Here is a 70,804-nt window from a genome sequence, read left to right as displayed (position 1 = left end):
CTTCCTGCTACCTAATTCAAGGGTTGCCCCTCGAACCATCTGGTTGGTCAAAACATCAGCCCCTGCTGAACTTATACGGTACTCATAACCCAATTCTGTGCATAGTTGTCTATGTTTCTGTGCAAAGGCTTGACTCATAAAAGAATGTGATGATCCAGAATCAAATAGAACAACTGCAGGGTTTTCGTTGACAGGAAACTTACCAGCAGTGATGGGCTCTCCCTCTGGAATTTCATCCACTGTTGTACTATGCACTCTAGCATTATAAGTCTGCTGCTTCTTCTTAGGCGGGTACGGACAAAACCTCAAGAAATGACCGGGTTGATCACAGTTATAGCAGGGTCCTCTTACTGTCCCGGCAGATCCCACAGCTCCCTTGGAACTGTCTTGCACTGCAGTTGCGGCTGCTTTGTTGGGCTGTACTGCCATCTTGTATGGCTTTTGAGGTCCACGGAAATTCTGACTTCTTGGCTGAGGTGGCCTGAATCTAGCGCCAGGTGCCGATGGGCGATAAGGAGGACGACCTCCCATAGGTGCCCTAGCTTGAGACGGCCCACCTTCAAAGGCTCTCTTGCGTGTCTTGGCTGCGGTGCTGGCATTGTTATTCTTCTCCTGCTTCAGACAGTCGCTGATGAAGTCGTTGAATCTGACGCGGTTGTTGATACCAACATGCTTCATCATTTTTGGATTAAGACCCCTCTTAAAACTGGCTATCCTTTTAGCATCTGTGTCAACCATGTTGGGAGCATAGCGACACAAGTTGTTGAAGGCATGCAGGTATTGCGTCACGGTTTTGGTGCCCTGGTTCAATGCCAGAAACTCTCCCAACTTCATCTCGGTCAGTCCGGGTGGAATATAGACTCCACGGAAGGCCTCAGCAAACTCTCTCCGAGAAATTTGAGCATTTGGAGGGAAGGTGGTGCGATGGTGCTTCCACCACATTCCCGCCGGTCCTTGCAATTGAAGTGCAGCATATTCCGTTTTCAGCACCTCAGTCATTCTCAACACACGGAATTTATCTTCCATCGTGTTGATCCATTCCTCAGCATCGAGTGGCTCTGTTGCTTCCTTGAATACTGGTGGCCTAGTGTCCATGAAATCTTTGAAACTGCTATATTGGTTCACTCCCATGCCACCACCTTGAGTGTTACCACGTTGAACGTTGTTGGCGATGGTTCTGAGAAGATCCTCCATGTTCTTCTGAGATTGTTCCGTGTTGCGCTGACTCCCGAGCAGCTGTGCGAGGAACATTTCGGGGGTAAACAGGGGAGGAGGTGGCAAATGCGGTTCATGGAGAGGTTCATTGTTGTTGCTGTGGTTTCCACCACCACCACCACCACCGGTCCCCGCACCGTTGGCACCGGGCTCAGCGGCCTCATACGTGGTTCGGCGAGTGTTTGTCATCTGCATATTTCAGCAACAAGTACGATTGAGTGACGCTGTAATAATTGCGAGTGAAGGAAAAATTATGCCATACTGAATTTACTGGAGAGAATAAATTCATTCAATAAAAACAGAGGCACAACAATCGCATTCCAATTAAAACAACATCACTTAATCGAATTACTTCAACGGCAAACATTGCGTCCATACAATCACATTGCCAGCATACATACACTGGACTTTTTATGCGTTCAGATATCGCATTCTAAAATCAAGTTCCAACCATATGCCAAGTCTCATATATTCGAAGCAACATACGATAGATTACATGCCAACAAAAGAAAGGTCATCGCGACAAGACCTAGATACTAGCACAAAGCAACTAGCCTACTCCTCGGGGCCATCGTCGGGATCGGAGACGTCACCATCGCCCCCAGGTGAAACTGCAGGCTCGTCCTCATTGTCGTTGTCAACGTCCATACCAGCGACGTTCGGTGGAGCATATGGGCCAACCCCATTGTAGAGCGCGTGAAACTCCTCGTGCAAGTAGCCGTTGTATTCCTCTAGCTCATCGACCCTCTGCAGCAGAAGGTTTCTTGCGTTCCAGGCTTCATTCCTTTCTTGAACCAACTGTCCAATCATGCGGTCTGCATTGTTGTTGGCTTGAGTCAACGTATGCACTCGCTGCATAGCTCTATCACCTCTCTCAACCGCTTGGTCTCGCTGTAAGTTCATATCAGCCAACTGCTCCTGCAAGCTAGCTATAGCTCGTGCCTGTCTCTTCTTCTGCTTCTTCCCTTTGAGCTTATCCTCACTACGCAAGCCAGTCAAAGTCTAGTAGGTACTCTCGAGACCCTCATACGCTCTGATGGCGGCGAACATAGCACTCATTGCCTGGTTGTCGCTAGCCTGTCCCTCAGCTGGACCTCTAACCAATGCACTTCCCGGAGGCTAAACCCAAATGGCATCACGAGGATCATCCCTAGGAAAAGTACCAGCTAGAGCTGTAGCAAGCTCACTAGGAAATCTGCTCATAATGTCCCTGATGACACGGAAGGCTGCTCCCTCTGCACCCTCAGCTGGAGTGTGACCCTCAAACTCCAAATGCCAACCATCCCAATTTGGAGCATCACCGAGAGCAGGAACCGTGATCTCCACCACTGCAAGTCCATCATCTGCTAACTGGCTTTCATTCCAAGAGTACACCGGCTCTTGACCCTCTGAGTACCCCACATCATGGAGCACTCTCCAAAGCAAAGTTGGCATGCCAAACTCGCTCAAGAAGGTGTCCATGGTGCGGTGCTCCCTTAGGGCCAACGGACGTCGAGGTGCTCTTCCTCCGGTGGACTTACGGGCGGTCTGCTTCGTGCGGGCCATCTGTAGCAAAAGGTCTCTTATTACTTCGGGGAAACATATTTTAGGTGATACACTTTTATCAAAATGAGATAATCAATTTATAAGGGGAGGTATGCATGAGATGAATGAGATGCCCAAGTAACATGATGTATGTACGGTTCGTACGTTCTCACAAACTTAGGAAATAATAATTTCTAACGACGAATTCGGTGGCATAACAACGATCTCTCAAATACGTAGTTAATACGTTCTACACGATAGCGTTGTTATGTACCTGCAGAAGATCCATTTCAGCCCAATTCCCAATGAATGCATAAAAGTAGTAAAGTTTTATCTACACGCTCTACACGAATCCCCAGATACGTGTACAACGGTAGTAACTACCCGAACCATCGTCCTATTGACGGCATCGCCTCCACAGACGGAAGACCCATACATGAGATACCTTTGTAAAACATGCATAGAACATGTAATTACTCCAGCATCATATAATCATTCACCCTAGATCGGCGGTGTATCCGATCATGCTCTCACAACTCACACTTACCGAGGCGTAGAGGCAAATGATCCATTCATTACCACTCAAACAAGTGGCACTCATACAATAGCACACCGTATGAGCGACGAAAGAGAAATATGATGCAAGAACCCCAGTCAGTACTTAATTAAGCCACCTAAAGTCCTTAACTGGGCATAAAGGATATGATCACTGGCACACTTTATAGTTTTAAAATCACGTTTTCCAAATGCCTTTTTGTTTTAAATACACTTGTGAAGAGTAACACGCTAAACCATGCTCTGATACCAGCTGTGACAGAACCGACCAATTATACGAAATTAAGTAAGAAAATCATCCACCAGAGCAGACGATTGACAAACTTAAGCCCGTATAACCCGGTAGTCCGTGAAATCACGAAGGATTTCAAACCAACTCGTGTCCCAGCCATGATCATAGTAAGTTTAGCGGTCACCATCACATATTACATAAAAGTTCACGGTCCCAGATACATCAGAGTTTAAACATAGTTATTACAAACCAGTTCGAATAAAAGTAGCGGAAGTCATTTGTTCAAACCACACACACACTCACGCGGAGTTTAAATACAGTGTCAGCGGATGATCATCTCCAACAAAAGCATTAGATGAGACGTAAGGAATGACCATGCCCATGGTCCTAAGCATCACCCATCGCAGGATAAAGGCAGTTGATACAGTAGCCATAATACATCTGCCCATCTGCAACAAGTGGGAATAAAACCCTGAGTACGAGAAGGTACTCAGTCAGACTTACCCGATATAACCGAAAATAAATGACACCAAGGATTATGAAGGGCTTTATAGTAGGGTAGCTGACTCATTTGCAAAAAGAAACATTTTTAGCATTTCAAGAACCTTTCTAAAAGCATTATTGCCAAGTGAATTATTATTAACCTGTCAACTAGATTTGCACCTATGCTAGAGTAATCATGTGATTAAGCAGATAATGATAACCAATGATCATTAAACAATTTCCATACTGTCATATTCACTATAACTGTCCAAGTGTTCCATAACATTTACTACGATGAAGTAACTCAAGTCAAGTGCTCACTATCCAGGAGCGATGGCGATTCGAATCGATTCCTAACCAGCTGGTGATTTATTCCTTACACAAACCTCACTCACCCGCTAAAGTGAGATATTGATCACCGAGTCAACTTTCTAGGAATCTCGAGTTTGCCAGGAACCACATGTACCCGGGGGCCGACCGACTGCACTTTGGTCTTATCATCCCGCCCCCGTGTCCTACCACACCTGCTCCGGTACAGTGCATTGCGGGCAATCTACTCGGCCCGAAAAATCTCCCAGCTTCGTGGTCGGAAGGTACTTTATCCGGCCAGCTAAATGTAAGGCATGCGTTCAACATGACTCGAGGCCCAACAACGGTCGGTCCTTAATCGACACAGACGGAAACACTACAGTCCAAAACTCTGCAAGTCTCCGTCCGGTCTCAACTTCATTTAACACTTAGTTATACCATGACTTCATAGTCATCCAAGCAGATCCAGGTAACCACCTATAGCTCGCAGGTGACAGGAAATCACCTGACTTCTACCGGTCTAAGCCAGCTAAGCATTGACTCGACTGCGGATACCAGGGTAACAAGGATATAGTATAACAAAGGTAAGCAAGGTATAATGCAGCAACGGTTGCAAACAACTCCTGAATGTAATGCATTAATTTAAAGTAAAGTTTTTAATTAAATAATTGCAAACCGGGAGAAAATGCTCCGGGGCTTGCCTCTCTCGAAGGAGCTCGGACGGTGATCGGGGCACTCCGGAAGTTCCTCAACGTCCTCCTCGTCGACTTTTGGCACTTCCTGCTGCTGCACCTCGAGCTGCTCCTCGGGCTCCTCGGGTATGACGACTGGGTTCTCGGTTTGCGATCCTGTATGATGCAATGCGCGTAAGTGATTATGCAAACGGTGCATCGAAGGAGATGAATGTAATGGATATGTTGAAATGCAAGGTAGTCAACATCATCCAAGAACTATACTACAAGCACATGTCATCTACTGCATTCTCTTCTACTACTAATATGTTAAGTTAACATACCTTATGAAATGCTTCAAAGATACACCAAAGCTTTACTAATTTCCTAATCACACTTAAAGCAACACTTGCTTAAACTCTAATTAATAATAGGTTTGAATAGCAACATATATTTCTGATGTTCCTAAAAATCTGAGAAAATTACAGTAGCATACTACTACCCTAAACAGACTACCATAAAAATTTCATGGCATTTGGATAAGTAAACTATCCTACACAAAAATGACAAGCTATAGCATAAAAATGAGCATGAAATTACTTTGTACTATGAAAAGTGTCAAACAACAGAATTAGTATTTTTCCTAGGTTCTTAATAGCATATAATGACTGTATAAAAATTATCACATGCATGTTTTATACAAAGTTTGCTCTCTAACAAAAATAACAGAATTCAGCAATTAAAGGTATTTGAACTACACCTCAAAATTTTCCCACAACACATGCATGAAACATATTTTTCCTAAGAAGTACATGACACTAGAAGATTAACAAACTTGGAATCATATTTTTCTGAATCCTATAGATTTTTCTACATATTTTTCAAGTTATCAGCAATATTCATGATTAAATAAAGTTCCACAGAAAAGTATTTCAAAAATGGCATGCAATAATTTTCCCTAGTAGATTTGATGATAAGGAACCTAGCAAAATTTGTTTCAACAAATTTGGAGCCATATAACTCGAGATCTACATTTTCCAAGCTATTTCATTCATTTCTGAAATCATTTTAGAAATCGTTTTGAAAACCAGCCGAAGAAAACGCTGGGTGCACCCGGATCTAAACACGCATGCACACACAGAGACTGACAACGGGCCTGGGGGTCATCGGGACCCCACCCGTCAGCCCCTGAGGCAGAGGAGGCCGCGCTGTCTGGCGGGAACTCGCCGTCGGCGAGGTGACCGGCGACGAGGTCGCCACCAACGTGACCACCTTGCCAAGGCGGACACGGTAGTGCAAATGGTAGGGACGAAGGAGCTCGAGAGCGAGCTAGCCTGTGGCCATGGCGGCGCGGTGGTGCGGCTCACCGCCGGCCGGCCATCTCCGGACGAGAGGTGGCGTGAGAAGTGGCGCGGGAGCTTCATCGAGCTCGGGCGGTGCTCGTGCGCGTGAAACGAGAGTGAGAGGGAGTACGGAGGGGCGAGGTCCGCGGAGCGGAGTGCTCCGGCGAGCTCGGCCACGACTCCGGCGAGGGATTCCCGGGGAAGGGGAGCTTCCCATGTCTTACCGAGGCGAGCACGAGGCGTGCGAGGAGGAGGCGGTGCTCAGGGCGAGATGGAGTGAGCTCAGGTGAACTGGCGCGGCCAGAACGGCTACGCCGGCGATGGCGCGCGGCGGAGCGAGCGCTGCGGCTGCTGCTTGCGCTGGCGAAGGAGAGAGCGAACTGGCAGAGTGAGGAGGGGCGCAGCGGGGTCGGCAGGTGAAGGCGAGCGCGTGGCGTAGCCGGGCCCACCGGGGTGCCACCCGTACGCCGTCGCCGGCGTTCGGCGGCCACGCGGCGGCTGCGGCCTGACGCCGATCGGCGTGGCGCGCTGGCGAGCGAGCGAGGCGCGGGGCAGGCTGGGCTGGCTTGCGGGGCTGGGCCGGAAAGGAGGCGGCGGCCCGCTAAGGAAAATAAAGATTTTCAATTTATATTTTCAAGATATTTTTAAATGCCAACTTTCAAACATTATTTTGAGCAAGAAAATGACATCTTTTGAAAATGTACCAAAAATGAAAGTTGCTTAGAATTTAATTCCCTACAACTTTTCTTTTATGACCAAAGTCCAATTCTATCTAGATTTTAAATTATAGAATCAAAGTTAAATTTTAACTCAAAAACCCTAATTTTGGGAATTTACTTTGTTAGCAAAGTTTTGAATTAATTTGAATACAAACCTTGCTCCAAAAATTGTGCTAAACAATTCTAGATGATTTACAAGCATAACCAACAGTTTCTACTCAACTAGCAAGCAAGAATCAGAGCAAAACAACTCTAATAAGTGTATGCATCATTTACTTTTCACAAACATGTTTCGTATGTTTCGAAGTAATGTTTCAGTTGTTATATGCAAGATTACGCATGTGTAATTAGGATGCTTGATGATGCACGATATGCATGATTAGCAATGCCTAAGTGCAGGCATAACACCGGGGTGTTACAAAAACCGCCTTTGAAAATCGTTTATAATCGGCCAGGAAGGTAAAACGAACGGCTTTAAAAGTTCAGAAAGGTGGTTTATCTGGTTTTAGAGTCAAGAGAGGGGAAAAAAAACTTTCGCAAACATTGAGGACGTAACGTGGACTTTTTTCGCATGCAAATGTCACTCCAGCCAGCCTGCTGCTACTGCTACTTTGCTAGTATCAGAATTCAGAAACACAGAAGGGAAGCAATGTTGAGCAGGCCAAAATTGATATATGGGCCAAAAAAAGAAGCCCCCAGATGGCATCAAATTCAAGCAGATAAGCTCCACATTTCCCTTTCCGGCCCAGCTGAGGCAGTCTCACATTTTCCTTTCCATGTTCAAGGAAGCGCCCAAACAAAACTTGTTGGTTCTTTTGTTTTTTTATTAAGAAGTTGTTAACTGCATGATGCATGCATGCGCGCCCAGTGAATTGGGTCGCAGCTAAGAGCATATCCAAGAGTTCAAAAAAAAACTCTCCTAATTCTTTAATTTTTGGCAAGATTAAAAAAAATACATCTTTAACGGCTCTCAATTCCCTCCCAATCTTTTGGCATTTGAAAAAAATGACCTCCCACGCGCAGATAAATGTGCATAGTCCTTGTCGCACATATCCACCCCCCACATGTGTCCACCTCGCTCCTTCCTTGAACTCCTCACCGCTGGGCTTGCTGCGCGGGATCGGCAAGGGACACGCGCCGCCACTGGAGCAGAGGCCAGGGCACCTGCGGGTGGAGATGGAGGAGGTGGAGCTCAACCTCGGGCTATCGCTTGGCGGCCGGTTCGGGCTCGATAGGAAGGGGGACAAGCTTCCCCGGTCGTCGTCCGTGGCGGCCATGCTGACAATGCCGGTGGAGGTGTTGGCGCGGCCCAACCTCATGCGGATGAGCTCGCTGCCGGTCTAGGCGAAGGCTTCGGAAGTTGGAAGGAAGCAGGGGCTGGATGGACGGAGTTCCTGGAACATCGATGTTTCAACATCAACAGTAGAAGCACGCCGAGAAGGGGCCGTTCTAGGAACATATTTACACACATGGAACTGACCTCCACCCTCATGGCAAGAACACCATCCATCCAGTCCCTACTTGCTCCCAATTTTCGACGCCTCCGCATGGACTGACAGCGAGCTCATCCGCGAGAGGGAGGGCGGCGCCGGCACCTCCACCGGCGTTGTCAACATGGCCACCATGCAGACGACCGGGGGAGCTTGTCCCCTCCCTATCGAGCCAGAACCAGCCGCCAAGCGACAGCCCGAGGCTGAGCTCCACCCCTAGCTGCCCTGGCCTTTCCTCCGGTGGCGGCGTGTGCCCCTTGCCAATCCCATACAGCAAGCCCAAGGGCTAGGAGTTCGAGGAAGAGGCGGGCGCACGTGGGGCATGGATACACGTGTCTGCACGCGCATTTATATGTGCGTGGGGTCATTTTTTTTCCGAGTGCCAAAAATTAGAAGGTGGGATTAGGAGTTGTCGGATATGTATTTTTTTAATCTTGCTAAAAATTAAAGGATTGAGAATCTTTTGAAAACTCTTGGAGATACTTTAATAATACTGTTGCTTTTCGCTAATTGGACTGGATGTTAAACACAGCAAAAACATCTTTTCCTTACTTTCTGCAAACAGAAACATACGTGAGAGAGGAGGAGGCCATGCGTCAACAGTTTTGCCTGCAAATCACCTCAAAACTCAAAGTGACTTTCTCTCTTTATTTTTTTGCAACCGACCACCATCAGGTGCGTGTACCCGTATTTGTTGTATCCTACATAAAAGTGGTAGTCTACTGTTACAAGTGCAGACAAATCCTAAACAACTTTTTTTTTGTCACTATACTAGCTAGTGTGTGTAATCTTTATAAGCAATGTATAGTTGAATAGTGGTTTTGTGATGGATATATACAAATCTACATAGCTTTCGTACAAAAGGGGTGCTATATATAGCTGCACCACCACCACTCACAGAAAAGGTATTGCCAAAACAAGAAACTGAACACACAGCTGCACCGTCGTCCAAACCATTTTTGGTTCGCCACGCCAACAGCTACGTACGTGGTTTTGTTTGTTTGATTTGATGAGATGCTGATGAGTCATGCGTGAATCATACTAATTAAGGACAAAAAAAGTACTAACTCCCTAGGAGTTTATGTCATCATAATTATTCATGGCATACATGTATGAGCCATCCCACGAGTAAACCATGACACGTCAACTTATATCTCCTATATTGATTACTATAATATAGGATCATATCTACTTTCTCCTAGATTACTATATATGATCATATCTACATGCAAATTTCGGACTGTATATGCAAATCTCAAACGAGATTATGCATAGTAGGCTTCATATTAGGGATTTTCCTATTTTTCACAAAGGAATGGTGCCTTGCAAGGAATGTTAATAACATGCGAAGTTATCATGTGAATGTTAATAATATTTTATTTATAGCCAATGCACTTGGATGGAACATGTGAGCAATCTTGTAGCACTACGCATGCTTGGAGATATAGTTGGGTGTAGGAAACAGCCATAGGTCATGTTTAGTTCCACCAAATTCCCAACTTTGACACTATATAAAAAGAAGATTCTCCGTCACATTAAACTTGCGGTACATGTATGAAGTACTAAATGTTGACGAAATCAAAAACTAATTGCACAGTTTGGTTGTACTTTGCGAGACGAACGTTTTGAGCCTAATTAGTCAACGATTGGACAATCATTAACAAATAAAAACAAAACAACACTGTAGCTACAGTATAGCTGCAGTGATCTCGCGGCGCCGCTTCGGTGCAACTAAACACGGCCATAGCTGTCTTCCCCATCTCATCTCGTACACTGTAGATATCGCAATCCTGTCTTCACTCGTCTATCTTCCGCCATCTCCATGAGCTCCTTTTGATCTACCTAAGGCTATAGATTCTTGCAGTAAGCATGGGCGCCAACTTTACTATCGCTCGGTGTTTCTTCTTGGAATGGATCTCTGTTTCCAAAATTGTAGCATCAAAGGGGCTCCGGCTCCTGCATGCAAAAAAAATGAACTGCATAGAGGAGCCAGCGGGGCTAGGTTGCGGTGAGGGTGACTCCTCGAGCTCTGCTACAGTAGTTGTTCAGTAGAGAAGCTGGAGCACTGTATGGAGCTGCACCAAACGAGGCCTCATATGCTAAGGCGGATGGTGTATTTCTAACTTCCTCTTTTTCTTCTGTTAATTAATAGAGGAGCATTTCTTTGTAAATATAAAAAATAAATCACTGATAAATGAGGAAGGAAGAAATTGGTCATTGGTCATGGAGTTTGTTGGTGGTGTACATCATTATTATTATATATTCCGCTTTTTCATTTAGTTTTTGTTACTAAGAATTCCGGACTGGGGTGCGCCAGGCTGTTGGAAGATTCTCTTGCCTGCCTGCTACGTACGTCATTAATTAGCTTAACCCATCTCACGCGTTAATCCTACCTGTTAAATACACAGATCGCCATCCAATCATACACACACACACACACACACACACACACTAACAATGGCTATTGCTGCAACTCAAGGCCGCTTCGTCCAGCTCTGGCTTCGATTTCTCTGTGCATTTATACCAGATAATAATGAGTTGTTTTTATTTTTCTTCTCAGAAAAAACTAGTAGGAGCCAATAAAATAATTATTTTTAACTTCACCGTCTTCCTCCTATAACTATAGCGAGAAGAGCCATGGTAGATGGACTGCAGCTAGGAAGGAGAGAGGAGCATGCAAGCGTTTGGCGGCAAAGTGTGCCTCTCTCGCCTCTAACGCCACCCTTCAAGCGCACAAGGTGCTTGTGTCCAAGTGATAACCCACCGCCTCACAGCCATCGGATAACCAGACAGTGGCGGACTTTCAGCGGTCTTTCCAGGGCCCGCTTGACTCCGCAAAAAGGGCCGCACTTCGTGCGCTTATGAAGTTCGACGTAGCGGGATCCGAGTGTATGTTCGAGGAGGCTTGCTAGTCTTGTTGGCACCTGCCCAATTGGTTGCATAACTTTCATGTAATGTAATTTAAGCTAGGTTTATTTGGATCGTGTTGGCTTCCATCCTTCCATAATAATCTATGGATTACTTGGGGATGTTGTAACCAGTCAAACTATGTTTCTGCTTAACGAAATACGTGTAACAAGGACACGATCCGAAAAAAGGAGCATGCAAGCGCAGGCCTGTGCGACTGCTGGCTGCGGGCTGCGGAGTTCAAGGGTCAACCAGAAGAATATGCCTACATACGATGTAAGACTGAAGTCAAAGGTTTGCCAACTTTGGTCTTGGATGCCCTTCCTCTTTCGCCAGAATACGACGCCGACATGCTGAGTTCTTAACTATTAGCATGAATTGAAGGACGCTGATTGCCGTTGTACCTATTGATAAAGGATTGAAAAACTTTACACGGACTACGCAACGAGCTTCAAGGAATTGAAGAATCAACCAGTCAATACGCTGCATACTCGTACCAGGGAATATGTTGCAGACCAACCTTCGTTGCTAGGCTGGAATAGAAACTGACGTATGGAGGACTTGTGAGATCTTTCACTCTTCGACAGTTGAGGACATCAACGATGTGTTATAGATAGGGACGTCTCGTGATCTTGCTACTAGATTACGTATGGGAAAATCCAATTGAGTGCCTAACCTTGGGTGCTCCGATCTTGTTCGTGAGGAAGAAAGACTGCCTTCTTCGTTCAATGTCGGGGCAACCGCAAATGGAGATGTAGGAGGTGGAGCTCAGCCTCGGACTGTCTCTTGGGGGCTGTTTTGGGCTCGACTAGAAGGAGGACAAGCTCCCTCGTTCATCATCCGTGGCGGCCATGCTGACAACGTCGGTGGAGGTGCCGGCGCCTCCTGGCCTGCCCTCCTGCGGACACAACTGGTGCAAGCGGAGGCGTCAGAAGTTGGAAGGAAGCAGGGGCTAGATGGATGGGATTCTTGCCGTCGGCCGGTCCAGCGGCTATTGCCTATTTCCAAGAGTTCCCAAGAACCCTACCCATCCAGCCCTTGCTTCCTCCGAACTTCCGACACCTCCGCTTGGACCGGCAGCGAGCTCGTCTACGGGAGGGCTAGCGGCGCCGACACCTCCACCGGCGTTGTCAGCATGGCCGCCACGAACGACAACCGAGGAGCTTGTCCCCCTTCCTATCGAGCCTGAACCGACCACCAAGCTGCCCTAGCCTCTTCTTCGATGGTGGCGCGTGTCCCTTGCCAATCCCGCATAGCAAGCCTAGCGGAGAGGAGCTCGAGGAAGGAGCGAGGCGAGCGCGCATGGAACCGGTTTTGCAAAAGGAGGGGGTTAAGTAAACATTTTGTTACTTTAGGAGGTCATCCTGACCTAATCTATACATGGAGGTAGTAATTTGGACTCTTTTCTTTTTTTTTTAATCTTGACAAAAATTAAAGGATTGGAGGTCTATTGGGAACTCTTGGAGATGCTCTAATAATACTGTTGGGTTTTGCTAATAATTGGACCGGATGTTAAACACAGCAGAACCATCTTTTTCTTACTTAAAAGTGACTCTCTCTCTCTCTCTCTCTCTCTCTCTCTCTCTCTGCAACCGATCACCATTAGGTGTACCCGTATTTGTTGTATCCTATCCTACACAAAAGTGATAGTCTACTGTTACAAGTTCAGACAAATTCTGAACAACTTTTTTTTGGCACTACTAGCTAGTGTGTGTAATCTTTACAAGCAATATATAGTTGAACAGTGGTTTTGTGATGGAGATATATACATAGTATACAAAACTACATAGTTTTCGTACAGCTGTAGCACGCCACTCAGAGAAAAGGTAGAGCCAAAACAAGAAACTGAACACAGGCTCGATCTGCGCGGTCGTCCAAACCATTTTTTGTTCTCCACGCCAACAGCTGCGTACGTGGTTTTCTTTGTTTGATTTGATGAGATGCTGATGAGTCATGCGTGAATCATACTAATTAAGGACAACAAAAGGTACTAACTGCCTAGGAGTTTATGTCATCATTATTATTCATGGCATGCATGTATGAGCCATCCCACGAGTAAACCATGACACGTCAACGTATATCTCCTATATGACTATCTATGATCATATCTACTTGCAAATTGATGGATTGTATTTGCAAATCTCAAACGAGATTATGCATGGTAGGCTTCATATTAGGGATTTTTCCTACTTTTCACAAAGGAATGGTGCCTTGCAAGGAATGTTAATAATAACATGTGAAGTTATCATGTTTCACTTGGCAATATAGACATGTAATAAATAAAATAGTAAATGATTAGCAATTTATCCTTTTTATGTGAGCACAATAATATATTATTTGAGTAAAGACTTTCTACTAGCTGCCGTTGTCTATTAATTAATTATTTATTTATTTATAGCCAATGCACTTGGATGGAACATGTGAGCAATCTTGCAGCACTACGCATGCTTGGAGTTATAGTTGGGGTGTAGAAAACAACCATAGTTGTCTTCTCCATCTCATCTCCTACAACTATAGCTATCGCGATCCTTTCTTCACTAGCCTGTCTTCCTCCACCTCCAATGGCTCCTTTTGATCTACCTAAGGCTATAGATTCTTGCAGTAAGCATGGGCGCCAACTTTACTATCGCTTAGTGTTTCTCCTTGGAATGGATCCTTCTCTTTCCATAGAAATAATTGCCTTTTGGTTGTTGGTTGAAGGAAATGGCGAAGTTGATTTCCTTCGGCACATCAATTCCTTTCATGGCAATATGTTTCTAGACATCGTTGATATGGGAAAACAGTTTATTGATGCCGTGCATGGCAACCCTGGTGGTTTGAAATCTAGATCCGCATCAAAGTTTCATGAGGAAGTTATTTTTGGAATATGTTTCTTCCTCAATAATGTCTGCTACAAAGTCTTGAGCGATCTTAGACAAAAGGCCGAGCAACATATGGCAATTGATCATGTGAAAGAATCCCCCGGTTCAAGCTATCATGTTCATCATCAATACATGAAGAAGTACCAGCCCCACATGATCACTATAAGCACAAATATAGCATGTCTCACAACCTATTTCGTTGAAATTTCCTAAATTGACTACATTTAAAACATTGTGACACTTATATGGATGGCACTAATAAATTTTCCTTATTTACCTTGTGCAATGAGCTTTTATTTGATTTTATATTTGCTCTTTTCCATACAGAGGTCTCATCAACATCAAGAAGATGGTTTAGTTTCTAGAAGTATACATAGGGATATTAATTCCCTTTAAGATGTGATAAAAATAAGAGATGAAATTCTAGCAATTCATGACATGGAAGAATCTCCTAGTTCAAGGTATCATGTTCATCATCAATACATGAAGGATCAGCCCCACATAAGCACTGTAAGCAAAAATATAATATATCTCACAACTTATTTTGTGGAACTATCCTGCCTTTAAAAGCATTTGACACTTATATGAATGACACTACTAATTTTCCCCATTTAACTTCTACAATGAACTTTATTTCATTTACATTTGCTCTTTTCCATACAGAGCTCTCATCAATATCAAGGAGACAACCCAATTTCTAAAGGTGTACATAGGGATATTAAATCCTTTCAAGGTCTGGTTAAAACAAGGGATGAAATTCTAGCAATTCATGATATGGAAGAATATCCCAATTCAAGCTATCATGTTCATGATCAATACATGAAGGACCAGCCCCACATAAGCATTGTAAGCACAAATATAGCATATGACACCTATATGGATGGCACTCATTGACAATTTCTCCATCTACCTTCTGCAATGAAGTTTTATTTGATTCTACATTTACTCTTTTCCATACTGAGCCCCCATCAATTTGAAGGAGACAGTGCAACTTCTAGAAGTATGCATTGGGATATTGAATGCCACCAAGATATGGTAAAAACGAGGGATGGAATTCAATCAATGAATTCTTTTTCAGGAGATTAAGGAAATATGATTCACTGGCAACAAATAACACTGGACTAAACATATATTCAAGATCAAACCCTATGCCTATCACAAATCAAAGCCTTCAAGGTATGGCAAATAGGAGGTATGGAGCCCAACCAATGAATGATTTCTTAGCATATTTAGATATTATTAATCCACAGTAACAAAGAGCCATTGGAGTTATTCCTTCTGGATCAAATGTTGATGATTTGGAATTATTATTCGGGCAGTGTACGATATCTCCTCAATTCCCATCAGAGCAGGGTACATTCCCCCAGAGTTCTACAACAAACATGAACCCTCATTTTCATTCACATATACAACATGATTCCCCTGTTCCACGAGAAGATAGAACATTATTTGTCACTTTCTCCAACGGACATCCATTAACTAAACAGGAAGTATATAAATTTTTTATGAGGTAAGATTTTTGTCTTTATTCTTACCTATTTACTCCCATGTTTTTTAAATTACTTTTATTAAAGAATTTAGAAACAAAAGATCAAAATGAATTCTTTAATAATGAGATTACAAAGTATTTTTCTATTTGATTCATTTTATTTGTTTTCCATATATCTTCTCTAGATTAACTTAGATATATGCCACTATGCAATACCTACTAGGAAAAATGTTATTGCAAATTGCCTTCTTGCTAACAATAAAAAAGAAGCAAAAAAATTCTTAGAATGGTGAAATTCTTGCACCTACCTTCTAGTATAGTAGGTAAAATGCACCTCATATTCCTTATTGTTCATGACTTCTGGTTTGGAAAAGTGACTTGAGCATAATAAGTATTAAGTGTAATGAAAATATCTTATTCCCTCGTCAACAAACGTAAGGTAAAAACACATGATGTAGATGGTGGTGGTGCATGGTGTCTCACTGCATCTAGATTTAGTGACGTGTGAGTTATCACAAATCAATAGTAAATAAGCTATTTTATTAAAATTGATATAAAAAACTATATATAATGTACATGACAAGTGGTAAAAAGGTCACTGAATGTATTTTAAACAAATAGTACAATACGAACCAAAGTGCTTAAGGGAGATTAAGAGATTTTTTTATGTCAATAAGAGTGAAGGCCTAAAATCATTATCAAAAGCTCAAGGAGTAAGGCAAAGAGGATACTTGTCATATAAGATGGACAAGGAGACTAAAGAGGAGTTATAAGCAAAGAAGAAGAAGAAGGGGAAAGGGGAGCACAAGGTTGAGGAGACAAAAATAACCTAAAGAAGAAGAAAGGGCGTGGTTGATGCCATCTATAGATCCTAGTTCTTTTTCCTTGTTGCTTCCCTACACTCTCTGGTCCTCTAGTATCCTTTGCTATCGCCTATGCCCTCCCTCATCCTCATGCTACCATAGAGTTCATATTTATTCGTCCTTGAAATTGTAGTAGCACTTGTAGGTTCCTGGTTCATGAGAAAGGAAGAATTATGCACAAAGCTCACAAACAGGGGGCGATCTACAAAGGAATCCCCTTCCCTCCATGGCCACCCGACTGGAATTCTGTTGCGGAGAAGAGGTGGAGGAGAAGGAGAAAGAAGAAGATGGACCCTCCTCTCCCACACCCACCCCACCCGCTTGTTCTTATTCGCCACAATCAGTAATGATAAGGTGTGATGTGCTACTTGATGTGTACATAATAATAAAGAATGCAAAAATAGCATGACCTTTGTAGAAAGTGAAGCATAAACGACAAAATAACACGAGGATTGGCATCCGGTGGTACCAAAGATCATGTGAAGTTTTTACTTCCAAATATTGTTTTATAAGAAGGAAACAAATCAAATTCTAAACAACAACAATAATTAATTAATTAAGTGTGATAATAAAATGTGAACATAATGGTGGATATATTCAACGCAAATGGTATGTCCATGTGGACAATTATAATGAGAAAAAGGAATGCATAGAGAAGAGGATGAATTACTAGTCAACCCCTTGACTTGTTTCATAGTCATTCCCTCGCCCTGCCCACCCTCCCTTAAATAAACCACTAAGCCTTTGATGGGTTCACAAATATTTTGGTAGTCACCATTTTGCATGGTATACCATATGGTTTGGATTTAGATAAGCCTTTTCTCATTGTTTGGAAAGCTACTTCTTCCTTTTCTCATTGTTTGGAAAGCTACTTCTTACTTTATGAATTTACTAGTAGGGCACATTTATTTCGAATCCTATATTTGCTATCCATCCATATTCTTATTGTTTGGTCTTCTGTTTGTATTATTTTCGGTGATGTAGAAAGCCTAAGCATAGAGGATCCAGTTGACTAGGCCACCTCAATATGCACCGTCACATCTGGCTCGCTGGAGACTGTGCTATTCATACTTGGTGGGAAAGAGAGAGTCAAGTTTGTGGCAGGAGGAAAACATTTGTGGGCTCGAAGATATGTTCCAAGGAATCACGAGAAGGGCAAAAACGAAGCTTGGATGTGACTCAATAACATGAAAATCAAGTGGTTTCAGAGATCAGTCCATTAATTAAACTGAATAATTCGCAACTCCATGTTTTTGCTTGCATGTTAAGATCCTGCTGTAATAATGCGGCCGTCAACTCTTCGGCTCGAGACTACGTCTTTAATTTGGATTATTCCCGTGTATCCCAGCATGCAGATATGGAGATGTGCCCAAATGAGTAATGTGTGTTTAAATGACTTCTAGTACTGTTTTTCTTCTAGCACTGTGTTTAAATGATCTGATTTTATCACTGTGTTTTAGATTTTGATAGGAGTTTATTTGCGCTTTGTACCTCTTTCCGAACTGTTTTGCAGATTGGATCCATCTCTCTACGTACTTTTTTTTTTGCACAGATAGAAAAATTCTTTCTTTGAGGGGGAAGATTAGCGGCCTGTTCGGCTGGTACATAAACCGGTTGATTTCAATTGCAAGAGAGAATAAACTAACACTGCTGGTTAAAGCGAACAGGACCTGTTGCCATGTTAAGAATTTTCAAGTTCGGATGCCCCGATGATCTTCGCTAAAATCGTCAAATGTCTGCGTCGAATCCCAGTGGATCTCGTCGCTGCGCACCGTCGGTGTCGCCGACGGCAACCTTGCCCTCCCACCCCGCCATTGCCGCCAAGCAGTAGTCAACCTGACGCGGGAACCGTGTGGACTCCACTCGGGTGGGGGTGGCGGCCCGAAGCCCAAACCGCACGGGCTCGCGGCCGAGCCGACCGACCCGGACCCAGACCCACTCGCTCCTACGCCCCCGCCCCCGCCCCCGCCCCCGCTGCAATGGAGGAGCCGCCGGCCTCAGGCCTGGCGGCGCGCGGCGACCTGCGCTCGGCGCTGCCCTTCCTCCCCGTCGTCCTCCGCGGCGGCGCGCTCTTCTGGCCGCCCGCGGCGCAGGAGTCGCTCCGGGCCCTCGCGCTCGGCCCCGACGTCAGCCGCGTCGCCTCTGGGGACGTCCTCGCCGACGCGCTCACGGACCTCCGCCTCGCGCTCGCCCTGCCCGCGCTGCCCCCGCTTGCTGCCAACGGCCTGGCGCTCTTCTTCGACGACCTCCTCTCCCGGGCCCAGGCGCGGGGCTGGTTCTCCGAGGTCGTCCCCAACCTCGCACGCCTCCTCCTCCGCCTCCCCATTCTGCTCGAGGACCACTACGCCAAGGCCGGCCATGGCGCCTCCGGGCTCCGGGTCCTGGCGTCGCAGGACGTGGGCCTTGTGCTCCTAAGCCAGGAGTTCGTCGCCGCGCTGCTCACCTGCGCGCTCTTCTGCCTCTTCCCCACGGCCGGTAGGGACCAGGCGTGCCTTCCCACCATCAATTTCGATGGCCTGTTCACGTATGTCCTCTTTGCATTCTGTGTTGTTTCGCTTATGATTGGAAAAAAAAGGAAACAACTAGATTGGAGTACCTATGTTCATGTTCTGTTCACCGATCGCAGGGCGCTGATTCACCGATCGCAAAGCCAGGAGCAGAAAGTGAGGTGCCTTGTTCACTATTTCGAGAGGGTGACTGATTCTACACCTACTGGTTTCGTTTCGTTTGAGCGCAAAGTTCTTCCCCGCCGGGGCCTCTCTGATGGCATTCCCTACCCTGACATCCATGCGTGGTTGGCATCTGGTGCACCCCTCTGCCAATTCCGGGTAAGAGACCACTGTATACTGATTTACTGATACTGAATTATCTGTTTGTGTTGTAATGGTTATAAAATTGCCTTCAAGTTTGTTATAATTTTTTTCTGATTATCTGGTTCCTTTTCATTAGTAGGTATTTTCCTCAGGTTTTATAGAAGATGAGGAACAAGAAGCCCTTCAAGTTGACTTTGCAAATAAATATTTGGGAGGAGGTGCCCTTTCCAGGGGTTGTGTGCAGGTACCTTTCTTTTGATTGGCAGATTTTTAGTTTACCCAATCTTCAATTTTGTAGCAACTAGTTTGGTTAGGGTCTGTGGGATCATGTGATGCTGTTCATTTCTGAGCAGTTTTCAGATGAATTTGTGCATCTACACAGTATGAATTGCAATTTATCCACCATTTCCTGTTTATGCTTAAAAAAGTCCTTCGTGTTCTGCTGTGAATTGAAATGACTTTTCAAATAGGTTACATATGTTACAATGCTCTTGTGGTTTTGTGTAACCACTCTGTTTTTCCTCTATGGTACAGGAAGAGATCCGCTTCATGATAAACCCTGAATTGATTGTGGGTATGCTATTCATGGCTTCTATGGAAGATAATGAGGCTATAGAAATTTTTGGTGCAGAACGGTTCTCACAGTATATGGGGTTAGTGAAAACCCTATCCACCCTTTTCTTAATTTAGTTCATAGATTCGATGAAGTGACTGATATGATCCTTGTATGATTTTCCTTACATGATACTATGAATCCAGTACCTGTTTCTCCTTGCAGTTATGGTTCCTCCTTTCGCTTTGTCGGTGACTATTTAGATACCAAACCCTTTGATTCAATGGGGAGACGGAGAACTAGGATAGTTGCAATTGATGCTTTGGACTGTCCAGCTTGGTTACACTATGAATCTGGTTGTCTCCTAAGGTAATAAGTTACTTTTTTTTAATGTCACAGTTGTCACTGATGATATCCTTTATAAGCAAATAATATTTATGGTTTTACTGTTTCTAATTATCCTTTGTTCAGGGAAGTGAACAAGGCTTTTTGTGGATTTTTCGATCAATCAAAACACCAGCTTTATGTGAAGCTTTTCCAGGTTGTTTAACTAATCACTCCATTGAGTTTCACTCAATAGCGCTTTCCTTTTATTTTTGCAGCCAATATGACCTTAGTCAACATTGCAACCTTTAGTTAGTTTCTTTCTTGTGTTCTGCCAGTGATGTAACTAAATGCAGATGAAAAAATGGCACTCTGGTGCTGTAATCTCAAGAAATGCCCAAACATTAAGCCTGTATATGCATAGCACCAGAGGTATGACAGATGTCATATATTTGCTGATTATGTTTTTATTTTTTAAATACTGTTCAGGATTCACACAACAAGGGTAACTTTCCAAGTATCAATTCCAATGAGTACATAGGAGTTTCAACAGGAAATTGGGGTTGTGGTGCTTTTGGTGGAAACCCTGAAATCAAGAGCATGATTCAGTGGATTGCTGCATCACAGGTACAGGATACATGTGTTTCCATTTAGATGCAGGTGGCTGATTGATGCATAGGGATCAAATAAATTTGTATGCCTCTTTTCTTTTGGGGGTGAAATCTGTATTTTCTTAATCGTGCAGGCTCGCCGCCCTTTTGTTAATTACTACACCTTTGAGGATGCATCTCTGGAAAGATTAGAGGAGGTACTATACATCCCTTCCACAATTTTTTCTTATGCCACATGATGAGAAAGTTAAACTCTAGCTGTACAACTTCTAAAGTTGGTGTATCCTTACCCTTGAAAGAGTGAGGATCCTTGTTCGGCACAGTTCAATGGAGCCTCTCCTAGAGATAACTACCAATTGGGCCTGATACATTTTTACAAGTTCAGAACAAGTAGCTTGTACGATGCCCAACAAAATTTATTTTGAATCAATTACCACGAGACTCACTTATTTATATTGATAAAAAGAAGAGTTACAAAGTTTGCTAACCCTGGGAGGTTGGAAACCAAGTGGTTCCAAACCAAAAAAAGGGAAAATTACAAATAACATTTTTCTCACTGTATGAGAGGATGCACAGCAAACTTTGGTGTGCCAGTCAAATTCTGAAAGTGTTAATCACAACTCTGTGCTGTTAGGCTTCTTTGTTATATATATGTTCCTTGACCTTTTCCCTTGTATCGTCATGCTGTGACAGGTGATCCAGTGGATACTACGTCATGGCTGGGCGGTCGGTGAGTTGTGGCATATGCTCATCGAGTACTCATCCCAGAGGCTGAAAGGAGAAACGTACAAGGGATTTTTCGCTTGGCTACTTCCCAACAGCAGGCCCAACAATGACACGCATTACATGTCTGATGAATAGCCCCGGTTTTGTGAGGTCAGAATCTGTGAGGCGCGCAGCTCTCTACGAGCGCTCTGTTGAGTGTGTACTTGTGTTGAATGTGTAGTTGTGTGGGCGCGAACAGAGGGGGAGAATAGTAGTCTATTGCATCCTGGGCGGTTAGCACTCTGGATGCTGTGTAACAAGCAGTGATTACATGGGCGATCAGTTTCAGCACTTGCGCTGAACTTTACTCCATAGCCGAGTCACAATGATTGGTTAGGCCATTCACAATGCATTTGATTCATGGTTGAAATACCTTCTACAATGCATAGTTTCATTTCTTTTGTGTTTCGTATTTGCATTTAATTCTATGACACATTCAGACTTAGAAAAGTTTCATCTCACCTATATGAAACTCTCATTTCATCTCTATTGTTTAATTCTTTGCCATGTCACCAAGTTTGCTTAGTTGACACCCTATTAATTGAGGATACAACTTCCATTGAGAGTGGCCTTACACAGAATGACAGAAAGGGCTCTCTATTTATTCAATGGGAGCAACAATATACTCCTGTTTTGCGATACATGATCCAAAGCACGATGACGAACAATATTACCAATTATATTATATTGCACACAAGACAGATCTGGAGTCTTCCATATATATAAATAATATAGAAGCACAGATTTTTATTTCAGTAGCGCCGAATTCATAAGAATTGTTTGATGTTATGGGCTAGTCTGCATCTCTCCTACAGAATTCAAGCTGGTTGGGTTTGCCATCCTCTTCCACCTTGCCATTTTTTCCATTCCCTAACAATACGTATAAGAGAAACAAACAAGTTCAGTAAAGATTATTACTGCATTTCTTAGTAATGCTAGGTTCAGGTTGGTGTCGGTGTTTTGAATCACCGGCTAATAAATTTCTAGTTTGCGTGTCTGCCTCGGATGGCTGTGCTCGGAGGACACAAGGATTTATACTGGTTCGAGCGGAACGTCCCTACGTCCAGTCTGTTACTGCTCGTGTTACCGACACTTGATTTATAGTAGGTGTTACAAATAGGCGAGAGAGGGAGAATGTCCCAAGTCTCTGGTGAAAAGAGTGAGTCTGGTTGAGCTCTCTGTCTACTATCAAGTACCTAAGCCTTCAGCCGCTCAGACGTGTTAAATGTGTGGGAATGCTCCCTCTCCGTGGGGTGCCCTGCTTCCCCTTTTATAGATGAAGGGGAAGATGCAGGTTACATCGAAGAGAGAGAGAGAGACGTGGAGAGAAAGGCTTTCGGGGTTGCAACGTCTTCCATCTCCTTTACGCGGGTCCCGCGCGGCCCTGTAGATGACGACGAGGACGGCTCCACATCGTGGCCTTGTTCGTCACTGGCGCCGTACGAGGGAGCCGTCAGCCGGTCGTGGCGCTCCATCCCGTCCCAGCGGACGGTATGGCTCGCTAACGCCTCCGCTGGAGGCCATACGGGGAGTAGGTAGTACAACGCCGGCGCGCTCGATGCTGTTGGCGACATGCGTCCTCAGATGTGGCCCGTCGTGGCCGTGTGTCATGTCAAGACGCGCCTGCTCCCCTTCTAGCGTCAGAAGTTTGACCTTGGACTCGTACTTTTAGACCCGTAGTGGTTGGGGGGCGGTACGGACCTCTGTCAGGTGTGTAAGGAAAATGGACCCTAGACCTATTTACTTTGGATTTTGGTGTTTGATGACCAACACAACTAAATTAGACTAATGAATTTGTAAGTGATTGTTTTATAGTCCAATAGGGTGCAAGACGTGACTTGGACGAAGGCGATGTGATGATCCGATGATCAACACCATAAGCAAGACCCTAGGAGCACAAGAGAAGACCCAAAATATCAAGCAAAGCCCAAGCACGAAGATAGGAACCAAGCCACACGCAAGATCGCAAAGAAACGAGCTCACAGAGGTGATCGGACGCTGGAGGCAGATCGATCGGACGCAGGACAACAGAGTCCAGTCGAGTACAGAAAGGTTCCAGAGCGACGAAAATGTGATCGGACACGTCCGGTGGCAGGTGACCGGACGCTGGCAGCGTCCGATCAGTTGTTCGTGGCTTCAATGGTCGGGACAACCGGACGCGTCCAGTCAGTAGCAAAAAAGCGGGATTTCGTCCCAACGGCTACTTTCTCCGTGGGGCTTATAAATAGACCCCCCAACCGGCCATTTGAAGTGTGTGGAGTTGAGGAAACATATCAAGGGTGTTGATACACCATTTTAGTGATCTCCACTTGCATAGTGCTTAGTGATTGATTAGGTAATTAGCGTAAGTGCTTTGCGAAGTGCTTAGGTTGATTAGATCACTGCTTATGCTCTTGCTCTAGGTTTAGGCCTAGTGTTTAGTGAGGTTTGCATACCTCTTACTACTCGGTGCTTGCGCGCACCATTATTGTACATCGGAGGGGCTTGTAGTCTTGCGAGATCACACCAACCACGTTTGTGGTGTGGCCGCCACCGTGTACCGGAGGGAACAAGACCTGCGGCGTTTCGGCCGGAAGCTTGATAGTGAAGACGACGGGGAGCATCCGAGAGAGGCTTGCCGGAAGGCACGTCGGAGACCCACTTACGCGTGGAGAAGGCTTGAGGCTATCCACGAAGTTACCCGACCGGGAGCTTGGCCCTTGCGAAGGATTCCTTGCGAGGGGCTCCAACGAGGACTAGGGGGAAGCTTGCGTGCTTCTCGATACCTTGGTAAAAATACCAGAGTCGTCGACGAGAGTTTACATATCTCTACCTTGCTCTTTAGCTTCCGCATTTATATTGATTGTATTACTCCTTTTGCGGTAGAGATAGCAACACATTAGCAAAACCGTAGTTGCACATTTAGATAGTTTATCTTTTGTATAGGTTTTGCTAAGGTTAGAAAAAGAGGCCATAGTTTAGAAGTAGAAATTTAAGTTGCCTAATTCACCCCCCCTCTTAGGCGTCATAGTCCACTACAGGGCGGCGCCCTCAGGGTCGGGCGAGGTGGAGCCCGTGCTCTCCGGATCGGGCGAGGCGAAGTCCACGCCCTCGGGTCCGGACGTGACGGGGCTCTCGCCCGAGGGGTTAGGCATGATGGGGCTCTCGCCTGAGGGGTCGGGTGAGACAGAGCCCGTGTCCTTGGGTTTGGGTGACCCGTATCCCGTATCCTTGAGGTCGAGCGAGATGGAGCCTGTGCCCTTGGGGCCAGGTAAGATCAAGATACGCTCTTGACCATCCGAGGGAGTTAGCATTCGTGGCCATTAGCTTCCTTCTTTCGGGTATCCCTGATACTGATACCCGACAGTAGCCCCCGAGCCTACGGAGGAGTAGGATACTCCTTTGAAGGCTTTTTTAGACGAAAGGATTCTGAGGATCTTGATCTCCCTTTGTGGGTCACGGGATGTCTTGGTATGGTCGAGATTCCTTTCCATCGTGTTCGGACTCCTCAGGAGCATGTAGCTGCGTGATTCGAGGGATCAAAGAAGATCTCTCTTGATTCTGATTCCTCCATAGGATCTGACCGATCCGCCATTGTTATGCGTCAGCGTATTCGGTCTCCTTGTGAGTCCAACTCTCGAGCCCCCGCACGCAGCAAGGGTCCGGTCGAGGGGTCGGCTCATCTTAAGGTTGTCCACCCTCAAGTGTTTTTTCGATGGACCGTGCTCTGTCAAGACTCAAACATGGACTAGGATACCCACGACGCTTGTATGCTCGGGTACTGGCAGCTAGCAGGCCCATCCCATTCCACCCCTCATTCTAAAGGTGTCCTGGAGCGGTTGTGAACCCATCGGTGGGCCAACCTTCGAACTCCTGGCCCTTAATGGGCCGTGGGAGCGTTTTCAGCTCTGTATCCCTACTTACCTATGGCGGTTTTTAGCCCATCGAGGAGGCGAACCATTGTCCAGCGTGCCCTTCGAGGAGCGGGCGGGGGTGGTGTGTGCACGATTCCCAGAGAAGCGAAGTGATGGGGTGTGGCAGGCACGTTGATCTAGGCGAATGGTTCGCCTCTCGTCTCACCCCGCCTTATAAATAGCGGGCTCCCCCTTCATGTTTTGGCACGCCAAACTGCAATCTTGCCTTCTCCGCTTTTCCACCGCCGTCATTCGGATCTGCTACCTCTGCTAGTCCACCACCAGCGCCCTAGATCTGTAGCTTTTGCTTCTCCACCGTCGCCAAAAAGTCCTCGCTCCTCTTTCTTCGCTTTCCATGGAGTCATGGTACCACTTTGACGTCACCCATGCACGCATGGAGGGCCTCGTCAAGCGCGGTCTTCTTCATGGGAAGATTGATGCGATGGAGTGGCTGGTTTTCGGCCACCAGGAGGTGCCAATGCCGCCCGATAGTTACATTGTCTCCTTCATGTCCTTTCATGAGCGCAGGCTCGTGATCCCCCCTCATCTGTTCTTCCAGGGGCTACTGCACCACTACCAGGTCGAGCTACAACACCTCAATCCCAATGGGATCCAGCACATCACGACCTTTATCATGATGTGCGAGGGGTACCTAGGGATCGAGCCGCACTTCGAGTTGTGGAGGTACTTCTTCGCCATCTCCCTGCATAGGAACAAGGACAAAGGCGAGGAGATCCCGGTGCCGATGGGATGCGCGAGCATCCACCTCCAGGGGCAACGGGCAGCTGAGTACATGCCCTACCAGTTATATAGATCCAACAAGGGGTGGCACGCGTAGTGGTTCTACTTGAAGAATGACCCCACCATCCCCTTGTCGGACTTCACCGTGCGCTTGATCGAAGAGGCGTCGCCAATGTGGCCGTGGGGGCCACCCGACAAAGAGAAGAAAAGGATGTGCGACAACCTCAAGGCCGTCGTGTTGTTGAGGAGCCACGGCCTTTGTGGGGCCGATGTCATTGGAGCATATCACGTGAGGAGGGTGGCACCGCTGATGGCGCACGCCCTCCTATTGTTCAGGATGGTGCCAGTCATGGAACTCGGCGAGACGATGCTTGCTCAGGGGTCGCTTTGCAACAGCGAGATTGCGCAGCACGTCAAGGAGGCGATGAATGAGTCCAACGATGTGTTCCCGATCCTGGGACATCCGTGATGTGGCCGGAGCAGGGCTTCATCGAGTTACCGGTGGATTTGGGCTTTCAGGCCTCTGTCGCACCGCTACCGGAGCAATCGGCCATGAGGGCGGTGAACCGTGCCATAGATGAGCAGAGGAAGGAGAAGGATGACAATGAGAAGAAACGGCGTGCGAATGAGCGTGCGAAGCTGCAGTGGGGGAAGCAGCGCCAAGGCTCATCAGAGGAGGAAGATGGGGAAGAAGAAGAGGAGAAGGGGGCGACGGCTCTAGGTCACCCATCATGTGGGATGATCTGGCCGGCGGAGACGAGGACCCACCTTCGCCATAGGGGAGGTCCTTCCCATGGCATCTCCTAGAGCAAAAGGAGGAGGACTCACCCCTGGAGACGGTGGGAGCAAGTTGCCTCGCTCCACCCGGACCTTCTACGGTGCCCCCGGAGCCGAGGGGAGCCGATGGCTCCACCTCATTTGAGCTCCCGAGCAAAGGGAGGGCTCAAAACGGTAGCGCGACAAGGAGTCGTAGCCGGGCTTGGGCAGGCTAGCCATGAAACGTCAACGCCCGATGATGTCAAGGTAAGCTGAGAGTTTTTTTGTTCTTTTATTTTTTGATGAATTTTTCACCGCGAACTAACCGCCGTGCCTTTCGTAGCGTTGGGGGGCACGGGACCCTCCTGAAGCTGGCGCCGAAGAAGACTCTCGCCCTTCGGTGGGTGCGCCAGGACCCATCTAGCACCACGACGGAGGCTGGCGGGAGCGTGGTCGGGGCAACCATGGGGTCGACCGGGTAGGCACAGCCGTCGGCCGCATCTACAGGAGGGAAGGTAGTGGAAAGCGCATCCAGGTCTGTTGGGCCTTCCTTGTTCGATGGGAATGCAACACTGTAGGATTCTGGTGTGGCTTCGCTTGTAGCGCTCCTCCTCGATAATGACGAAAGACTTGGCTCGGTGTGCGATCTGCTAGGCCTCTGTCTTGTCCATCGGGAGCACTTCATGGATAAGCCAATCAAGGTACGGGGTCCACTAGTTAGCTAGAAGGTCGGGCTTTGCCACTGGACCTTTGTCAAGCTCCATGACTTTGGGGTCGGAGGGGGCGGGTGGTCGGTCAGCCCCTGAGCCTAGCACAAGCAGCTTGTCCTCAATCTGTCCCCGTTCCTCATAGCAGACCGAAGGCTTGTGTTGATCGCTGGTGAAGACGCCCGTCGGCACCAGCTCTCGGTTGGACACCATCTTTGCTAGTGTGTCAGCTACCTCATTGAGCCACTTCAGGATGTAATTGAGTTTGAGGCCATCAAACTTATCCTCTAGCTAGCGGACTTCTCGACAGTAAGCAGCCATCTTGGTGTCATGGCAGCTTGACTCCTTCATGATTTGACCGATGACCAGCTGTGAGTTGCCTCAGACATCAAGCCATCGGATGCCCAACTCAATGGCAATGCGTAGGCCATTGATGAACGCCTCATATTCGGCCACATTGTTGGAGGCGGAGAAATGGAGGCAGACTGCGTACTTCATGCATATCTCGAGGGGCAAAATGAAAACCAGCCCCACATCGGCGCCTCTCTTCATCAGCGACCCATCAAAGTACATCGTCCAGTACTCTTGGTCGATGGCTGCTGGCAGCATCTAGACCTCGGTCCATTCCACAATGAAATCGGCCAGTGCTTGGGACTTGATGGTCATCCAAGAGGCATACAAAATGCCCTGATCCATCAGCTCAAGTGCCCACTTAGCGATTCTCCCTATGGTGTCCCGATTTTGGATGACCTCGCTAATAGAGAAGGACATCACGACCGTCACCGGGTGTGACTCAAAGTAGTGACATAGCTTTCTCTTGGCGATCAGGACGGCGTACAAGAGCTTCTGGATTTGTGGGTAGTGAGTCTTGGAGTCGGACAAGACCTCGCTAATGAAGTATATGGGGCACTGCACTTTGAGGGCGGGTCCCTCTTCCTCCCGCTCTATGACCGGGGCGACGCTGACCACTTGTGTGGTGGCCGCGTGTAGAGCAGGAGTGACTCTCCATCGATCGGGGGACTAGGATTGGGGCTTTCGTCAGTATTTCCTTGACTTTGTCGAGTGCCTCCTGAGCCTCAGGAGTCCACGCAAATCGTTCGGTCTTTTTCAGAAGTCGGTATAGCAGGAGGCCTCGTTCGTCGAGGCGTGAGATGAAACAGCTAAGCGCGACGAGGCACCCCATGACTCGCTGCACTCCCTTTAGATTCTAGATCGAACCCATCCTCATGATGGCCGAGATCTTCTCTGGGTTGGCTTCGATGCCACTCTCAGAGATGATGAACCCAAGTAGCATGCCTCTTGGGACCCTAAAAACGCATTTTAGGGTTGAGTTTGATGTCGTTTGCTCATAGTTTTATGAAGGTCTGCTCTAGGTCATCTACGAGCTGGTTGATCTATTTAGACTTGACCATGATGTCGTCTATGTAGGCCTCAATGGTTCAGCCAATGAGGTCTCTAAAACACTTGAGCATACATCGCTGGTATGTAGCTCCCGCATTTTTTAGACCGAAAGGCATCGTGACATAGCAGAACGACCCGAACGGGATGATGAAAGAAGTCGTGAGCTAGTCGAACTCTTTCATGGCGATCTGATGGTACCTAGAGTACGCATCAAGGATGCAGAGGGTTTCGCAAATCGAGGTCAAGTCGACTACTTGATCTATACATGGGAAAGGAAACAGATCCTTTGGACATGCCTTATTAAGACTCGTGTAGTCAACATACATTCTCCATTTTCTATTCTTTTTTCATACAAGGACAGGACTGGCTAACCACTCGGGATAATACACTTCCTTGATGAATCCAGCTGGCAAAAGCTCTGTGATCTCTTCGCCGATAGCCCTGTGCTTCTCCTCGTCGAAATGGCGCAGGCGCTGCTTCACTGGCTTGGAGCCTAGCTTGATCTTCAAGGCGTGTCAGTGACTTCCCTTGGGATGCCTGGCATGTCCGAGGGTTTCCACGCGAAGATATCTCTATTGGTATGGAGGAAGTTGACAAGCACGCTTTCCTATTTGGAGGAAAGCGTGGTGCCGATGCACACCACTTTGCCCTCGGAGCAACTAGGGTCTATGAGGACCTCCTTGACACCCTCCGCCAGCTCAAAGGATCCGGCCGACCGCTTGGAGTCGGGTACCTCCTCGATAGTCCCTTCCTTGATGACCATGAGCTCCTCAGAGGCGATGATTGATGAGGCATGCTCGTAGCACTCAACCTCGTACTCATAAGCATGCTGGAAGGTGGTGCCGACGATGATGACCCCACACGATCCCGGCATCTTGAGCTTTAGGTAGGTGTAGTTGGGGATGGCCATGAACTTCGTGTAGCATGGTCATCCTAGGATGGCATGGTAGGTCCCATGGAATCCAACCACCTCGAAGGTGAGGGTCTTCGTCCTGTAGTTGGTCGAATCCCCGAAGGTGACGGGCAGATCAATCTGCCTGAGTGGTACGGCTTGCTTCCCCAACACGATGCCATGGAAAGGTGTCCCGATCGATCGGACGCGCGACCGGTCGATGCCCATGGCATCAAGTGTTTTAGCGTACATGATGTTGAGGCCACTGCCTCTATCCATCAGCACCTTAGTGAGGCACTTCGTGCCAACGATCGGGTTGACCATGAGCAGATACCTCCCTAGGTGTGGGGTGCTATATAGGTGGTTGGATCGGTCGAAGGTGATGGCAGACTCTGACCACCGAAGGAAAGACGGCGTGACCGGTTCGGCCGCATAGACCTCACGGCGTGTGATCTTTTGGCGATGCTTGGAGTCATAGGCCGCCGTCCCACCGAAGATCATGAGGTAGTCGTTTGGGGTCAAAAAGTCACCATCCTTCCCCTTGGCATCGTCTGCCGCTGGCTCAGGCTTCTTTCTTTGGTTCCCCTTGTTGGAGCCGTCGGACAGGAATCGCTTCATGAGGGCGCAGTCCTTGTATAGATGCTTGATGGGGAATGCGTTGTTCGGGCATGGCCCCTTAAGCAGCTTCTTGAAGTGGTCAGGAGCATTCTCGGCGGGCGCCCAGCCACCTTTCCGCTCGGCAGTGGCCACGAGCGAGCCCCCATGCTGCTGCTTGTTCTTCTTCTTGTTCGGACGGTTAGAGGGGCCCTTGTCGGTGTCCTCATCCCGCCTCGCTTTACCTTTAGAGCAATCAAAAATCACTCCGACCGCCTCCTCGCCTGAGGTGTGGCTGGTCATGACGTTGAGGAGCTCCTTGGTGGTCCGAGGGCCCTTACGTCCTAGCTTGTGGACCAGGGACTCGCAGGTGGTCCTAGACAGGAAGGCTCCGATGATGTCGGCATCGGCGACATTAGGCAACTCATTGTATTGCCTGGAGAAGCGTCGAATGTACTCGCGGAGAGTCTCTTTGGACTTCTATCGGCAATTTTTCAAATCCCAGGGCTTCCCAGGGCGCGTGTAGGTGCCCTGAAAGTTTCCCACAAAGATCTCCTTCAAGTCTGCCCAACTTTGAATCTGGTTGGGCGGAAGGTGCTCTAGCCATGTTCGCGTCGAATTGGCTAGAAACAAGGGGAGGTTACGGATAATGAAGTAATCACTATCCGCACCGCCGGCTTGACAAGCAAGCTAGTAGTCCTTGAGCCACAAGCTGAGGTTTGTCTCCTCGGAGTACTTTGGGACGTTGGTCGGCGGTCGATACCGCGGCGGGAAAGCCACGTTAAGTATGTGTAGGCCGAAAGCCTAGGGCCTCGGCAGGTTAGGGCTTGGGCTCCGGTCTTCGCCGCTGTCATAGCGTCTGCCGCGACAAGGATGGTAGCCATGGCTAGCCTCCTCTATCTTATCACCCCATCCATGCCTACGGGCCTTTAGGGTGTTGCGTGCGTCATGGTTGGGGCCAAGATGCTCATGCACTGGGACCATGGAAAGTCCCCCGCCGTCGCGTGGCACCTGGTGGACGGACATGTCCTGGCCATGTCGTCCCGAAGACACACGCTGACTGGCATTAAGCTCGCGTTGCTGAGACAGCGAGCTTTCTGTCTGTTGCACCGCTGCTCGCTCGAGCAGCGTGCGGATCTTGCGGTGGGCCCAATGGTCTTTGGGTGTCGCGGGCTCTGGGAGATTTCAGAGTAGGGCCACCGCGGCATCTATGTTCTGACTTGGCTGGGCAAAGTGCGGGAGGCATCCGTCGTCCTCGACGATCCTCTGATTTATGTCGCGGGCGATGGTGTGTGCGCGGCCACCATCCCCGCGGCGCTCGATCTTGCATTCGAGCTTCGCGCACTCCTGCTCCAGCTGAAGGCGCGCATCTTCGAGCTCTTGATGCCGCGCCCTTAGCTGTTCCACCTGCATGCGGGGAAGGGCCCCCGCATCTTCTTCGACTTCGTTGTCGAAGTTGTTTGGTGGGGTAGCCCTTCCCACATGGACGCTTTCGATGCATCCTTCGGGGGTACCTGCCATAAAACATTCTCGTGAGGGGTGATGGCTCCCCCTACTGGAGTCAGAGTCGGAGATCGACTCTGAATCTCCCGCGAGAAGGTCGTGGAAAGACTCCACGATGTAATTGGCCATTCCCACAAATTCGTCATCCATGGGAGGTGGGTACGTGCGCTGTACCATGAGGTGACCAATGGCCCTCGCGGTAGTGCGCTGACCGAACGGGAACGCTGTCGGGGCGTCCTGGGTGAGATATTTGGGGAGAGCGGCTCCCCTAAGGCAAGCTACATCATAACGTTGGCGAAGAAGAATGTGAGGCAGCACACATCCTCCTGGGACGGTTGGGGTCCCAGGAAGGCGTCAAGCTGACGCTCCAGCACCCCGTAATCGAAGTCGAGGAGCTAGTCGCTCCCGGGGACACAGGCCTCCGGTGTGCGTAGTTGCAACTTCTCGAGAGCTTCGACGGTTGCGTCGAGGCCGATGGAGCGAAGGAGTTGGATGGGGGCAGAAGCCCGCTCCAGCTCTCCCTCCGTGGTGACGATGAAGTCCAGGCTCCCAAAGCGCACGTGCGCGCTCGGGACCCAGCTAACACCGTGGCTAGCCATCCGTGGCCTGTTGTGGACGACGAGGCGCGCAAAAGGCCATACCTGGTGTGCCAACTATCGTGTTTTGAATCACCGGCTAGTAAATTTCTAGTTTGCGTGTCTGACCCGAATGGCTGTGCTCGGAGGACACAAGGATTTATAGTAGGTGTTACAAATAGGCGAGAGAGGGAGAATGTCCCAAGTCTCTGGTGAAAAGAGTGAGTCTGGTTGAGCTCTCTGTCTACTGTCAAGTACCTAAGCCTTCAGCCATTCATACGTGTTAAATGTGTGGGAATGCCCCTCTCTCCGTGGGGTGCCCTGCTTCCCCTTTTATAGATGAAGGGGAAGATGCAGGTTACATCGGAGAGAGAGAGACGTGGAGAGAAAGGCTTCCGGGGTTGCAACGTCTTCCATCTCCTTTACGCGGGTCCCGCGCGGCCCTGTAGATGACGACGGGGACGGCTCCATGTCGTGGCCCTGTTCGTCACTGGCGCCGTATGAGGGAGTCGTCAGCCGGTCGTGGCGCTCCATCCTGTCCCAGCGGACGGTATGGCTCGCTAACGCCTCCGCTGGAGGCCGTACGGGGAGTAGGTAGTACAACGCCGGCGCGCCCGATGCTGTTGGCGACATGCGTCCTCAGACATGGCCCGTCGTGGCCGCGGGTCACGCCAAGATGCGCCTGCTCCCCTTCTGACGTCATAAGTTTGACCCTGGACTCGTAGTTTTAGACCCGTAGTGGTTGGGGGCGGTACGTACATCCGCCGGGCCCGTGTTCTTGGGATCGGGCGAGGCGGAGTCCGCGCCCTCGGGGTCGGACATGACGGGGCTCTCGCCCGAGGGGTCAGGCGAGACGGAGCCCGCGCCCTTGGGGTCCCGTATCATTGAGGTCGGGCGAGACGGAGCCCGTACCCTCAGGGCCGGGCGAGACCAAGATAAGCTCTTGTCCATTCGAGGGAGTTAGCGTTCGCGGTCATTAGTTTTCTTCTCCTGGGTATCTCTGATACTGATAACCGACAGTTAGGCAATTGAATTATAGTAGTACGTAGTACCTTTCGTGATTGGACTGCCACCTCGTTGTCTTGGATGCTGTTCATGACGAAACCCAAGGGATTCAGCACCTCCTCGTAGCTGCAATGCATGCATACACACATTAAAACAATTTCGTAGTATTATATATATTACTTTACTGTTTGCAGCCATGAAATACAGAAGTATATATACACTAGACAGATAACAGCATCTTACTCGACCACTGCTGTGTTGAATGGTGGCCCAGCTTCCTGTCCTTCAGCCTGCCATGCATATGCATTGACGTGTATATATATGAACAGATCCCAGCACATACGTATATCATGTTTGATCAGTGATTATTTATATGTATGTTATTATTATACCAGGTACATGAGGCTAATAAGCTCTCCATCTTGTTTGAGCAGGTCGGCAATTCTCTTGGCCCATGCTGGCCTCATCGACGGCTCGAAAGCACAGAAGAATCTGACAAAGCAATGCAAACCAACACAAGAAATCGTCTCGTTTAATTTCGCCATGAATTGCATGAAATGAATTATTATCAATGAACAGAAGAAAATCACCACGCACGTACGTGTAGTCGAAGATGATGTCAAACTTGTCCGGCGGCTCCCAGGTGAAGAAATCGGCAGCGACGAAGTCGAACGAGTTCCCGTCGGCCGCCGCCGCCGCCCGCTGGTACACGCAGAATCATATCATGCATATCGAATACAATTTGATGAATGCAGAAGCACAACACGGCCCGGCGCAGTGCCGAAAATGGCGCACGGCGGCGTACCTGTCTGGCCTTGTGAATGGCGGCCTCGGAGATGTCGAGGCCGACGACGAAGCGGCCAGCGCCGGAGAGCGCGACCACGTCGTGCCCCTGCACCCACAACACGAGATATCGATCGATGCATGTGTGAGATGGTGATCGAGGTCAGCATGCATGGTGACCATGCTGTGCAGTGTGCACTCACGGCGCCGCATCCCGGGACGAGGACGGTGGTGGCGCGGCCGTCGTGATCGCCGCCGGGCAGGGTGCCTGAGTTGACGAGGTCGACGACGGCGGGCGTGGGCTGGCCCAGGTCCCACGGTGTCACGCCTTCCTCCCAGCACCGTCTCCACCCGTCTGCACCGACCGTGAATCGATCGATCAATGGTTTATTGCATCCATGTACAACCGATGATGACAAAGGGAACGAACAAACAAGCTCATATGCACTCACCTGAGGAGTACTCCGCCGTGCCGCCGATGAGCTGCCGCACGCGAACCACCGCCGGGTTCGAGACGTTGAGGACCTGGCCACCGCCGGCGATAGCCGTGGATGCCATTGCCATCACCAGCACCAGCTAACTTCTTAATATTAGCCAATCGGCCGTGGATAGATGTGATGTGCTTTGGAGTTGTTGCAGACGAACTTGCAGTGCAGGGCTACTCCTACGGTGTGCCTCTGTCTGTCAATTAATGCAAGAACGACGCAGCAGAGAATGATATATATGGTCTCAATGTCTCATTCTCAGTCGTCGATTCTCGATTGATTCATCGTCTCACACTCACTGCCCACCACCACGTACACTGTACACACACTACCACAGTCCTCATCTCCTGTCTGTGTGGCTAATAATGGGAGAAACAGCAGCAACACCCGGAAACCAGGCTCTGCGTTGCTTGCCTCTCTTCGTCACAACCATACACCGCGAGAAGCCGTCACAACCATACACCGCGAGAAGCCGACAATAATAATTGAGCGAGTGCGAAAGTAGTGACCACACATCTCACTCTTGACCTTGGCTTGGAAGCTACTCCGCTCGCTCTGTACGGGATCTGGGGAATGGTATCAGTGGCAGATTTTACCCTCGCTTGTGCAATACGAGGAGACCGTGACTCAAACCCAGGACCTTCCGGTCACACGCGGTAAGACTCTACCACTTGCACCGGTCCCTCTGTTCCAAATTATAAAAATTGTTTTATCTTTTTTATATTTATAATGTTTACTATGTACGTAGAGATAGTGTATATCTAAGCTTAAACTTACTTATAATTTAGAATTTAGAGTGTAATATTGCAGTCTGCTGTGCACTTAAGAAAAAACTCGATGAGTGGTTGAGATACACGACCACACCTCTCACTCCAACTGGTTGAGCTAGGTTTATTTCTTTGTTCCATCGACTTGTATGTAAACAGTTTCTACCGACTACTGCGACCTAAAGCGCATCTTGTTGACTATAACGGACTTAACTGTAAGGTGAGAGCCCGAGCCATGTCTGTCTCCCCTTGCGGCCTCACAAACAGAATTTATTTTTTCTTCGTTCCTATATATTTTAAATTCCGCATCTGACTTGTATGATTTTTTTACCAGAATAAAATAAAGTAAAAACTAGCTGTACAATAAAGTCATTCCAATCATGTAACTTCAATATCGTGTTATAAGATCAAGTGTTTTTTTAAAAAAAACAAAACAAAACTTGTTGTACAGAATAAAGTAACAATTTTACTTTGGCATACACTATGTGCCACTATACATGTAAAGTCTGCAAGTGATATGCTCATCTTTGACATCTAAATCTGCATATGAACATCTAACTCTGTATCTCGCATCACAACAACGAGCTCTGCAAGCATCTGATAGATGGATGCGGAGTCTGGATGAGACGTGTCTCTTGCAACAAAGGTGCTGACCTTGTCCTTGACCTCGATCCAGCTCCAACCGGCATCCTTCTTCACCCCAATTTCATCCATCCTCCGACGCACCCTCTCGGCATCCTGCCATTCTTCGTGCATCGCGTACAGGTTTGACATCAGCACGTAGCTCGCGGAGTCTCTTTCTGAAAGCTCCATCAGCTTGTGTGCTGCGAGCTTCCCAATGTCAAGATTCCTGTGCAGCTTGCACGATGCTAATAGTGTCTTCCAGATCAAAACATCAGGCTCAAATGGCATATTCTCGATCATGCGTAGCGCTTCATCGAATCTGCCATTTCGACCCAGCATGTCGATCATGCATGCATAGTGAGAAGGGGTCGGTGTGAGACCATATTGATGAGTCATTAGTCTGAAGAATGTCTCCCCTTCCTTTACCAGGCCTGCATGATTGCACCCTACCAGGACTGCCAGAAATGTAGAATCGTCTGACTGCCAACCACTTGAACACATCTCACTGAATGCCTCCATTACCAAGTTTGCGTCTCCATGCTGTGCGAGACCATGAATCAGTGAGTTCCAAGACATGACATCATGAAGATTCATGACATCAAATGCAAGCCTTGCAGATCCAATTTGACCACACTTGGAATACATGTTAATTAGTGCATTCCCAGTACAAACTTTGAAGTCACACCCCAGTTTCAATGCCAGGCAATGAAGATGCCTTCCTTGATCCAGCAATGCCAGGTCTGCACAAGAACTCAGACCACTAGAGAAGGCATAGTCATTCGGAGTAAAACCTTCCGAATGCATCTGAAGAAGCAATGCTACGGCCTTCTCACTGAAACCATTCTGGAAGTTCGCAGAAATGGCAGCTGTCCAGCTAACAAGATCAGGATTTTCAATCTTGCTAAGCACAGCCTCGACTTCTGAAACAAAACCACTCCTACCATACATAGAGAGTAGAGCATTTGATACTCGGATGTCAGTCATTAGGTTGCGCTTGATGGCCGAGCAGTGAATTTGACGCCCCAGACAAACAGACCCACAAGCCCCGAGAGCAATTGAAAATGCAAACTCATTTGGTTCAACGCCCTCTGAAATCATCTCGCTGAACACTCGCAGTGCATCTTCCAACCTTCCATCCCTAATGCACAGCTGCATCATGGAGCACCACGACACCACGTTCTTGGAGTCGAGATTTTCAAACACTGTCTTCGCCATGTCAAACTCACCGTGCCTCGAATAGAAGTCAATCAGTGCAGTCGATGCATAGACGCTCTGTGAACCCATTACCTTGAGCATATATCCATGTATCTGCCCGCCAATCACACGAGGGCACTCCACCAGCATGCTCGTCATCGTGTGCTCGTTCGGCTGCAACCCCTGCCTCATCATCTGACAGAGCACCTCCACGGCCCGTTCGAGCTCTCCGTTCCTGCAGAGCGCCGAGACGAGCGAAGTGTACCCCACGACGTCCGGCGCCTCCATCCAGCGAAACACCTCTTCGGCCGCCCGCAGGGAGCCGCACCTGGAGTAGAGCTCGATGAGGCAGCTCCCGATCCATGCGTCGGCGGCGAAGCCCGCCCGCACGGAGAGCGAGTGCACCTGCGCGCCGAGACCGAGAGCGCCGGCGCCCGCGGCCGCGCACGCCGCCAGCGCCGCGTTGCACGCGAAGTCGTTGGGCGCGACGCCGGATTCCAGCATGTCCGCGAACATGGCGGCGCCCGCCTCGGGCTGCCCGTTCCGCGTGCACCCGGAGATGGCCGTGGTCCACGCGACGACGTTCTTGCGAGGCATCCGGTCGAACAGGTCCAGGGCGTCCCCTAGCCTCCCGGACTTCATCAGCCCGTCCAACCGTTTGCAGTCGAGGACGACGTCAGGCGGCGGCGCAGAGTGGCGTACAATGGCCGCCGCCGCTGCCGGGAGCGGACGGGCATGGCTCGGTGGCGCGGGGAGGAGACGAGGCGTGGGTTGCTTGGCGTGGAGCGAGACCATTTCCCGCAGCTGCGGCAGAGCGGGACTGAGGGAGGCCGGGAAAGGATAAGCTGGGTGATGCAACTCACTCGTGCAGGGGCCCATGTGTCAGTGCGCTGGGGAGACCTCCGCTTCCGCTCGGCACCACCGCACCGGCGTCTCTCTTCTCAGATGCCGCTTCCACGGCCCCTCCACCTCGCTCTCCGCCCGTCGTCCTCCTCCCTCAGTGTGGCGGCAACGCGCTCGACCAACGGCGGCTCCCACGCATCATCACGCAAGGCCGGCGGAGCCTGCGCGTCCGGCAGCGGTGGCGCTCGCGCGCCAAGCAGACCGCAGTACCCGGCCCCCCAGCATGGCCTCAGGCTGGCGGCGTTACCAATGGCCAAGCGGCCGAGCAACACCATCCGCAGTAGCTGTCCCTCCATCAATAGGATAAGGGTGTGAATTTTGCTTAAAGATCCCTTTTTCTATGAATTATATGGGATCCGCAATAGCCCTGTGTTGGGCTGGGCCGCTGGGCTCCATTCTATTATTGGGCCTGGCAGCTCGAGACACCAAAGTACGGCAGCAGCCTTTTGAGCAGAAGGCTCCGCTCCCCACGAATTCAAAATCAATGGTGGGTGGGCTCAGTTTCTCAGCCACAGCCGCTGCATTTCTCCAGCGCAGAACGGGGCGGGAAGACGAAAACCCCAACGCCGCCGCCTGCCGGAGTGGAAAGGGGTAAACCCGCCGAAATCGCATCCCACCCCACCCCACCCATCCGATTTCGATTCGATTCACCGGTGGTGCCCGCAGCGGAGGGGATGGCGAGCTCCTACTCCTTCCCGCTGTTCGAGCCGGCGGAGATCGAGGAGGCGCTGCACAGCTACGGCATCGCGCCCAGCACTAGCCTCTGCGCCGAGGACATCGTCCACCCTCAGCCCGGCTTCGTCGCCGAGGTCCTCTATCTCTTCCTCCTCAACTTCGTCGGGTACGCCCCCGCCGCTCCCCTCGCCCCGAGCTGTCCCGTCTCACCTGGATCCGGCCTCATCTCTGCGTTTGCTTGCTTTGGGGGGCATTATGCTTGTTGCAGCGACGAGCCCGACGAGCAGCTACAGTTCCAGGCGCTGCAGGTGCTCGACAACCCGGTACGGTTGTCGCGGATCTACAAGAGGGCCAACGCCTTCCTCCAGTCCATCCAGTTCCGAGACCTCAATCTCCGCGACCTCCTCCGCGCCGACGGCCCTCGTGTCGTCCTCATCCTCAGCGCCCTCATCAACTTCCTCCTCTTCAGGCGGGAGAAGCTCGCCTTGCTCGAGCCCATCGTCCAAGAGTACGGCGCGCTTGACAAACGGCAGAGGGAGCTCAGGGCTAAGATCGACGAGGTCGCGTTCCCATCCTCCTCCTTCACATTTTTCTGCCTTCTGTCCGGGGAAATACTTAGGTTTTCTCCCCCTGTGTGTGTTTTCTTTTCGGCGTTTTGTTCCCTTCCATTTTCCACCTTATACAGCTTAGCAAGGCGAAAGAGGACCATTTGCTTAAGGAGCACGTGGAGGCACCCATGGTCCAGCAGCTCGAGAAGGAGGTCAATGCCCTCAAGCAGAGGCTTCATGATTACAACAGAGAGCAGCTGTCGCTGCGCGTTGCATCAAAAGCCTTGGACGAAAAGAGAGAGGAGACACTGAGGAAGGTGCTGATTCCTGTCTTGCGTTGCATTTTTCCTTCCTTTTGAATAGAATGGTACTTGGAGCTTTTCCTTGGTATGTTTTTATTCTTGTGTTCTGTGTGATCCATGCAAAACAGAGGTTTACAATGTGGGCTTTTGTTTACATATGTCAACTTTGAACCTCCTGCATATTATGGCTGCTGTCAATAATCTTGGCACTACCACCTTGCTGCCTTAAGCTACAACACCGAGTAGATTTCTTATTTGGCGTATTGCTGATACCTTCTGTCAATATATTGTTATCCATGAAAACTAAGACGTATGTATAATCTGGTTGTTGCTCAAGTGTCCACCATGTTATGCTACCAGCATATGAAAAGAGCACGTTTCCCATGCATGTATCAAGCATGTTATATTTGAGAATGTGCCTACAGCATGGACACTATTGGAATTTGGAAGTAGTATGAGCTAACATTGAAATTAGTTGAAAAGTCGTATGCTCAAGAATTCTGTTCAATGCCAACAAGATAACAAATTGTATTGAAGTCAGTAGGTTTTGTTTGCCTATATTCAGCTCCAGGCTTTTATTGGTACCTGATGATGCCTGATGCCTGATGAGTGGAGGAGAAGTATATTGGTACCGATCTACAAGAATAAAGGGGATATTCAAAGTTGTACAAATTACCGGGGAATTAAGTTGATGAGCCATACTATGAAGCTATGGGAGAGAGTTATCGAGCATCGCTTAAGAGCAATAACGCGGGTCTCTATGAACCAATTTGGTTTCATGCCCGGAAGGTCAACCATGGAAGCTATTTTCTTAATAAGACAAGTTATGGAGCGGTATAGGGAGAAGAAGAAGGACCTACATATGGTTTTTATTGACTTGGAGAAGGCTTATGATAAAATACCAAGGAATGTTATGTGGTGGGCTTTGAACAAACATAAAGTCCCAACGAAGTACGTCGGGCTCATTAAGGACATGTACAGCAATGTTGTGACTAGAGTTCGAACAAGCGATGGAGACACGGATGACTTTCCAATTAAGATAGGACTACATCAAGGGTCAGCTTTGAGCCCTTATTTGTTTGCTTTAGTGATGGATGAGGTCACAAGGGACATACAAGGGGACATCCCTTGGTGTATGCTTTTCGCGGACGATGTAGTGCTAGTTGATGAAAGCCGGACAGGAGTGAATCAGAAACTGGAGTTATGGCGGGAGACTTTGGAGTCCAAAGGTTTTAGACTTAGTAGAACTAAAACTGAGTATATGAGATGTGACTTCGGCACTACTACTCGGGAGGAGGAAGATGTTAGTTTGGAAGGTCAAGTAGTGCCTAGGAAGGATACCTTTTGATATTTAGGATCAATGCTACAGAGGGACGGGAATATTGATGAAGATGTTAGTCATAGAATCAAAGCAGGGTGGATAAAGTGGCGGCAAGCGTCTGGTGTCCTATGTGACAAAAGGGTACCACAGAAGCTAAAAGGCAAGTTTTATAGGACGGCGATTAGACCTGCTATGTTGTATGGTGCAGAATGTTGGCCTACGAAAAGACGACATATTCAACAGCTAAGTGTCGCGGAAATGCGTATGTTGCGTTGGATTTGCGGTCATACAAGAAGGGATCGAGTTCGGAACGATGATATACGTGAGAGATTAGGGGTAGCACCAATTGAAGAAAAGCTTGTCCAACACCGATTGAGATGGTTTGGACATGTGCAACGGAGACCTCCAGATGCACCGGTGCGTAGTAGAATCCTAAGTCAGGATAGTAACGTGAAGAGAGGCAGAGGAAGACCAAAGTTGACTTGGGTAGAGGCAATAAAAGGAGACTTGAAAGGATGGAATATACCCAAAGACTTAGCCTTAGATAGGAGTGCTTGGAAGACAGCTATTCACATGCCTGAACCTTGATTGCTTCTGTTGGGTTTCAACTTTAGCCTACCCCAACTTGTTTGGAACTTAAAGGCTTTGTTGTTGTTGTTGTTGTTGTATATTCAGCTCCAGGCTTCTTGGTTGAAGCTAGCACAGGTAGTTTTGGATTACATGGAGTCTAGATGATGCTGTAGGTGATAGGGAGCTACCTTTTGGTAGGTTCATTGGTTCAGTCAGTTGAAATATTTCACCTGATTCACGTCAACAGATCATGTAACTTGCCACTGGTTTTGGTTAGACATACGTTGAAAATCTCATTAGACTTAAAAGTGGAGAAGCTTGAGTTGTTAGGCCAGACATGAGACACCCCTCTTACTCTGGCTTTTTTACTCCGAGGAGCCAAAGCTCCATAGACTGCCACCTTCTGTATGTTATAGGTGCTCCAGGCCAAATCAGTCTTCAAGCACTAGAAGTATGCTTGTTTAAGAAAGCGATCTTTTAGCATAACTGGAAGACATTTAGTTATTTAATCAGCCACTGAATGCTGACATTTTTTTCTTCCTAACTAATAATTGTTATTAGCATCGGCTTTGCTTTGTATATATGGACATTGACCAGCAGAACTGCTCTTGTTAAGTTAAACTGGATTTTTTACTCTATTCAAAGCAATACATCATAATATTACATTCGCTGCTTGTATTCTTTTTTCCTGGCAGATCAACCAGGCTGATTTTGAGTTGGTGAAGGTTATGTAAGAAAAGGAAAAGCTATCAGCCAAAATTGTTCATTCCCCTGAAAAGCTCCAGGTAGGCTATATGTTGTTTGTTTTAAACTGCTACAGGCATAAAGTTCATCAGGAATTGAATGTGTTGGAATGCCTAAGCTACAAAAACCGAAAGCCATTCACACAAGCAACTCTGTAGGTTCTAGAATTACTTTCCATGGTAGAACAGCAAGCCATAGTTTTCCTAACTGTCTTACTCAATGCAACTAGGAGTAGCAAGTATGCTGTCATCCTTTCAACTGTCGGAATGACTTTATCTCTTCACAGTTCAGCATAACTATGAATGAATTATTCACTCAACATATCATTGCAATTGTCACTGGGTGCTCTATCTAAGATTGCGTTCTTTTTAAAAAAGTGCCCATTTTCCCCAGAATCATTAGTGCTTGCTTCTTTATGTGCTATGAGTATATTTTTTATGTGCTTACATTGTCAAATTGATTCAATCAGAATTATGAGCTTCAATCAGATAATCATCATCTTGTGCTAGCTTCCATAATAACTATGGATTTTATTTTCTATATCAAAGAGGAACCTTGAGGAGAAGAAAGCAGTCCGTGATGAGTTAAAGAACTTAGAGAAGATGGCAATGCAGAAAGTCCAAGAGAAAACCAATACTCTTGAGATGTATACTAAGGTACTCTTTATGATGCGCTCTTCCTGATGCTGATTGGCGCAACAATTTCATACTTGTTGCTATAAATTTGTTGTAAACAATACAGATCATGTGATCACAAACAATATTTTCTTTCTGGTAATCTTGAGTTCCCATTTAGTTCTCCCCACAGCCTCGGATCATTCTTTTCTTACTACAGCTGATGGGGCAATTGCTCAAATCATCAAATCACAAGAACCATTTGACATTTATTGTTGTTTCTTGTGAGGCTTGACCTTTCTTATTCCTGTATACTCCATTTATGTAGTTGCATGATAAGCATCTTTATTTTGCAGGTTTCTGAGAAACTAGCGAAGCATCTCTCTAAAATTTCTGCTGTGCTTGAAAAAGTATGAATAGCGGCAAGCTTTCCTTCATGCAAGTTTTTTTTCCTTTGGCTGATTGCACCCTTGAGTCAAATTGGTATAACAATGATTGTACAAATATATTATTCATGCTAGAGCGCTGCTACTAAAGCTTCTGAGAAGGATGTTAAAGCACACAAAGAGAAGATCAATGATCAAAATTTGGAGATAAAGGCACTTCGCAATAAAGCTGCTGAATGGGAAATGAAAGGTTAGTATATTTTTAGCGTTGCTCAAGTATTATCAAGTCAGTTCTTAGTTCAGATGTTATCATCACATTACTGTGCATGAACATCTTGCAATTAGTACTCGAGAACGAGGCCAAACTGAAAGCAAAGGAGAAAGAAAGGGATCAAAGAGTTGAAGAGAACAATCGGAAGATGACTGCATTGAAATCTGAAGTTGAATCGGAGCACAAGTGCCTTGAGGAGAAACAAAGAAAAATAAAGGAAAAGATTGACAAGGTGATGTTCTTATCCTGGATGTTCTGCTGTTGAAAAGAATCCTTTCGAAATTGCACTGCATGAGTTGCCACATCCCGTCTATTGCTTTGCATGTTACCTTGAATTTGATTGATACCTTCGAGCCTGATTAGTAGCTGTGGCTCTATAAATCTAGAAGGGAAAACATAGGCTATGCATCCACTACATTTCGAAAGCCTTGTAGGCTGTTGTCATCTTTTTTCTTTATTGTGCGTACCTCTTTCACATTTTCCGACATACTGTCTGCCAATCAGGGTTCTGAATTATGCTCTCAAGCCGATTCTGTTGCTGAAGCTGGAAGGAAGAAAATAGAGGAAATCTATGGGAAGTATGATCAAGTTTGTGAGGCGGTACGTCCTAGCTAGAAGCCTATTTGATTTCCTAAAAGGACACTAGTACATAAAGAACTTTGGTTTCCTTGAGGTTGTTTGCTGATAACAGCCTTTTCTCCAGGCTAAGATGTACATGGATGGCTTGGATCAATCCTTCGACGAGATTGATGAAGCTGCAGTGATGTTGAACACTATAGCCCAGAGCGGCGCTTGATGTGGTGAATTGACCATCGGGCGATGGATTGTGGACAATTAGCATAGTAATAATTGTGCTGGTGCCTTATTAGAGTTAAATGCACCAGCGACCCTTAGAACTTGTAAGGGTGTGTCACTTAGGTCCACAAAATCGGAAAATGCACTTTTGGGTCCTTAAACCTGTCAAGTGGTGCACCGCAGGCCCATATAATACACGTAGACACTTCTAGCCGACGTGACATGACAGCGTGGTATGTGTTTTGACATTTAACCCCTCTAATTCTCTCTTCTCACATCGTAGCCCATGACCAACACGGCGTGGTTCAGAGACGTCCGCAGGCCCATGAACCCTAGACGGCGCTGCTGCCGGCGTTGATGTGGACGGACACCGGCTGCCCGAGCACCCCCTTCTCCATCATCAGGGCAACCTCGTCAGCGCACAACCCGCAAAAAATATTGGTAGCCAGCACGGCGTGGTACGGGCTGTCCGCAGCCCACCCCGCTTGCATCTCTCGGTCATGTCCCAGTCCCACGGTGAGCTTCCAGCGGTAGGAAAGCGCGCTGTCATGCTTGGCGAGCTCGCGTCATCAGTCGATGGACACACATCTTAGGACCTTGGGCATGTGCGACATGCTTGTCAACATTCGTGGAGCTGAGTTCTGCGCGCGATGCCAGTCCTCTTGGAGGTCCTCGTCGAAGCTGACTGGGCCACGAGCGAGAAGGCGCTAGCCACGCTCGACGGCGTCCTATGTGCCGACGCTGGCCTCGTGGCCGCACGCGCACTCGTTGGTTGTGCAGGTGCTCGTCGAGCGACGCTTCACCTGTACGCTCGGCATGGCCACGACTTTCATCGTCTTAGCGATCTAGCGCCTCTATGGTGTGGACGCCTTCGGCGCTGCCGCTCGCCACGGTGTCTGCAAGGACAGTGTCAGACAACACGAACCTGCTGGGCTCCATGCCTCCATCGATCAGGCTATGCTGTGCCAGCTGCACGCACTGTCCAGGAGCAGGAGCACTCGAGCAGAGAGTGCTCCATCATCAGCACGGCCTTGTCAGCCTAGTTGCCCACTTGCCCTGGTACTTGTCGTCGATCTTCACCACTGGCAGTGCAAGTGCATGCACAATCACGAAGAACGGCGTGTACAACGCAGTGCTTGATGCATGGATACACGCGTGCGAATCTGCATGACTCCTACCTGGCAATGTAGCCAGGGTAGTTCAGAGCCTTGCCGCACTGGTCTACAATTAACACCTGGTTGATGGTGTATTCAAACGCGTCTTTGAATGACTCATTCACACATGTGGAGAGCACGCCCGGCGGCTGCTTGTTGGACTTGGACGTGCTGCCACTGGCGAGGCTGCCGGGGACGTCCTGCTGGTCGTCGGCTTCGGGCAAGGCGCCGATGTACATGCCGGTGAACTCGTCCACAGTCAAGTCGAAGAACTTGTTGAGACCGGGCTTTGCTTGCACGCCACAGTAGCGCCCGGTGTCTTCACTAGGCCTGCAGGACGTCTTTGAACCATGCCGTGCTGGTCATGGGCTACGGCGTGAGAAGAAGAGAGAATTAGAGGGGTTAAATGTAAAAACACATGCCACGTTGTCTTGTCATGTCAGATAGAAATGTCTATGTGTATTATATGGACCTGCAGTACAACACTTGATACGTTTAAGAACCCAAAAGTGTATTTTCCGAGTTCGTGGATCTACGTGGCACACCCTTATAAGTTCGAGGGCCGCTGGTGCATTTAACTCTTGGGTATATATACCTGCACTGGATCGTGTCGTGTGTGGTCACTTTTGCATCTCGTTTCATGTTGTTGCTCTGATGGTGTGTGGTCAGTCAAACGCGTCTGTATTTGCTTTTTGCACCACTATTTTATTTTAATTTAATTAGTACTAGTTTGCCAGTGAAAATGGATCGGTTAACCGGTGATGAGGTCTGGATTTGCTTGGTTGCAAGTCCAAGTCGTGGAGTGGAGGGCAAATCTAAAGCACCACAAGTACTGACGGGTCTCGACAATGGGTAGGCTCAACTTTAGTGACCTAGTCGAGACAAGAGCGCCAAGTTTGCATCAACTGTTATAGTGTAAAAAAATGGAGCATTGGGCGTGGCCTTACAACTTTCCTACTAGCCTCTTGGCCTCATGGGGTAAGTTGCTTTCAGTTTTGTTGACTTAAAGAATATAGAAAAAAAACAAGAACTTAAAATCCGGAACTCATTATAAAAAACATAACGACTTACAGTTTGAAACCAAAACAACTTATAGTTTAATAGAGGTTAGTGTAGTCTTACAATTTGGATTCAAGTTAGTACAAAAGCAAGGTTGGATTGAAGTTAGTATATATAAGCAAGGTTGCATTGCAACTGAGATATCCGTGAAACTGTGTATAAATCACAATAGACTACAAATATATGTTTGTGTTGATCGTGTGTTCAACAGAGGAAATCAAAGATTGAATGTGAGTACTAGACAAGGCTCCATATCCTCTAAGCCTTCCTGGGTTGAATTTATTTTGTGGCCCATGTGAAATCGGCCTGCTAGCTTCCTGGCCGGTATCAGCTAGGGTTCCTCCCTTACCGTATAAAGCCTTCCTACCGCGCCGCCCCGCCGTTCTCTTCTCTGGCCATTCCTCGTCTCGCTCGCTCGCTCGCCGCCGCCGCCTTCGGGTTTGCTCGCCAGCTGCAGCCATGGTTTGTCTCTGTCTGCGCTTCTGGTTTTCTCCTTTTTTGCTATGGTAGTATTCTGATCCATCTTCTCGGTTGTTGACAGGTGAAGTACTCGAGGGAGCCGTCCAACCCCACCAAATGTAAGCATCTTCCACTCTTATACTTTCTTCAATTCGTCTGTCTACCCCTTGTACGAAGGCTATCTTGATACGGAAGCTGATGATCCTTTCTTTTTGTTTTTCCAGCCGCCAAGGCTATGGGTCGGGACCTGCGTGTGCACTTTAAGGTGAGTTATTGAACAAATGAAGATTTGATCTCTGCAAATAAGTACTAGTATGTTCTATTCTGTACTGTAAACTTCTATTTTTCTGCTTGTGCGTGAAGTTAGACATCTCAAATTTCTAGTTTAGGTGTCCGTTAGGTTATTTTTGAGCTATTGATCATAGCCACTGGTTTAGCAAATGATAAAGTTAGCAGTATGTATGATGTATCGCTTCTCAAATAGCTTCGATTTGAGGATGCAAATACATTTACGAACGATTAATCTTTAAATTTTGTATGTGTATCTCTCTCCCCTTGTCACAACTCAATAGTGTTGCATGGGTAATGGCCTTGGTTTTTTAATAAATTAATAGGAAGGGGGGAAAAAGCACGCAATTCTATTCCCTAGACAATATTCTTATAAACCTTAGGAGAGTTGCACTTGATAATATTTGGCGACCATTTGGGCGAACCATGATCTCTGGTCGTGTGAATCATTGATCAACTAATGAATGGTGGTTTCTATACTTTTTGGAGAAACTAATGGGACTGCAGGCATTTTTTGTATCCTATTTCTTTTTGTAACCTGTGTCAAATTTCTAACTAATTTAATTAGTTGGAAACCCTTGTGGTTTTATCTTACTGAATACAATGTTGGTAATATTTTTGCACTCATTTTGTTCAGAACACACGTGAGACAGCTTTTGCCATCAGGAAGCTGCATCTCGCCAAGGCTAAAAGGTATCTTGAGGATGTGATTGCCCACAAGCAAGCCATTCCCTACCGTAGGTACTGTGGCGGTGTTGGACGGACAGCACAAGCTAAGTCTCGCCACTCCAATGGTCAGGGACGTTGGCCTGCCAAGTCTGCTAGGTTCATTTTGGATCTTCTCAAGAATGCAGAGAGCAATGCTGAGGTACGTTATCTTGCCTCATTGTGTGAGCTTTCCTTGTTGCATACTGCATGATTATTCAATGTATTTTTTTTCCTCCTGTAGGTTAAGGGATTGGATGTCGATACACTTTATGTGTCGCATATTCAGGTGAACCAAGCTCAGAAGCAGCGGCGCCGGACTTACCGTGCTCATGGGCGCATCAACCGTGAGTTCAAATTATATATTGTATTGGTCTTTGTATCACTCGTTTATAGTATTGGAGTGTTCTCATGCCCTTGATTTTGTCCCGCAGCATACATGTCTTCCCCATGCCACATTGAGCTGATGCTTTCAGAGAAGGAAGAGCCAGTGAAGAAAGAGGTATGCTCTTTTAACAGAACTTATTTTTCTAGCGTAACATTTCTTTGTTTGAACTCGCTGAGCGACAAACTGACAATTGATGCCCATATTTATGCTCTGTAGGCTGATACCCAAATTGCACCCAGGAAGGCTTAGAAGATATGAAGCCTTGTCTAGTATCAGTCCGATCGCCTGTATCTCCTTTTTTTCTGTACTGTTGGTGCATACTTCATCTATCCCCAGAGTGGAACATTTCTTTCTGCAGTTGTGACGACATCCCCAGAATGAGAATGTTGCCTCAGTAGTAGATTTACTCAGTTATAATCCTACTAAACTACCTTGGTGCTGGATTTTGTACAATCGTTAATCTCCTTGACTAAGAGCGATCTTTTGGTCAGCACATCATATACATGAGAGTATGACATATAATTTCCATACTGTGCCTACATCATACGGTTAGGTGAATTGCACTTTAGCATTATACGTGGCTATGAGGATATCTCATAGGGGGACTGTTTTGAGTTTTGACGATGCAGTTCAAGCATGATTTCAGATGCATTCATGCATGTGTCAACGCCACCGCATCCTTAATCCAGTAGTCCTATCCTTAACAAAGGTGTTGGAAAAGTGTTGTTTGGATTAAGTGTTGTTTGGATTTTGGAAATCCAGGTACCTGAGATGTCGGGTACTATTTCCTTAAGACAAATTTCCGATATCAGCTTTGGTAACCCAAAATTTATGCAAACATGAGTTACCTGACTTTCTGGATGACCCGAATGCTCACCCCGGCTTCTAGCTATTGTTGGATTGACCTAGCATAGCATTGTGAAATTGTGGTGCCTGCTCCGTTAAATTTAGTAGTTTGCCAAAAATCTAAAATTGAGTCATCTAGCTGCTCCAGCCTGGAGAAGCGGAGATGCCAAAGAAGTAAAAAAAGCTTTGGCGTGGCAGGAAGGCCTGATTTTTGCTGTGGGTTGGTCGTTGGTGTAGATAGTGCGCCATTCTTGAGACGGATTGCAGTATAACGGATGCTATCATGACAATGGCAAGGATTTTTTTTTTGAAATAATATTATTTTAATAATAAATTGTAGATCTATAAGCTGTAATAATAAAATTATAAATTTAGGTGTCAATCAGCGAAATAGAAGCCGATGAGAGTCTAATCGGCGTTCCAGGAGCCGATACGAACCTGTCGGCGTTTGGATGGCCGACAGAGGCCTCACATAGTACGGGCATCCGTCCACGTGGGTGTTATCATTGCCGATAGAGTAATCGGTATTCCAGGGGCCGATATCTCCCCAGCCACATACGGCCACGTGACACTAGTGGATGGATGTGTTTTTTCTTTCTTTTTCTATGGTTGGTTATTTATTGGTAGTTAGATAAAAATAGTATATATTTTAGGCACATATTTAATATGTATAGGTATTTAGGTATTCAGAAGATGTAGAATCATAGTTGCTTAGTTAGGAAAAATTAATTTATTTGTTCCATAAATTTGCTATAGGAAACCCTTCAATGGCGGTATTTGCTGATGAACATCACTCAATGTTGTCTTTGCTAAATCTTTAAACCATGAATTTAAATGATTTTAATTTTTAGGTTATCTTAGGTCTAAACAGCTTACTCGAAAACTTAAATATAGAATTACAGAAGAAAATACTCCATCACTTCTAAATAAGTGATTCTCATTTCTCAAGAAGTCAAACATTTTTTAATTATAGATCTGAGTATTGTAATAGATATACACATTATAATTTTACAAAAGGGTATGTCACTGTGGGGGGTATAACCTCAGGTACCCACGGCAATGAACATGGGCCGCACCGTCAGGGGAGGTCCAACCCATAAGATCAAGGCCTAGGGTGCTCAACTCTAGTTGGTATGCACCGTAAGGCAATCAGAAGACAACTTGGCAATGAAGGAAGATCTGTTCGGATATGATAGATATCGTATTCCTTGTAAATACTTACCATATAGCCGAATAGATCTAGACTTAAACTGACCTGTAACCCTACCTTCCAGACTATATAAGGCGGGTGGGGACCCCCCTCGAATGCATCTCATATTCAATACAATCCACCGAAGACACAGGACGTAGGGTATTACATCGATCAGATGGCCTAAACCTGTCTAAATCGTTTGTCTCTGCGCTTGTGTTGCCATTCGGCTCCTATCATGCGCACCTCCACCGATTCATCTACTACCTTGGGTATACCCCTCGGTAGACTGCCGACCAGATTTCATCGACAGTGGAGCGCTAGGTAGGGTGTGTGTGTGCTAATTCTATGGCGAGCCAGATGGTCCACTTCCTGAGCTCCATGATCCTTCCTGAGCCAAGTCAGACCTTCACGGTCGGCTCTATGACCTGGGTCATCGGCGCCGACAGTGTCAAGGAAATCGTGGAGGCGGTGCAGAATCACCCTGCGCTGATCGTGCCAACATCTACAACGACATATCCGATCTCAGTGCCTCTCCGCTAGGTTAGGTGATCCATCAGCAATGACGATTTGATCACATCCATTGATTGGGTCACAGACCACTTAGCGGAATGTCAGCTCCTCGTGGATTCGGTCTTAGATCAATCTAGAGCGAGCGACGAAGTTCCTGCACTCCAAGGTCACTATGCCACTAATGCTGAGCACCCTGCTCATGCACATCATCCGAGGTGGCAAGATGAAGATTTGGTGATCACAGCAACTCCAGAAGGGCGTACCGTTCAACGCCGACCACTCCCCGCTTCGATGGAGAACATGCCGAGGCCCTATTCTTTTGGGCCGGTGGGTGCGGATCCGATCTGTCAGGACGCCCTGCACCATCTTTTCGCCGACCACACCAAGCGCAGCTACGTCAACGACCTCTACCAGATCAACCTCCCTGAGGCCGACCAACATGCGCCAATGGTAAACATGGTGCAAATCTGGTAGCTTTCGGATGACATGCTCCATACAATCCTAGAGGAAAGCCTCGAGCCATACTTTGAGGGCTCTACTAGCAACTGCCAACCTTTCCCTCTAGGCTTTGGGAGAGAGCTTTTTATGGCTAGCCATGACAACGTTGCTATTGATGGAGAAACTAGTGTCCAGTGCTGTGAGCGCAAAGCCAGGAATGCTTATTGCCAACGACGTCGCAATGAAGAAGCAGAAAACATTGCCCAAGTTGCCAGAGGTGACTCGCCACCTCTTGCTCGTAATCTCCAACAATAGTTCCTCATGGTGGACAACCAGCAAGTGGAGCAAACGCCAAGTGCCAATCTAGCTGTGGCCACCCATGAGCTGGCTAGACTCCCACCAACACTAGAGGTACTCAAGATTCAAGCGCTGCTCAAAGCAGCTCAGGTCTAGGTCAACGACATCTAGAACCTAGTTCTGTCTTTTTCGACCGCATTGGCTTGCAGTTAAGACCCCCGTGGCTCTCGCCACGAGGGGGAAGCCATTATCATAGCGGCCAGATCATCCAAGGAGGGTCCCGGGGTAATGTTGCTATCAACCCTAGATCACAAGGACCACAAAATCAACGTGGCTGACCAGCTCATGACGCCAACCAGGAGGTTAATCAACCCTTGCGCGGTGACGCCCATGACCATATCAACGCCAATCTTGATGCCTGCCATCGCATTGAGAACAGTCGTGCCCAGCGGCATCGGGTAGAACTCCAACGCTGATAGTAGTATGATGACCAACACGGCAACCCCGTCGGCCTTCGACCACTCCCCACTGTTGAGCCGACGGGACCTCGCCCCTTCACAACAAAGCTATGAGCTGTACAGTGGCCCGTAGGCTTCAAGGTTTTTGGGGTCGATCCCTACGACGGCATGGCTAATCTTGAGCAGTGGATGCAGCTCTATGAGATCGCCGTACGTGCTGCCGGGGGAAACAATGACGTAATGGCAAACTATCTACATGTTATACTCTCCCAATCTGCCAATAATTGTCTTATGGGCTTGGGGGAGGACTCCATCAAATCTTGGGATGATCTTAAGAGAGTTTTTATCAAGAATTACATGGCAACGTGTCAGCAGCCTAGCACGAAGTATGATTTGGAGAAACTCCATCAGACGTCTGGGGAACCTTTGTGAAGCTACATCAGGCATTTCTTGGAAACAAGGAACACTATCCCCAACATCGGGGACAGTGAGGCCATCTCCGCTTTCACCAGAGGACTCCATCACCATCAGGAGCTGTGCTCCAAACTTTACCGCAAGAGGCCCCAGACCATCGGTGAACTCCTCAAGGTTGCAAACTCATACGCAGACTCTGAAGAAGCTGATTGGGAATTCAAGGATGATGTTGCTCTTGCTTCCTGCTCGGATCGTCACCCACATCGTGATGATGATCGCCATGAAGAACGACATTATGAGGATTGCGGCAGGCGCTACGACGATCATGAACACCGTTGTAATGATCAGCTAGAGGGATCAAGGGTTATACAACCACATCGCCGCCAACTAGAAAGCTTCATCAACAACATAGAGCAGCCACATGCTAAGCACAATTTCAATGTTGCCTACAAAAGCTCCTTGGCGGTCTATTGAAAGGTCCTTGTATGGTTTTGGTAATTGAGTGACAACCCTAGGTGGACTAATTATGTTTATGTGAGATACATAGGTGATTAGTCCACAGGTACATGTGTATAAGCAACATATGCCATGAAGGTTGAAATGGCTCTGAGATGTTGCAAAGCTCATACATGTGATGATGGAGCTCATTGCACATGAGACATGACATTGAGTCATGTGATCAAGGTGGAGAAGATCAAGACAAGACTTGGCTTGATGGACTAGTTGTAAGCGTGAAGGGCAAGTCAGAGGCTTTGGAGTGATGGACCACGTGGCGGTGAAGCTTGAGCAAGACTTGCGACGATGGATGAAGGCAACGGTGAAAAGCAAGTAAAGTCAAGATCGATGAACCAATATGATCACGTGATGATATGAAGTGGATCATATCATTATTGATCGTGTTGGTGCATGTGTTGCATTGATATTGGAGGAGATGGAATGGAATGCCCAAGGCAAAGGTATAACTTAGGGCATTTCATTTCATCAGTCATAGGTGTGTTGAGAAGTTGATGACCGGGTTTATGATAGATGGCCGTACTATTAAGAGGAGCAAACTTCTTTGCATATCTATCATCTAGTGCCACTCAAATGATCTAACTTTGCATCATCGCTAGGATCGAGTGGCTTGGCAAGTTGAGTGGCTAATCCCTAGAAAAATGTTTGTGAAAATATGCTAACACACATGTACAAAGGTGATACACATTGTATTTAGCACTTGGGAGCAAGGGTTCGAAACTTCACTGATGGAGTGTTCACTGGCGCCCTGTATAGAAAAGACATGGTTTCATAGAGTGCATCGGACGCTGGTCATGCAGTGACTAGATGCTAGGGTCCTACATCCAGTCAGTGGCAACAGTGAAGGCATAGGCGTTGGTCTTTGACCGAACGCTGAGTCACTTCGTGACTGGACACTGGGTGGGTGCATCTGGTCCCACTGACGTGACAACACAGAGAAGAGGAGAAGGACCGGATGCTGATGCTATGTCCGATCGTGATCGATCAGATGCATCCGGTTGTGGTTGAGCAGCTCTGGGAGCTTACTGGAAGTGACCAGACAGTGGAGTCCTACGTCTGGTCATGATCTAACTGACACGTCCGGTCGTGGATGGAACCTCTCTAGCCGGTCTTGGCACTGTGCTGCGTCTGGTCATCACTTGACCGTTGAGATCAAGCGACTGAGGTTGAACAGAGGCGACATGTGGCGTGCATCCATTGATCGGATGCTGGCAGGGTGCGTCTGGTCAATTTGACCGGAGCATCCGGTCACCCCGAGCTGTGCCCAGTAAAGGGGTACAACAACTCTATTTTTGTGGGGGCTATAAATAGAAGTGGTGGTCAGTCTTTGGGCATCAGCTTGGTAGAGCTGAGCACACTAGAGCCTTGGTGGCTTATGTGGTAGTCTTGGGAGCCCTCCATCTCACATACGCTTGATAGTGATCATCCGATTGTGTGAGAGAGCGATTCTAGTGCGATTGCATCATGAGGTTGCATCGAGTGGAATTAGGTGATCAAGTTACAAACTAGTGATGCTTGTTACTCTTGGAGGTTGCCACCTCCTAGATGGCTTGGTGGTGGTTTCCGTCGAAACCCGCAAGAAGCTTGTGCGGTGCTCCAGAGAAGAGCTTTGTGAGGGGCATTATGCTCATCCTGCTTGAGCCATAAAGAGCAACTCTAGTTGAGTGTGTCATTGAGCTACCCTCACTTCTAGGGTAGGTTCTTGCAATGCCCGACATGCAGGCTTGGCGAGTGATGCCAATTAGCTACCGAACCACCAAGTGAGCGGTCGACACAACTAGGATGTAGCGTGTTGGCAAGCACGTGGACCTCGGGAGAAAATCACCGTGTCAACCTTGTTCTTCCCATTGGTTTGTAATCCCCTTACACAAGCTTGAGGTTACTTTCATATACATTGTGCTTGTGTAGTTGCTCTTATAATTAGTTAGCTTGTGTAGCTCACTAGTTACCTTCTTGCTTGTGTATCATAGAAGTAGCTTCCTTGCGTGGCTAATTTGGTTTGTGTAACCTTGTTAGTCACATTGATTAGTTTGTATAGCTAAGTATTTGTGCTTTATAATTTGGCATTGGTTGTCTTGTTATTGAGAATTGCTAGTAAGCTTAGGAGCTTTATGCTTTTGGTTACTAGAATTGTGTAGGAGCTCCCTGTTGTGCAAAATACTAGTGGCATAGGTCTGTGTGACCTTGCTCTTTGATTTGGATAGGTGTGCTCTAGCTAGCCCGACACATTAGTTGCTTAATTAGGATCATTGCAAAGTGCTAGAGATTATAGATAGAGGGGTGTAGTCTTGGCTAGACCAAATTATTTTAATTCTGCATTTGTTTTGGTTAGCCAACATGATTAAATTTAGAAATAACTATTCACCCCCTCTAGTCGCCATCTCGACCTTACATCCGTCCCCAATTCACAAGGACAGTAAGCACACCATGTGGCAATGCTATGGGAAGACCAAAGCTTTCCACGATGAGGAGCAGAAACGGCAGCGGCGCAAGGACGATGAGTCAGATGATGGCAAGGGTGAAAGGTCCTAATGGCTAGAGGGGGGGGGTGAATAGCCTATTAAAATTTCTACAACAATACTTAACAAACCGGTTAGATAATTATGAGGCGAAGCAAGTATTGCGCTAGCCTACTAAAATAGCAAGCCACCTACCACAATTCTAGTGTATATAGTTTCTATCCACACAATAGCTATGACACTACACTAAGTTAGTGTGCTCTCAAAAGCTAACTAAAGAGCCACACTAACCAAACTAACAAGCTCTCACAACTAGCTACACTAAAGAGCTTGACAACTAGTTTACGGTAATGTAATGAGAGTGAGCAAGAAGGTTATATCACCGTGTCGAAGAAGGAGCCAATCAATCGCAAGAATGAATAACAATGAAGACCAATTACCTCAGAATCAAATGATGAACACAATGATTTTTTATCGAGGTTCACTTGCTTGCCGGCAAGCTACTCCTTATTGTGGCGATTCACTCACTTTGAGGTTCACGAGCTAATTAGCATCACACGCCAAACCCTCAATAGGGTGCCGCACAACCAACACAAGATGAGGATCACACAAGCCACGAGCAATCCACTAGAGTACCTTTTAGCTCTCCGCTAGGGAAAGGTCAAGAACCCCTCACAATCATCACGATCAGAGCCGAAGACAATCACCAACCTCCGCTTGATGATCCTCGCTACTCTAAGCCATCTAGGTGGCGGCAACCACCAAGAGTAACAAGCAAATCCCATAGCGAAACATGAACACCAAGTGCCTCTAGATGCAAACACTCAAGCAATGCACTTGGATTCTCTCCCAATCTCACAAAGATGATGAATCAATGATGGAGATGAGTGGGAGGGCTTTGGCTAAGCTCACAAGGTTGCTATGTCAATGCAAATGGCTAAGAGAGTGAGCTTGAGCTAGCCATGGGGCTTAAATAGAAGCCCCACGAAATAGAGCCATTATACCCCTTCACTGGGCACAACACGGGGTGACCGGACGCTGGACCTCAGTGTCCGGTCATACGATACGTGCCATGTGTCCCCTCTCTTCAAATGTTGATCGCCTAATCTTAACAGTCAAGTGACGACCGGAAGCAGCAGCTCAAAGCGACCGGACGTTGAACCCCAGCGTCCGGTCGTTTCTAGTAAGCATCTAGAGATGGCTTTTCACGACCGAATGCGTCCGGTCATGCTCGACCAGACATACCCAGCGTCCGGTCACTTGGTGACTCCTCTGTCCACTGCCATGTCAGTAGGACCAGACGCACCTTGTTAGTGTCTGGTCACTAAGTGATCCAGTGTCCGGTCAGAGACTAATGCTGCGCGCCCTCTGTTGCCACTAACCAGACGTGCAGGTCCAATCGAGACCAGCGTCCGGTCACTTACAGTGACCTCCGTCTTTTTTGTCTAGGGCACCGGTGCCACCATCAGACTGTTTACACTCTACGGGCGAACACTTCACCAGTGAAGTTCCTAACCCTTGCTTAAATATGCCAACCACCAAGTGTATCACCTTGTGCACATGTGTTAGCATATTTTCACAAATATTTTCAAGGGTGTTAGCACTCCACTAGATCCTAAATGCATATGCAATGAGTTAGAGCATCTAGTGGCACTTTGATAACCGCATTTCAATACGAGTTTCACCCCTCTTAATAGTACGGATATCGATCCTAAATGTGATCACACTCACTAAGTGTCTCGATCACCAAAATAAAATGGCTCCTACCATTTATACATTTGCCTTAAGCCTTTTGTTTTTCTCTTTCTTCTTTTCAAGTCCAAGCACTTGATCATCACCTTGGCATCACCATCATCATGTCATGATCTTCATTTGCTTCACCACTTGGAATGTGCTACCTATCTCATGATCACTTGATAAACTAGGTTAGCACTTAGGGTTTCATCAATTCACCAAAACCAAACTAGAGCTTTCAAAGGGGGAGGAGCATCCTAAGGACGCATGACCCGCTTTCCAAGATGCCAACAAGACTGTCACCACAATATTCGAAGGGTACGCTGCCTCTGAGAGCAAACGCTAGTAGAAACTCACCGCTCGGCAGGTCATGTCAATCACCAAGTATGACACAGTCGCTAATCCTAAATATCTAGACTAGTTGGAGTACCCTATCACCTTCAGTAGGGCCAACTAGTGGGCGGATATCCCATACCTAGGGTGTTTCCCACTTGTGCTGGATCCCACCATCTGCAACGTGTGGTTCAAGAAGGTCCTCATCGACGGTGGGAGTGCCCTCAATCTCCTCTTTGCTGGAGCCCTAACTGAGTTAGGCCTCATAAAGGACGATCTCGTCCTGTTGATTCTCTATTCTGGGGGATTGTACCTAGTAGAGTGTCCCAACCTTTGGGGCATATCACCTTGCCAGTCTAGTTTGGCACCGCCGACCACTTCCATACTGAGTACGTGAACTTCTTCGTAGTAGATTTCAACGCCGCCTACCAAGCCATCCTTGGTCGACTAGCTCTCACCAAGTTCATGGCCGTGCCTCATTATGTCTACCTAGTGTTGAAGATCCCGACGAAACAGGGTGTTCTGACCCTATGTGCCAATGTCTCCACCGTCTATGACTACGAAAGAGAAGGACTCGCCATCGCTGATGCTATGGATCTCTCTGCCAGAATGGAGGCTTGCCTCACCAACTCCAAGAAGGTCCCAATGGAGGAGCAGGTGATCCTGACTTAGGAGCCACCTCGGTCTATGACTAAGTCCAAAGACACAAAGGAGATTGAGCTTGTGATCGGTGATAGAAACAAGATGGCCCAGATTGGGGCCCACCTCAACCCCAAATAGGAAGACACGCTTATCAGCTTCCTCCATAGAAATGTCAACGTGTTTACATGGAAACTGGCTAACATGCCTAGTGTTCCTTAGGAGCTAATTGAGCACTCCTTAAACGTCTCATCGACCACCAAACCAATCAAGCAAATGCTCTGACGATTCATGCAAGACAAAAAGGAGGCTATTAGGGTAGAAATAACTTAGCTATTAGCAGCTGACTTTATTAAAGAGGTGTATCACCTAGAGTGGCTCACCAATCCAGTCCTTGTATGAAAAAAGAATAATGAATGGAGAATATGCGTTGATTACACCGATCTCAACAAACACTACCCTAAAGACCCCTTTGACTTATCTCGCATTGATAAGGTCATAGATTGAACAGCTGATTGTGAGCTCTTGTGCTTTCTTGATTGCTATTCTAGTTATCATTAGATCTCCTTAAAGGAGGAAGACTAGATCAAAACTTCGTTTATCACACCCTTTGGTGCCTATTGCTACACCACCATGTCCTTTGGGCTAAAAAACACCAGCGCCACCTACCAGAGGGCTATCCAGCGATGCCTCCAAGACCAAATTAGGAAGAATGTCAAGGCCTACGTTGACGATGTGGTAGTTAAGTCTAAGACTGTTGACAACCTCATCGCCAACCTCGAAGAAACTTTCCAAAACCTAAAGAAATTTCAATGGAAGCTGAATCCCACTAAGTGCATATTCGGTGTTCCATCTGGTATACTCCTAGGCAACGTCATTAGTCACCATGGCATAGAAGCAAACCTAGAGAAGATAGAAGCGGTTACCAAGATGAAACCATCGACCTGCGTGAAGGATGTCTAGAAGCTAACAGGATGCATGGTAGCTTTAAGTCATTTCATATCCCGATTAGGCGAAAAGGGTTTACCGTTCTTCAAGCTGCTCAATGCTTAGGCGAACTTTACCTAGACGCCTGAAGCCAACAAGGCCTTTGCCGAGCTCAAGTAATTCCTCACAACGCCTCCAGTCATGACGGCACCACAAACTGGCAAAACTTTATTGATCTACATTGTTGCAACCAACCGTGTCATCAGTACTGCCATCATCATTGAATGAGAAGAAGCTAGGCATGCCTATAAAGTTCAATGCCCTATCTACTTCATCAACGAAGTCCTGAATGAGTCTAAGGCTCGGTATCCTCAAGTCCAGAAGCTATTGTACGCTGTCCTTATTATGTCTAGGAAGCTCCGCCATTACTTTGAGACATAGCAAGTAGAGTGGTTACTGAGTATCTGCTGGGCAACATCCTCCATAGTAAGGAAGACAATGGCCGCATCATTAAATGGGTGGTAGAGCTCGACATGTACTCCATTGATTTTAGGGGTCGCCAGACAATAAAGTCCAAGTGCTCGCCGATTACATCACTGAATGGACCGACATGCAAGTTCTTCTCTCAGCCAACCGACCCGAGCACTGGGTCATGTACTTTGATGGCTCCCTCAACCTTGATGGTGCTAGGGCAGGTATCTTTTTTATTTCTCCATTAGGGGATCACCTCCGATATGTCCTCCGAATTCATTTTCTAGCCTCCAATAACGCCGTTGAGTATGAAGCTTGTCTCCATGGTCTCCGTATTGCCATTGAACTTAGCGTTAAATGCCTCTTGGTATACGGTGACTCCACACTAGTCATTAATTAGGTCAACAAAGATTGGTATTGTACTAGTGACAAGATGGATGCTTACTGCTCAGAAATAAGAAAGTTGGAGGGCAAATTCTATGGTATTGAATACCACCACGTCGTACGAGATCAGAACCAAGCAGCCGACCAGCTATCCAAGCTAGGGTTGACCAGAGCCGAGATCCTGGTCGGTGTCTTTATCTAGGATCTTCAAACTCCATCCATTAAGCAGGAGCAAGCAGTTCACGAATCTTCCCCTACCGAGCAATTGGTCCTAGTAATTCCCACGCCGAGCAGTGATTGGTGAGAGCCTTTTATCAAGTACTTGACCACTGTAGATGTACTGGCTGACAATATCGAGATGGAATAGCTAATTCACCACAGCAAGCATTTTGTGCTAGTCGATGGCAAGCTAATGCGGAAGAATGCAAAGGAGGAATTGCTTCAGAAGTGCATATCTTAGAAAGAAGGAGTGGCATTGCTTCAAGAAATCCACACTAGATCCTACGATAACCACGCAGCCTCTAGAAGTCTGGTCGGCAAAGCTTTCTGAGCAGGTTTCTATTAGCCATCAGCAGTCGTAGACACTGAAACGCTTGTTCGACGGTGTGAGGGATGCCAATTTTTTGCCAAATAGATCCATGTTCCAGCTCAGGCTCTATAGACGATTCTCGCCTCTTGGCCATTCACATGCTGGGGACTAGACTTGATTGGGCCATTCAAGAACGCCCCCAGCAGATTCTGATGGGTTTATGTCGCTATTGACAAATTCTCCAAGTGGATCAAGTACAAGCCGCTCGTCTAGTCTACAGCAAAGAAAGCAGCCAAACAGTATCATCAACGACCTTGGTTCTACATTTACCGGTAGTGACTTTTGGGATTTCTATGAGGATCGGTGCATATTTGTTAAGTATGTATCGGTCACGCACCCCAAGGCTAATGGCTAGGTTGAGTGAGCGAACAGCATGGTTTTAGATGCCCTGAAGAAGAGGTTATATGATAAGGATCAGAAACATTCGGGCAAATGGCTCAAAGAACTACCAGCTATGATCTAGGGACTAAGGACCCAGCCTAGTCGCAACACTAGAGTCTCCCCCAATTTCTTGGTGTTCGGATCAGAGGCCGTGTTACCCGCCGATGTTGCTTTCTAAGCACCAAGGATAGAGAACTATGATGAAGAGAACAACGACCAGGCATAACAAGATGATGTCGACCGACTTGAGGAAGAACGCTTGGTCACATGTGTTCGGACAGCCAAGTACCTTGACAATATGTGTAAATACTCCAACCACAATATCTAGGAGCGATCCTTCACGGTCGGTGACATGGTATTCTATAGGAAATAGAAGATCAATGGGATGCACAAGCTACTTCACCTTGGGAGGGTCCATACATTGTCAAGGCTATGACCCAACCTGGATCCTATAGACTCTGCGATCAAGACAATGTAGACATCCCTAACTCCTGGCACATCGAACACCTCAGGTGTTTCTATCCTTGAGATGTCCTACTAAGATATGTACCCCTTATGTATTTATGCATTTCAATAATGATTTTCTCCATGATGTTTTCTCCATTTATTGTTTTCTCCATAATTTTCCTCCAATTATCTTTTGTTTTTCTCCATGCTAAACATCTTTAAGATGATGCTTTCCATCACCATTTGATTCACCGACCAGCCATGTTCTCTTTCACGTTATCCAGAAGTAGTCCTATTCTTGATTTAGCACCTAAACATGCATGGGCAGTAGCGCTCTATGTCATGGGTGGTTAGCAGCAGCTCCTCGGTGATGCCTATATTCCTAAGTGTGCACAGGACTAACAATGCATCGTTAATATTAAATATTAACACTTTATACATACTAAACACTAAAGTTTCATTTACAACTGCTTGGCATAATGCTGACAAGCCTATTACATTCTAAGTTGTCATAATTCATTGCCAGCATCATCGAATAGATCCATGTCGTTCGCCAGTTTGATCGCCAAATCAGACTATCGACAGAATATCGTTAGCAGTCCTCCGAGGGGTTTCCCACGAAGGTAGATTGATCGACAAAGGAGCATGAGATCAAGAACAAGAAGGCAATAGAGACACATGAGTTAGATAGGTTTAGGCTGTCAGTATAACATAATATCCTACTCCTGTGGCCTGTTGGTTTGTATTAGCTATCATACGATATTGCGTGTGCTTGGAGGGGGTCCCTACCCACCTTATATAGTTTGGAGAGCAGGATTACAAGTCGATTAGATCTGAGAGATAATCAAAAAGTAATAACTAATTACAGGAATCTTGGGATCATACATATCCTAACAGATCTCGTAGTATCTTCATGATATCATCCAGATGTCTTGCGGAAGCCGCTGACTAGAGTCATGCCCTACAAGGCTTCATCTTATGGGCTGGTGAATGGTCCTAATGGCTAGAGGGGGGGTGAATAGCCTAATAAAAATTTCTACAACAACACTTAACAAAATGGTTAGACTATTATGAGGCGAAGCAAGTGTTATGCTAGCCTACTCAAGATGCAAGCCACCTACCACAATTCTAGTTTAGATGGTGTCTATTCACACAATAGCTATGACACTACCCTATGTTAGTGTCCTCTCAAAGGCTAACTAAAGAGCCACACCAACCAACCAAGCAAGCTCTCACAACTAGCTACACTAAAGAGCTTGTCAACTAGTTTGTGGTAAAGTAAGGAGAGTGATCAAGAAGGTTATACCGTCGTGTAGATGAAGAAACCAATCAATCATAAGGATGAATAACAATGAAGTCCAATCACCTTAGAATCAATGATGAACACAATGATTTTTTACCGAGGTTCACTTGCTTGCCGGCAAGCTACTCCTCGTTGTGGCGATTCACTCACTTGGAGGTTCATGCGCTAATTGGCTTCACACGCCAAACCCTCAATAGGGTGCCACACAACCAACACAAGATAAGGATCACACAAGCCACTAGCAATTTACTAGAATACCTTTTGGCTCTCCACCAGGGAAAGGTCAAGAACCCCTCACAATCAACACAATCAGAGCCAGAGATAATCACCACCCTTCGCTCGATGATCCTCGCTACTCCAAGCCGTCTAGGTGGTGGCAACCACCAAGAGTAACAAGCGAAATCCGTAGCAAAACACGAACACCAAGTGCCTCTAGATGCAAACACTCAAGCAATGCACTTGGATCCTCTCCCAATCTCACAAAGATGTTTAATCTATGATGGAAATGAGTGGGAGGACTTTGGCTAAGCTTACAAGGTTGCTATGTCAATGTAAATGGCCAAGAGAGTGAGCTTGAGCTAGCCATGGGGCTTAAATAGAAGCCCCCACAAAATAGAGTTGTTATACCCCTTCACTAGGCATAACACGAGGTGACCGGACGCTCTGGTCTAATCGACCGGACGCAGCACCAGACACTCCGTTCGTGAATACTGGACGCGTCCGGTCAGCATACCGGACATGTTCGGTAGCTCCCAGACTACCACGTGTCCAGTTCAAACCAACATAGCCATTGCTACCCATTCTACCAATGACCAGACGCTCAAACCGAATGCACAAACACAAATGACCAGACGTTGAGCCGCTGTGTCTGGTCGAGTCCGGTAAGCATCTACGCTCGACCGGACGCTGCCGGCGTCCAATCGACTATCCTGCCAAACACTACGTTTGCTGATTCACACTGGACGTGTCTGGTGTGCCGACCAGACGCGTCTAGTCACTGAGTTTGTTGCCAAATACCGAACGTGTCTGGTCACTCTGTAACCAACGCGACTAACTCCTTTTCAACTCTATCTTCTTCACCCTAGCTAAAATGTGCCAACCACCAAGTGTATCACCTTGTGCACATGTGTTAGCATATTTTCACAAACATTTTCAAGGGTGTTAGCACTCCACTAGATCCTAAATGCATATGCAATGAGTTAGAGCATCTAGTGGCACTTTGATAACCGCATTTTGATACGAGTTTCACCCCTCTTAATAGTATGGCTATCAAACCTAAATGTGATCACACTCTCTAAGTATCTTGATCACCAAAACAAAATAACTCCTATGGTTTATACCTTTGCCTTGAGCTTTTTGTTTTTCTCTTTCTTTTTTCTAAGTCGAAGCACTTGATCATTATCATGGCAACATCTTCATCATGCTATGATCTTCATTTGCTTCATGACTTGAAGTGTGCTACCTATCTTATGATCACTTGATAAACTAGGTTAGCACTTAGGGTTTTATCAATTCACCAAAACCAAACTAGAGCTTTCAAGGGCCACCCCTGAGGGCGCAGCCCATGTGGTCTACCATGGGTATCCAGGGTCATACCCCCCATAGCTAGTCCCTGAGCGCCTTGTACCCGTAGTGCAATATTGTCTTGAGCTTGTCCGAGCAGGTGCGAATGAAGCCAAGCAGTTGAAACTCATGGTCTGACCACATTGAAGAGTTGCCGAGTAGTTGTTAGTAGTTGCCGAGCAGCATATACTGTAACTGAGTAGCACCAACCATAGCTGAGCAGCATAACCCAAGCACGGCTTGCCATAAGGGTGTAAGGAGCTCAACTTTAGAATAAAAAAATTCTTCGCAGTGGAATAAGTGTGTCCACTTAGAGTCCGACCACGAGAAAAGAAGATAGTCTTCTTCAACTTCAAGAGGCATGTAGTCTTCCAAAATAAAGCAAGCACATTCACCATGAGGTGAAGTGTGCCCACTTAGTCCCTGAGCCTAACAGTAGATGATATAGTCATATGGTGCTAGGGTCCAGAGTAGAAGAATAGTAAAAGACCAGCCGAGCAAGTAGCCAGTCCTCGAGCGTAGCCCTAAAATGAGAGAGAGCACATTCACCACAAGGTGAAGTGTGCCCACTTAGTCCCTGAGCCTGATAGTAGATGACATAGTCATGTGGTGCCAGGGTTAGAAAGTAGAAGACTAGCCAAGTAGGCAGCCAGTCCCTGGGCATAGCCTCAAGATGAGAAAAGCGCACATTCACCGCAAGGTGAAGTGTGCCCACTTAGTCCCCGAGCCTACTGGAAGATGAAGAATGAATCTTGTAGCAGGGTCAAAGAAAAAGAAGTCTAAAAGCTTTGCCAACGTCGTCCAACATGTGCGTATCAAGACCCCAGACGTGCTGCCCAAGATCAACACCCTGATCCAAACAGCATGGAGCAGCTTGATAGCACACCAATGAGACATAACAAGATCCAACCACAAAGGGAGCACCGAGGAGTTCCCGATGTCGCTGGTGATGTCCAAGCACCAAAGAGCGAGGAGTCCCCGGCGTCACTTGTGATGTCTGAGCATCGAGGAGCGAGGAGTCCCCGGCGTCACTGGTGATGTCCAAGCACCAAGGAGCGAGGAGTCTCCGGCGTCGTTGGCGATGTTCGAGCACCGAGGAGCGAGGAGTCCATGGCGTCACTAGTGATGTTCGAGCACCGAGGAGTCTCCGGTGTAGTTGGCGATGTCTGAGCACCGAGGAGCGAGGAGTCTCTGGCATCACTAGCGATGTCCGAGCACCAAGGAGCGAGGAGTCCCTGGCGTCACTGGTGATGACCGAGCACCAAGGAGCGAGGAGTCCCTGGTGTCGCTGGCGATGACCGAGCACTGATGAGCGAGGAGTCCCCAACGTCGCTGGTGATATCCGAGCACCGAGGAGCGAGGAGTCCCCGACATCACTGGCGATGTTCGAGCACCGAGGAGCGAGGAGTCCTCGACGTCGTTGGTGATGACCGAGCACCAAGGAGCAAGGAGTCCCCGGCGTCACTGGTGATGACCAAGCATCGAGGAGTGAGGAGTCCCTGGCATCACTGGTGATGACCGAGCACCGAGGAGCGAGAAGTCCCTGGCGTAGCTGGTGATGCCCAAGCACTGAGGAGTGAGGAGTTCCCAACGTCACTGGCGATATCCAAGCACCGAGGAGCGAGGAGTCCCCGATGTCACTGGCGATGTCTGAGCACCGAGGAGTGAGGAATCCCCAGTGTTGTTGGTGATGACCGAGCACTGAGGAGCGAGGAGTCCCCAACATCACTGGCGATGATCGAGCACTGAGGAGTCCCCGACATCGCTGGCGATGACCGAGCATCGAGGAGTGAGGAGTCCCCGGTGTTGCTGGCAATATTCGAGCACCAAGAAGTCCCCAGCGAAGCTGGCGAGGTCCAAGCACCGGCATAGCTGGCGATGTCTGTGCGGTGAAGTATGCCCACTTAGTCCTCGAGCACAAAGAATCCAAGCGCCAAGGATTTCCCAGTGAAGCTGGCGATGAAGCACGAGCGACGAACAATCTAGTCAACTGGTCGGCGGTGAAGTGAGCATTGACTAGAAACGACTGGTGAACAGTCTGATCAACTGGTCGGCGATGAAGTCGATGAACCAAGCGGTCCAACTAGTTGATCGGTGGAGAAGTCCGAGCACCAGGTGGTCCGATCACCTGGACGATGACCCTATAATACAATCATGTAGAATGGGTAGTACATGATGTAAAAATATATGAACTTCGGAGAGAAAAATAGCGTATGTAGCTCAGCGATCAGTTGGAGTGAAGATGTATTTATATTTAATATAAACCGCCTAGCCAGTTAGTGTGTAGCTGAGTCTCCGGCCCTAGCTATCTCATAGTCCATAATGTCGAGCGTGGAGCCCGTGCACATGTAGGAGGAACAGGCGTCACTAAGGAGCCACTGCCGACCACCCATAACGCAGAGGGTAGACGCTCATGCACGTGTAGGGAGGAGCCGGAGATAGGGCCATCTTTGGAGGCATTCAAGCATCAACATGACTATTCAGGGGTTTGGAAAATCGTTTGGAGAGCAAACATGGAGAAAATAACTCAGAGAAACATCATGACATTATATGGAGATTGGAGAATATTTAGAAGAATATTTAAGTGTGACTTAGCTTTAGATAGAATGTCTGGTCGGCGACGTATGGCGTTATCTGGTCGGCGTTGACGGTGAGCACCTAGTAGGCGGTGAGTTGTTGGTGAAGGCAACCTCGGAGGTTGTTCCAAGATTGGATCTGCTGTCATGAGGGCTGGTGTAGCTAGTGATGAAACGTCATCGTGGACCGGCATGGATCTCCATAAGATTGATGACAAGATTGCATTGTTGATTTGAGGTCCATCTGGCTCGCCATAGGATCAAGCGCACACCCCTATCTGGCGCATCAATTGTCGATAGAATATCATTGGTAGTCCTCCGAGGGGTTTCCCATAAAGGTAGATTGATCGGTAGAGGAGCGTGAGATCAAGAACAAGAAGGCAACAGAGACATACGAGTTAGACAGGTTTAGGGCATCAGTATGACATAATACCCTGCTCCTATAGTCTATTGGTTTGTATTAGCTATCGTATGATATTGCGTGTGCTTGGAGGGGGTCTCTGCTAAAAACTCTAGTTTGGTTTTGGTGAATTGATGAAACCCTAAGTGCTAACCTAGTTTATGAAGTAATCATGAGATAGGTAGCACACTCTAAGTTGCAAAGCAAACAAAGATCATAGCATGATGAAGATGATGCCATGGTGATGATCAAGTGCCGGACATGTTCCATAGGATGGAAGTAATTGTCAATGATCTCAAATTACTTGGTGAGAAGATAGAGGACAAAGACTTCTCCAATAAGTTCTTGAGATGTTTACCCACAAGATTTGGCATGTTGGTCACCTTGCTAGTGACGACCGGTTTGGACACAATGACACCAAACCAAATCTTGGGAGATATTATGACCAATGATGCTTATAGAGATTATGATGAAAAGGAAGAAAAGAGGGAGAAGAAGGATGAGAAGAGGGATAACAAGAAGATGAGCGTGGCATTCAAGGCCACATCATCCAAGGGCAAAGCTAAGCAAGAAACATCAAGTGAAGAAGATGAATCTTGGGATGATGATGATGATGAGAAGATGGCTCTATTTGTTAAGAGATTTGGCAAGTTCATGGTGAAGAAGGGCTACCATGCTAGAAGAAAGAAGTCTTCATCCAAGAACAAAGAAGAGTCAAGAAGGTGCTTCAAGTGTAGAAGCAAAGATCATCTTGTTGCTCAATGTCCATACAATAGCGACAATGATGATGACAACAAGAAGAAGGACAATAAGGAAAAGAAAGAGAAGAAGGACAAGATGGCCTTCAAGAAGAAGAAGGGTGGTTCATATGTAGTCACTTGGGATAGCAATGCTTCATTAAGTGATGATGATGATGATAGTGATGATAACAAGACCACCAAAAAGAAGGTTCTTGCAAGCATTGCAATCAATGAGAAGCCTTCTCTCTTCAAATCTTCATCATGCTTCATGGCTAAGGCCACTAAGGTACAATCTTGTGATGATGAAAGTGATGGAGAACATGATGATAAAAATGAAAATGATAGTGATAGTGATAATGATGAACCTACTAAAGATGAATTATTTGACATGCTAGAAGATGCTAAAGAACATTTTGACATTAAGAGAAGAGAATGCAAAAGCTTAAATAAGGAGGTAAAAGCCCTTAAGCAAGCCCTTGATGAGCTCAAAGCAACTCATGAGAGGCTAGAGGAAGCCCATGAGAAACTTGGCAAAGCTCACAAAAAGCTTGAAAAGGCACATTCCTCTTTGCTTGATGAACAAAATAAGAAGCATGTTGAAACTTGCAATGTAGGTTTAACTTGGTGATATAATTGATGAATCACTATCTATGCCTATCATTGTTGCTCCCACTAACCCTTCTTGTAGCACTTCCACTTCTACCTCATCTAGTAGTGATGGTCTCACTTGTGATGCCTCACTAGTAGTTGAGAATGAGAACCTCAAGAAGGAGGTCAATAAGCTCACTCACACCTTAGCTAAGGGTTATGGTGGTGAGGACTGCTTGCTTATGTGCTTGGATAGCCAAAGAGCTTCTCTCTATAAAGAGGGATTGGGCTATATCCCCAAGAAAGGCAAAGCGGCCTTTGCTCCTCACAAGACTAGTTTTGTGAAGAACAATGGTCGGTTTTGTATTTGTTGCAAGCAAGTGGGTCATAAAGAGCATGAATGCACCAACAAGAGCAAAAATGCTAATGTATCCTCCCTTAAGCTTGATTCATGATATATGCTTACTAAGGGTACAAATGGTGTAAAGGCTAAGTTCATTGGTAAACCATGGATGGGCTCAAAGAAGAAAGCCATTTGAATACCAAAGAGCTTAGTGACTAACCTTCAAGGACCCAAGCAAGTTTGGATACCTAAAAAGAATTGATCTTCTTTTGTAGATTAATTACAAAGCCAGAGGAAGGCATTGGGTTCTTGATAGTGGGTGCACTCAACACATGACCGGAGATGCAAGAATGTTCAACTCAATCAACACCAATGGAAATGATGGTTATGATAGTATCATATTTGGTGATAATGGCAAAGGCAAGGTCAAAGGGCTTGGTAAGATTGTAATATCCAATGACATGAGCATATCCAATGTGTTGCTAGTAGAGAGCTTGAACTTCAATTTGCTATCCGTGGCTCAATTGTGTGATCTTGGATTCAAATGCATATTTGGGGTAGATGATGTAGAGATCATAAGTGTAGATGGCTCTAACTTAATCTTTAAAGGCTTTAGATATGAGAATCTATACTTGGTTGATTTCAATGCTAGTGAAGCTAGATTATCTACATGCTTGTTCACTAAGTCTAGCATGGGTTGGTTATGGCATAGAAGGCTTGGTCATGTTGGAATAAAATAATTGAATAGATTGGTTAAGCATGACTTGGTTAGAGGCTTAAAAGATGTTGTGTTTGAAAAGGATAAACTTTGTAGCTCTTGTCAAGCCAAAAAACAAGTTGGAAACACCCATCCTATGAAAAGCATGATGGGCACTAGTAAAGCATTTGAGTTATTGCACATGGATTTATTTGGGCCAACACAATACACTAGTATCGGTGGTAATAAATATGGCTTTGTGATAGTGGATGACTACACTAGATACACATGGGTATTCTTTCTAGTAGACAAAAGTGATGTGTTTGCAATATTCAAATCATCTGTCAAGGGCATTCATAATGAGTTTGAAACAACCATCAAGAGAGTTAGAAGTGACAATGATAGTGAGCTCAAGAACACTAGAATTGATGAGTTGTGTGATGAATTTGGAATTAGACATCAATTCTTGACCAAGTATACACCTCAATCAAATGGCCTTGTTGAGAGGAAGAATAGAACACTCATTGATATGGCAAGGTCTATGCTTAGTGAGTATAATATGAGTCAATATTTTTGGGCCAAAGCTATCAACACGGCTTGCTATTGTACCAACCGCCTCTATTGTCACTCATTGAAAGAGAAGACACCATATGAGCTCTTGAATGGTAGAAAGCCCAACATTGCATATTTTTGGGTCTTTGGTTGCAAATGCTATATCTTGAAGAAAGGCACT

At 47.0% G+C, this 70,804-nt stretch overlaps 4 protein-coding genes and 1 pseudogene across 5 annotated transcripts; 3 read left to right on the top strand and 2 right to left on the bottom strand.

Moving 5' to 3' along the window:
- The first annotated feature begins 18,347 nt into the window (after nucleotides 1-18,347).
- LOC136514836 (poly(ADP-ribose) glycohydrolase 1-like) lies at nucleotides 18,348-22,128 on the top strand. Of its 2 annotated transcripts, XM_066508544.1 has the most exons (9): nucleotides 18,402-19,185; nucleotides 19,288-19,489; nucleotides 19,614-19,718; nucleotides 20,009-20,127; nucleotides 20,253-20,396; nucleotides 20,499-20,568; nucleotides 20,841-20,978; nucleotides 21,097-21,159; nucleotides 21,656-22,128. In XM_066508544.1, exons 1-9 carry the CDS (start codon nucleotides 18,641-18,643, stop codon nucleotides 21,821-21,823), a joined length of 1,554 nt encoding a protein of 517 aa, XP_066364641.1. In that variant the 5' UTR covers nucleotides 18,402-18,640; the 3' UTR covers nucleotides 21,824-22,128. The 2 variants fall into 2 exon arrangements, 1 of the variants encoding a protein (XP_066364641.1); XR_010773866.1 differs by lacking the exons at nucleotides 20,841-20,978; nucleotides 21,097-21,159; nucleotides 21,656-22,128 and having other exon boundaries at nucleotides 18,348-19,185; nucleotides 20,234-20,396.
- Nucleotides 22,129-22,305: 177 nt separating this feature from the next.
- Nucleotides 22,306-35,329, bottom strand: LOC136514850 (probable thiol methyltransferase 2). Its single transcript, XM_066508557.1, has 8 exons — nucleotides 35,030-35,329; nucleotides 34,781-34,932; nucleotides 34,600-34,686; nucleotides 34,396-34,496; nucleotides 34,187-34,286; nucleotides 34,038-34,084; nucleotides 33,842-33,920; nucleotides 22,306-22,597 (listed from the first exon to the last, which is right to left on the bottom strand). Exons 1-8 carry the CDS (start codon nucleotides 35,139-35,141, stop codon nucleotides 22,514-22,516), a joined length of 762 nt encoding a protein of 253 aa, XP_066364654.1. The 5' UTR covers nucleotides 35,142-35,329; the 3' UTR covers nucleotides 22,306-22,513.
- An 878-nt stretch (nucleotides 35,330-36,207) lies between these two features.
- Nucleotides 36,208-38,841, bottom strand: LOC136537617 (pentatricopeptide repeat-containing protein At2g27610-like). Its single transcript, XM_066529560.1, has one exon. It carries the CDS (start codon nucleotides 38,524-38,526, stop codon nucleotides 36,364-36,366), a length of 2,163 nt encoding a protein of 720 aa, XP_066385657.1. The 5' UTR covers nucleotides 38,527-38,841; the 3' UTR covers nucleotides 36,208-36,363.
- A 366-nt stretch (nucleotides 38,842-39,207) lies between these two features.
- LOC136537616 (kinetochore protein NUF2 homolog) lies at nucleotides 39,208-44,802 on the top strand (annotated as a pseudogene).
- Nucleotides 44,803-47,342: 2,540 nt separating this feature from the next.
- Nucleotides 47,343-49,357, top strand: LOC136537614 (large ribosomal subunit protein uL22-like). The gene is made up of 7 exons (XM_066529559.1): nucleotides 47,343-47,451; nucleotides 47,531-47,567; nucleotides 47,673-47,713; nucleotides 48,374-48,604; nucleotides 48,686-48,788; nucleotides 48,876-48,943; nucleotides 49,046-49,357. The coding sequence occupies exons 1-7, from the start codon at nucleotides 47,449-47,451 to the stop codon at nucleotides 49,076-49,078; spliced, it is 516 nt and encodes a 171-aa protein (XP_066385656.1). The 5' UTR covers nucleotides 47,343-47,448; the 3' UTR covers nucleotides 49,079-49,357.
- The last annotated feature ends 21,447 nt before the right edge of the window (nucleotides 49,358-70,804 follow it).

The sequence above is a fragment of the Miscanthus floridulus genome, chromosome 2 (genome assembly GCF_019320115.1).
Source record: "Miscanthus floridulus cultivar M001 chromosome 2, ASM1932011v1, whole genome shotgun sequence".
NCBI classification, from domain to species: domain Eukaryota; kingdom Viridiplantae; phylum Streptophyta; class Magnoliopsida; order Poales; family Poaceae; genus Miscanthus; species Miscanthus floridulus.
This window is presented reverse-complemented; position numbering and strand designations above follow the sequence as displayed.

What these genes read in the sequence shown, in the direction of transcription:
- LOC136514836 (XM_066508544.1), top strand. Translation starts at nt 18,641, where the DNA reads ATGGAGGAGCCGCCGGCCTCAGGCCTGGCGGCGCGCGGCGACCTGCGC. An exon ending in GAATCTGGTTGTCTCCTAAG is followed by an intron (nt 20,397 to 20,498) that starts GTAATAAGTTAC and finishes TCCTTTGTTCAG; the next exon opens with GGAAGTGAACAAGGCTTTTT. An exon ending in AGTGGATTGCTGCATCACAG is followed by an intron (nt 20,979 to 21,096) that starts GTACAGGATACA and finishes TTAATCGTGCAG; the next exon opens with GCTCGCCGCCCTTTTGTTAA.
- LOC136514850 (XM_066508557.1), bottom strand. Translation starts at nt 35,141, where the DNA reads ATGGCAATGGCATCCACGGCTATCGCCGGCGGTGGCCAGGTCCTCAAC. An exon ending in TCGTCCCGGGATGCGGCGCC is followed by an intron (nt 34,687 to 34,780) that starts GTGAGTGCACAC and finishes TTGTGGGTGCAG; the next exon opens with GGGCACGACGTGGTCGCGCT. An exon ending in TTATTAGCCTCATGTACCTG is followed by an intron (nt 34,085 to 34,186) that starts GTATAATAATAA and finishes TATGCATGGCAG; the next exon opens with GCTGAAGGACAGGAAGCTGG.
- LOC136537617 (XM_066529560.1), bottom strand. Translation starts at nt 38,526, where the DNA reads ATGGGCCCCTGCACGAGTGAGTTGCATCACCCAGCTTATCCTTTCCCG.
- LOC136537614 (XM_066529559.1), top strand. An exon ending in GCCGTCCAACCCCACCAAAT is followed by an intron (nt 47,568 to 47,672) that starts GTAAGCATCTTC and finishes TTGTTTTTCCAG; the next exon opens with CCGCCAAGGCTATGGGTCGG. An exon ending in ATGCAGAGAGCAATGCTGAG is followed by an intron (nt 48,605 to 48,685) that starts GTACGTTATCTT and finishes TTCCTCCTGTAG; the next exon opens with GTTAAGGGATTGGATGTCGA.